At 57.3% G+C, this 69,794-nt stretch overlaps 2 protein-coding genes across 6 annotated transcripts; one reads left to right on the top strand and one right to left on the bottom strand.

The window, feature by feature from the left end:
* Positions 1 to 24,089: 24,089 nt before the first annotated feature.
* On the top strand, positions 24,090 to 27,641 carry NKX1-1 (NK1 homeobox 1; the record flags this gene model as incomplete). Its single annotated transcript, XM_082837710.1, has 2 exons — positions 24,090 to 24,528; positions 26,794 to 27,641. 2 exons carry the CDS (start codon positions 24,090 to 24,092, stop codon positions 27,639 to 27,641), a joined length of 1,287 nt encoding a protein of 428 aa, XP_082693836.1.
* A 6,360-nt stretch (positions 27,642 to 34,001) lies between these two features.
* UVSSA (UV stimulated scaffold protein A) lies at positions 34,002 to 64,354 on the bottom strand. Of its 5 annotated transcripts, none has more exons than XM_082838027.1 (14): positions 64,335 to 64,354; positions 63,305 to 63,412; positions 61,846 to 62,176; positions 60,605 to 60,725; positions 59,488 to 59,790; positions 58,644 to 58,756; positions 58,423 to 58,551; positions 50,728 to 50,833; positions 45,394 to 45,538; positions 44,860 to 44,985; positions 44,012 to 44,195; positions 43,460 to 43,583; positions 40,711 to 40,876; positions 34,002 to 39,673 (listed from the first exon to the last, which is right to left on the bottom strand). In XM_082838027.1, the coding sequence occupies exons 2-14, from the start codon at positions 63,400 to 63,402 to the stop codon at positions 39,580 to 39,582; spliced, it is 2,040 nt and encodes a 679-aa protein (XP_082694153.1). In that variant the 5' UTR covers positions 63,403 to 63,412; positions 64,335 to 64,354; the 3' UTR covers positions 34,002 to 39,579. The 5 variants fall into 5 exon arrangements, with proteins under 5 accessions (XP_082694153.1, XP_082694155.1, XP_082694154.1 ...); XM_082838029.1 differs by lacking the exon at positions 64,335 to 64,354 and having other exon boundaries at positions 50,728 to 50,829; positions 58,419 to 58,551; positions 61,846 to 62,022; positions 62,107 to 62,176; positions 63,305 to 63,470; XM_082838028.1 differs by lacking the exon at positions 64,335 to 64,354 and having other exon boundaries at positions 50,728 to 50,829; positions 58,419 to 58,551; positions 63,305 to 63,470.
* Positions 64,355 to 69,794: the final 5,440 nt, after the last annotated feature.

Here is a 69,794-nt window from a genome sequence, read left to right as displayed (position 1 = left end):
CAGCCGGGCCTGAGGAGGACAGAGCGGGGCGCAGGCTCTGACCCGCCAAGCGTGCACACTCAGGCCTGGCCTGGTGCCGGAGGGCAGTTTAGGGTGCATTGACCTCGGCCTTGACACGGAGGCAGTGCTTTGCTGCACAGGGAGGACACTAGCGCCTCCCTGACCACCGGCTGCGGCAGCGAATGGATGCCTCAGAATCAGTCAAACCCGGCGGCTTCTCGGTCAAGTAGAGCCTTGGTCCCGAGTCTCCTGCCGCATTACCGTCCTTCCTGTAACTGCAGAATCAGACCCTGCTGTTCAGCACCGAGGTGGACACGGGACCCTTTGTAAGCGCCCCCTTCTCTCCTGCGCATCCTTCAAAGGCCCCCAAGACACGCTCGCGCGCGCGGGAAGCACTGAGATCCAATCTGGAGCCAGCGACGGGCTCTAGGAGACCCTCGGGGGCGCTGGGCTGGGTCGTCCGGGCGCCTGCAGTGGGGGCTTCTCCGCCCAGGATGGAGGGGCCCAGAGGACACCACAGTCACTGTGGTGTCCTGATCTGAGGGTCCCCGCGCTGCCCAGGACGGACCTCCACCCCCCGTGGGTTTTGCCCTGAAATGTGCCCAGGACCACGCGTGAGTCAGGCTCTCCGGAGGGGCAGACCCGCAGGACGGGTCTGTGTACTGACAGGTCAACTTCAGGGAACTGGTCTGCGCACTGTGGGGCCCAGCCAGGCAGGGTAAGCAGGGCTGGTGCTGGGGTCTCGCCCCCTCCAGGAGCCGCTGACTAGGGGAGGCCGCAGGGCCCTGGGTCGATCTCCCTTACTCCCGTGGACTGAGGCTGGACGTGACCCACACCTGCTGACGATACACAGCATCTCCTGGGGGGGCTGCACCACCAGAGCTGCGCCTGCCAGGTGCCCCACCTGCACGCTGGAGCTCAGGGCTGGGCTGGCCGCAGGGCCTCAGCCGCCACCCGTACACCACCAGAGCTGTGCCTGCCAGGTGCCCCACCTGCACGCGGGAGCTCAGGGCTGGGCTGGCCGCAGGGCCTCAGCCGCCACCCGCACACTCCTGAGGACCGCGGGGCTGCTTCTACTCCGTGCTGGGTGGCGGGAGGGGTCACGCACAGAGAACAGGCCCCTCTGGGAACCCAGACACAGCCACCAAGACCCACCCAGCCGGCGCCAGGCGTCTGCGGCTTCCCCCCCTCCTGCCCCACCCCCAGCGCTTTCCACGGTCACCAGTGACTCCCCTCCCCAGACCAGGGGTCGGCCTGCCGGCGCCGCTTGTATCCCCTCTCAGCAGGCCCTGGCCCAGCGGGGCACCCACTCCGGCCCAGACACCGTCTGCCCTGGAGAGAGTCCACCGAGCTCAGTGGCCCTGAATCTGGGCCTGGAGCCTGAAGGCAGGGGCGCTTGGTGGGCACTTTCTGGGCGGTCGTCAGGCCCACTGGTTGCCAGGCCCAGGAGCGTGGCCAGCGTGGGGTGGGCCGGGTCCGCCCAGCAGATGGAAGGGCAGGCGGGGCCTCTAGTGCCCAGGACCCAGGCTCAGACCGTGTCATGCTCACTGTCACCTGCCACTCCAGGGCTCACTGCTCCATTGGCCATAGCCCCGTGACCCCATGTCTCTCTCAACCCAGATGGTCCCCTGACTCTGGACCCCAAAATCCAGCTGTCTCCTCAATGTGTCCACTTAGCTGTGCAAATAAACCTGATGAGGGAATTCTCTGGTGGTCGAGTGGTTAAGACGCTGCCTTCCAATACGGGGGGGCGTCGGTTCTGCGCAGCCAGATAAATAAATAAATAAAAATAGGGCTTCCCTGGTGGCGCAGTGGTTGAGAGTCCACCTGCCGATGCAGGGGACACGGGTTCATGCCCCGGTCCAGGAAGATCCCACATGCCGCGGAGCGGCTGCGCCCGTGAGCCATGGCCGCTGAGCCTGCGCGTCCGGAGCCTGTGCTCCGCAATGGGAGAGGCCACAGCAGTGAGAGGCCCGTGTACCGCAAAAAAAAATACTTAAGAATAAATTTAACCAAGAAGGTGCAAGATGGGTACAGTGAAACTACAAAACATTGCTGAGAGAAATGAAGACCTGAAAAGACAGAACTATATCCTGTGTTCATGTTTTAATATTGTTTTAAGATGACAATACTCCCCAAATTGATCTTCAAATTCACTGAAATCCCTTTCAGAATCCCAACTGACTTCTTTGTGCAAATTGACAAGCTGATTCTAAAATTTCTGTGGAATTGCAGGGGACTCAGGATAGCCAAAACAATCCTGAAAAAGAAGGATAAAGTAGAAGGACTCACTCTCCACAATTTCAAAGCCTATTAAGCAATGGTAATTCAGATGGCACGGTCCTGGCACAAGGACAGACACAGAGACCAGTGGACTAGAATAGAGTCCAGAAACAGAGCATGTGTCTATGGTCAACGGATTTTTGACAAGGCTGCTAAGACCATTCAATGGGTAAGGAATAGTCTTTTTAACAAACAGTGCTGAGAAGACCAGATATCTACACACAAAAGAATGAAGCTTGACTCTTACCTCACACCAAATACAAGGATTAGCCCAAATGGATTGAAAACCATGTAAGAACCAAAACTATATAACTCAGAAAAAAATGATAGGGGTAAATCTTCATAGTCTCAGATCTGCAATGGCTTCTTAGATATGACACCCAAAGCACCAGCAACAAAAGGAAAAATAGATGAACTACATGTAATCAAAGTTAACAATATCTGTGCTTCAAAGGACACTATCAAGAAAGTGAAATGACATCCCAGAGAATGGGAGACAATATTTTCAAATCATATATCTGAAAAGGACCTTGTATATTCACTATATAAAGAACTCTTAAAATTCAATAACAAAAAGACCAAATAATTGTTTAAAAATAGGCAAACAATCTGAATAGACATTTCTTCAAGGAACATATACAAATGGCCAATAAACACATAAAAAAGATGCTCAATGTCATTGGTCATCAGAGAAATGCAAATCAAAACCACAACAAGATATCATCTCGCACCCCTAGGATGGTTAGAATCAAAAAGTCAGGTAGGGCTTCCCTGGTGGCGCAGTTGTTGAGAGTCCACCTGCCGATGCAGGGGACATGGGTTCGTGCCCTGGTCCGGGAAGATCCCACATGCCACGAAGCAGCTGGGCCTGTGAGCCATGGCCGCTGAGCCTGCGCATCTGGAGCCTGGGCTCGGCAATGGGAGAGGCCACAACAGTGAGAGGCCCGTGTACCGCAAAAAAAAAAAAAAAAAAAAGTCTGGTAATAATGAGTGCTGACAAGGATGTGGAGAAATTGAAACCCTCCTACAGTGCTAGAGGGTATGTAAAATGGTGCAGCCACTTTCAAAACAGTTTGGCAGTTCCTCCAATGATTAAACGTAGAGTTACCTATGACCCAGCAATTCCACTCCTAGGTATAGACCCAAGAGAAATGAAAACGTATGTCCACACAAAAACTTGTACATGAATGTTCATAGTAGCCTTATTCACAAGAGCCAAAAAATGGAAACTATCTAAATGTCCATCAACAGATGAGTGGATAAAACAAAATGTGGTATATCTGTACAATGGAATACTATTAGGCAATAAAAAGGAATGAAGACCTGATATATGTCACAACATGGAGTCCCAGAAGGAGAAGAGAAAGTATAGAAAAATATTTGAAGAAATAGTGACCCAAAACTTCCAAAATCTGCTGAAAGACATACATTTACAGATTCAAGAAGCTCAGTGAACTCCAAAGAAGATAAATAAATCCATGCCCAGAAATATCATAATCAAACCACTGAAAACCAGAGACAAAGAAAAAACCTTGAAATCAGCCAGAGGAAAGTAATTACATATAGGGAAACAATAATACAAAAGACTGTGGATTTCTTGTCAGAGACCATGGAAACAAGAAGGCAGTGGAACAAGATGTTCTAAATGCTGACAGAAATGCACTGTCAACCCAGAGTTCTATATCCAGCAAAAATGTCCTTCAGATATTAAGGCAAAATAAAGACATTCTCAGACAAAGGAAAACTAAGAGAATTTGTTACCAGCAGATCTGCTCTAAAAGAAATGCTAAAGGGGGGTTCTTCAGGCAGAGTGAAAATGATACCAGAATGGAACTTGGAACTTTAGAAATGAAGCAAGAGAAAACATAAACATCTGGGTAAAATCCTATTTTTCTTCTTACTTCTTTAAAATATATATGATAGTTGAGAGTGAAAATTATAACACCGTCTGAGAGAATTTTGAATGTATGTGGTTGTAATAATGAGACAACTACAACTAAAAAGCGAGGTAAAGGTGGTTCGGTACAAAGTTTTCTACATCCCACTTGAAGTGGAAAAATATTAATTCTAAATAGCCTGCGACAGGTTCGGTATCTATATTGTAATCTCCAGAACAATCGTTAAAAATTATAATTACACAAGGAGACATGGTAAAAAAAATAGATAAAGTGGGATACTAAAAAAAAAAAAAGAAATCATCATAGAGAAGACAGGGAAGGGAAAACAGAGGAAGAAAAATGAGATGAACAGGCAGGAATAATAAAGTGTTAGCCCTGAATCCTAACACATAAGTAATTGCATTAAATATCAATGGTCTAACCACCAATTAACAGACAGAGATTTTTACACTGGATTAAGAAAAATCCAACCACATGCTATCTACACAAAATCCACTTTCAATATAGCTATAGAATTAAATTAAAAGTTAAAGACTGTGAGAGGAGTGGCCAAGATGGTGGAGTAGGAAGAACCTGAGCCCACCTCCCCCCAAGGGTGCACCAAAATTACAGCTATTTACAGAGTAACTATTGATGAGAAAGACCTGAAGACTAGCAGAAAAGATCTTCTACATTTAAAGACATAAAGAAGGAACTACAACAAGACATGTAGGAGGGACAGTCACAAATGCGAGGATAATTTCAATTGCAGAGGTTCTCCCCAAGGAGCAATGGGTCTGACCCCACATTGGGCTCCCCAGCCTAGGGGTCCTTCCATGAAGAAGAGCCCCAGAACATTTGGCTGTGAAGGCCAGAGGGCCTGACTTTCAGGAGAGCCAGAGGGCTGTGGGAAATAGAGACTCCACTCTTAAAGGGTGCACACAACATCTTACATGCTCTGGGACCCAGGACAGAAGCAGTGATCTGAAAGGACTCTGGGTCAGAGCCACCTGCTGATGTAGGAGAGCCTCCCAGAGAGGCAGGGGGCACCTGGAGCTCACCCTGGGGTTACAGACACTGGTGGCGGTCACTTGGGAGGAGCTCATTCTACCACGAGGGCGCCGGGGCTGGCAAGGGCCCGTTTGGAATCCTCCATCTAGCTTACTAGCACTGGGGCCCAGCCCCACCCACCAACAGACCCCTGAGCCCACAGACACCCCTGAGCACAGCCCTGTCCACCAGAGGGCCCAGGACCTGGTGTTACATACCAGTGCACTGCCCTGGGACCAGCCTTACCCACCAGTGGGCAGGCACCAGTCCCAGGATTCCCTGGATCCTAGCACTGCCCACCAGCAGGACAACACCAGCTCTAGGACACGTTGGGCCTTCAGCCAGACACCCCAGGATCCAGCACCACTCATCAGAGGGCCGGCATCAGCTTTGGGACACCTGGGCTCCACAGCCAGCCACATCAGGAACAAGCCCTGACCACCAGCAGGCTGACACTGTATCTGTGACACAGCTCCACCCACCAGTGGCCAGCAGACTTCACACAGGCTGGGCCTAGCCACCAACTGGACCGGGGCCAGCCAAGCCTACCAGGCTACCCACAGTAGTCAGCCTGCCACTATGGAAAGACCCACACAGCCCACATAGGGGGCGCCCCTAGAGCATATATCTCTAGTGATCAGAGGTGAGGGTCCTGTTGAACCCCAGAGGAATCTCCTACAAAAGGCCACTCTTCCAAGGTTGGGAAATGGAACCAACCTACCAAATATATAGAAATAAAAAAAGCAAATTAGGCAAAATGAGGCAACAGAGGAACATGTTCCAAATGAAAGAACAGATAAAACCCCAGAAGAAAAACTAAGTGAAGTGGAGATAAGCAGTCTACATGAGAAAAAATTCAAGGTAATGGTTGTAAAGATGCTCAAAGAACTTGGGAGAAGATTGGATGAACAGAGAGAGGAGATAGAAGTTTTTAACAGAGAGTTAGAAAATAGAAGAACCAAACAGAGATGAAGAATAAAATAACTAAAATAAAAAATACACTAGAAGGAACCAACAGTAGATTAGACGATACAGAGGAATGGATCAGTGAGCTGGAAGACAGAGTAGTGGAAGTCACTGAAGCAAACAGAAAAAAGAAAAAAAAATAATAAATGAGGACAGTTTAAAATACCTCTGGGACAACATGAAGTGTACTAATATTTGCATTATAGGAGGAGAGAGAAAGGGACAGAGAACATACTTGAAGGCATAATATCAGAAAACTTCCCTAACCTGGGAAAGAAAACAGACATCCAAGTCCAGGAAGCACAGAGAGTCCCAAACAAGATGAACACAAACACATTCACACCAAGACACGTTGTAGTTAAAATGGCAAAACTTAACAATAAAGAGAGAATATTAAAGGCAGCAAGGGAAAAGCAACAATTTACATACACGGGAACGCCCATTAGGCTATAAGCTGACTTTTCAGCTGAAACTCTGCAGAACAGAAAGGAGTGACATAATATATTTAAAGTGATGAAAGGGAAAACATACAAGCAAGAATATTCTACCTGGCAGGCTTTCACTCAGACTTGATGGAGAGATGAAAAGTTTTACAGTTTCAGATAAGCAAAAGTTAAAGACTTCAGTACCATAAAACCAGCTTTACAAGAAATGTTAATGGGACTTCTCTAAGCAGAAAAGAAAAGGCCACAATTAGAAATATGAAAGTCATGAAAGGAAAAATCTCATTGGTAAAGGCAAATATACAGTAAAAGCAATAGATCAACCAGTTACAAAGCTAGTAAGAAGGTTAAAAGACAAAAGCAGTAAAAATCGTCTATATCCAGAACAAGTAGTTAAGGGACACATGAAACAAAATAATGTAAAAGATGATGTAAAAAATATTAAATGCGTGGGGGGAGTAAAACTTATATATATAATTATTTTTTGTTCCTTTTTTCTTTTTCTCTCTGCCTTTGTGATTTGATGAGTATCATTAGTGTTATGTTTGGACTCCTTTTTTCTTTTTTGTGTGTGTATCTATTATAGATTTTTGGTTTGATGGACAGATCATCCACACAGAAAATCTATAAGGAAACACTGGCCTTAAATGTCACATTAGATCAAATGAACTCAATAGAGATATACAAAACATTCCATCCACAGCAGCAGGATCCTTTTTTTTTTTTTTTTTTTGCGGTACGCAGTCCTCTCACTGTTGTGGCCTCTCCCGTTGCGGAGCACAGGCTCCGGATGCGCAGGCCCAGCGGCCATGGCTCACGGGCCCAGCCGCTCCGCGGCATGAGGGATCCTCCCGGACTGGGGCATGAAGCCATGTCCCCTGCATTGTCAGGTGGACCCTCAACCACTGCGCCACCAGGGACGCCTGAATACATATTCTTTTTAAGCACACATGGAACATTCTCCAGGACACATCACATGGTAGGCCGCAAAACAAATCTCAACAAATTTAAGAAGACTGAAATCATAGCAATCATATCAAATCATATATTTCCAGACCACAATGCTATGAGACTAGAAATCGACTCTAAGGGGGAAAAAAACAACAAAAACACAAGCACGTGGAGGTTAAACAATATGCTAGTAAACAACCAGTGGATCACTGAAGAAATCAGAGAACAAATAGAAAATACCTGGAGACAAATGAAAACCAAAACACAACGATCCCAAATCTGGACTTCCCTGTGGGTCCAGTAGTTAGGGCTCCGTGCTTCCACTGCAGGGGGCACAGGTTCGATCCCCGGTTGGGGAAATAAGATCCCACATGCTGTGTGGCATGGCCAAAAAAACCCCCCAAAAAACAAAAAGCAAAAATAAAATCTAAGGGCATGGCAAAAGCAGTTCAATGAGGGAAGTTTACAGTAATAAAATCTCACCTCAGGAAATAATAAGAAAAATCTCAAATAAACAACCTAATCTTACACCTAAAGGAACTAGAAAGAGAATAAACAAAACCCAAAGTTAGTAGAAGGAAAGAAATCACAAAGATCAGGGCAGAAATAAATGAAATAAAGACTAAAACATACAGAAAAGGTCAGTGAAATGAAGAGCTGTTTCTTGAAAAGATAAACAAAATTGATAAACCTTTAGCCAGACTCATTAACAGAATAATAGGGCTCAAATCAATAAAATCAGAAATGAAAAGGGAGGTACTTCCCTGGCGGTCCAGTGGTTAAGACGTCACACTTCCAATGCAGGTGGTGTGGGTTCGATCGATCCCTGGTCAGGGAAGTAGGATCTCACAAGCCGTGCAGCACGGCCGAGAAAAAGAAGTTACAATTAACACCGCAGAAATACGGAGGATCATAAATGACTACTATGAACAATTATATGTCAATGAAATGGACAGCCTAGAAGAAATGGACAAATTTCTAGAAATGTACAATCTCCCAACACTAAATAGGAAGAAACAGAAAACATGAAAAGACTAGTTAGCAGTAATGAAACTGAATCAGTAGTTTTTTAAAAATTCCAACAAACAAAAGTTTAGGACCAAATGGCTTCACAGGTGAATTATACAATCATTTAGAGAAGAGTTAGCACCTGTCCTTCTCAAACTGTTCCAAAACACTGCACAGGATGGAATGCTTCCACATTCATTCTATGACTAGCATCATCCTGCTACCAAAATCAGACAAAGATATCAAAAAAAGAAAATTACAGGCCAATACCACTGATGAACATAGATGCCAAAATCCTCAACAAAATATTAGCAATCCAAATTCAACAATGTATTAAAAGGATCATACTCCATGATCAAGTGGGATATATCCCAGAGATGTAAGGATGGTTCAATATCAATCAGTGTGATACACCACATTAACAAATAGGGGAATAAGAATCGCATGATAATCTCAATAGATGCAGAAAAAGCTTTTGAAAAAAATTCAACGTTCATTTATGATTTAAAAAGACCTCTCAAAAAAATGGTTATAGCAGGAACATACCTCAACATAATAAAGATCACATGCAGGGCTTCCCTGGTGGTGCAGTGGGTGAAGGTCTGCCTGCCAATGCGGGGGACACGGGTTTGAGCCCTGGTCTGGGAGGATCCCACATGCCACGGAGCGGCTAGGCCCGTGTGCCACAACTACTGAGCCTGCGCATCTGGAGCCTGTGCTCCCCAACAAGAGAGGCTGCGACAGTGAGAGGCCCGCACACTGCGATGAAGAGTGGCCCCCGCTCGCTGCAACTAGAGAAAGCCCTCGCACAGAAACGAAGACCCAACACAGCCAAAAATAAAGAAAGAAAGAAATATATAAAATTTAAAAAAAAATCACATGGAAACAGTAATGAAGAAAGCTGAAGTGGCTATAATAATTTTAGATGAAGGAAAACTATTAGGGGTAAATAGAAATATTACATAATGATAAAAGGACCAATTAATCAAGAAGACATAAAAGCCTAAATGTGTATTCACTTAACAACATAACCAACATGACCGTCAAAACACATGAAGCAAAAACTCACAGAACTGGAAGGAGAAATTGCAAACCCACAACTATGCAGGGACCTCAAGGGTCCTCTCTCAGTATCAGTGGAACAAGCAGACAGATCATCAGCAAGGAAATAGAAGAACTGAACAACACCATCAACCGATGTTCCTAAATGACATTACAGAACAACACTCCGTCCAGCGACATCAGAATACATATTCTTTTTAAGTGCACATTGGACAGTCTCCAGAGAGACCACATCCTGGGCTATGAAACCAACCTAAGAGATTTGAAAGAATTCAACTTACATAAAAATATGTTCTTGACCACAATGGAATTAAACTAGATAGCAATAACAGTAAGATGTCTTTAAAACCCCAGATGCTTAGTGGTTAACAAACTTCTAAATAATTCATGGATCAGAGAAGAAGTCTCAGGGGAAATTAGAAAACTTTTTTTTTTTTGCGGTCCGCGGGCCTCTCACCGCTGGGGCCTCTCCCATTGCGGAGCACAGGCTCCGGACACGCAGGCTCAGCGGCCATGGCTCACGGGCCCAGCCGCTCTGCGGCATGTGGGATCTTCCCGGACCGGGGCACGAATCCGCGTCCCCTGCATCGGCAGGCGGACTCCCAACCACTGCGCCACCAGGGAAGCCCAGAAAACATTTTTGAACTAAATGAAAAATTTTAAATATCAAAATTATTTGTGGATTGCAGCTAAAGCAGTGCTTAGAGGAAAATTTATAGTATTAAGTGTTTCTATTGGAAAAGAAGGAAGACTGCATCAGTGATCTAAGTTTCCCTCTCATAAAACTAGAAAAATAAGAGCAAAAGAAACCCAAAGCAACCAGAAGAAAGGAAATAATAATAAAGATGAAGCCAAATAATAAAGATGAAGCCCAGATCATTGAAGTTAAAAACAGAAACTTTAGATAAAATCAATGAAATCAATAATTGGTTCTTTGGAAAAGTCAATTAAATTGATTAATCTTTAGCTAGACTGAAAAGGAAAAAAAGAAAGAGAGAGAGAGAAGATACAAACTACCAATAACAGGGGCAAAAGACAGCCATCACTACGGAGCCCACAGACATTAAAAGGGCGATTAGAGGTGACTCCACACACTCAGATTCAACTGTTTCAATGAATGGACTAATTTCTTGAAATCCACAAACTATCAAAACTTCCCCAAGAACGAGTAACGTGAATATCCCTCTATCTACTAAAGCAACTGAATCCGTAGCCAATGACCTTTCAAAAGAGAAAACTCCAAACCCAGATAGTTTCACTGGCAAATTCTGCACAATATCTAAAGATAAAAGTAACCCCAATTCCACCTAATCTCTTTGAGAAAATAGAAGAGATAACACTTTCCCGTTTTATGAGGCCAGCATTATCCCAACTCCAACAGCAGACAGAGACAGAACCAGATAAGAAGCTACAGAACGCTACCTCTCATGAACAACCATGCAAAAATCTTCAGCAAAATACTAGCGAATCAAGTCTAGCAGCATCTGAAAAGAACAAAAACGTTAGGACCAAGTGGGGTTTATCCCAAGAATGCAAGACCGGTTCAACACTGCAACACCAATTATCACCACTGACCACAGGAACAGACCCAAGAGACCACATGATCGCAGCAGTAGGTGCAGAAAAGCATTTGATAAAATGCAACATCTGTTCATGATAAAAACTCAGAAAACTAGGAATAGGAAGGAACTCCTAAGCCCATGGCTATCGTAAATTTTTTAAATTTCAGTTTCCAGTGGTCGATTGCTAGCAGATAGAAATGTGATTGACTTTTTGGGGTCGTGTCCTCTGAGCCTCCTAGTTTCTGAGTCCCGGGAAGTCAGTCCTTGGGATTTTCTGTGTGGGTAATGGTGTCACCTGTACATGAGGTAGTTTCGTTTTTCCTTCCCAGTCTGGATACCTTGTTTTGGCTTGTTTCTCTTGCCTGAAATATTTACAGGTGAAGGGACTTGATATCTGATACGCTTTAAAATATTCCAGAAAGAAAAGCGTGGCTGTGAATGGATGAACTCACAGTGACAAAACGTCTGTAATTGTTGAATCTGAGTGACAGCACAAGGGAGCTGACTGTACTCTTCTGTGTTTTTCTGCGTGTGTTTGAAATATTTTAGAAGAAAGAATTTCTTTAATCTATTACAACACAATAACCCCAACAGCTGAACAAATAGAAAAAGGGCAAAAGGCAGTTCATGAAAGACGGACACAGGACCAGTTCCTCGCCAGCGTCCGCAGAACAAAAATCACAGCAAGACAGCAGATCTGCCCGCCTCGAGCCGGGGAGCTCCGGCCAAGCGGGGCCTTGCTGGAGGCATCGTCCACGTCCTTCCCTTTAACCCAGCAGCTCGTGTCTATTTCCTCTTACAGAGGGGGTCACACCTAAACCAGGGCCCCACCACCGCGCACAGAGCACCCCGAGGCGACCCAGTGATGCCGAGCTCTGGCCTTGGGATGGAGCGGGCCCGGCAGTGGCTGTAGATGGTGTCATCTTGGCTCGTGATGTAATGTGGGGTAGAAGAGCGGCTGCCGCAGCTGGACACGCAGCACCAACGTGTGTGTTTCCAAAAAGCAGAAAACAGGATAAGAGAGAAACAGGCGAGATGTGAGCGGGGCCACGGCTGTGCTGTGGGATCATGGGAGACGTTCTGGCTTCTCTGCACTGTTGTCAGCACGTGTCCCCTCTACAGTCATAGGAGAGTGTGGCAAGGCCGGGCCGGGTCAGCAGGGAGCCACGGGGCTCCCTTCTTCAGCTGGGAGCCGTGGCCCCCAAACCATCGCTCCTGGCCCTTCGTCCCCGCTGGCCTCCACCTTGCAGGCCTGGGTATGCCACCTGCCCCCTTCTCTGCTTACAGTGCCCTGAGCTGTTCCCACATCTGCAGCGTCAAGGGAGGCGGGAGGGGACCCAAACGCTCACCTGGGCCATCGGTGCGGTGACAGAAGGCGTCTGGAAGAGGTGCGGGGAGGAGTCTCGGGGGGCACAACCGGGGCGTCTGCCCTGGGGCTCAAAGAGGCAGCCACCGGGCTCCACCTCTAGTACTGGGTGGGCCGTTAAGATATCACAGAAAAACCCGAATGACCTTTCTGGCTAACGCAATATTTGAGACCAGGAGCACGTGGACAGAGCTCTTTCCAGCAATCACCGGGAAACGAAGCAACCAACAGACAATAAGTGCCTGTGTTCGGGGCCCGGGCCGCCGGGGGATGGTGAGAATTTTCTTTTATTGAATTTTTGTATCATCGGTAAGAAATTAACCAATTTAATACTACCATGCAAAAAAGGAAAAGGTAATGGGTTGGTACTTTTAGATCATATTAACGTATTTAGTAAACTGTTAATCTGGGAATAATTTTAGGTCCAAAGAAGAGTTGCACAGTAGAGCAGAGAGCTCTGATTTCCTCCTACTCCCCCCACCCCCGGGGTCAGCACCTCCCCGCCGCCCACCGCACGCCTGTCCCTGGAGACATCAGGGTTGGGAACCTATTAAGGAAAACCCAGATGGGGTTTCATCAACTTTCTCCCACGAGCGTCCTTTCCCTGCTCCAGGATCTGGGGCAGGACATCATGGGGCACCGGAGGGCGCCGTGGGGATGGCGCCCGGAATGACGTAGTGAGGTCACCACGTCCTGAGTCTCCGTCTCTGTGTCTTTTTATTTGTGGCCTGCTGTTTACACGTGGTCACGGGTGGAACACAAGGATGGAGACAGGCGTGGCCTGAAGCAACGTGGGGCTCACTACTGGCCGGTCTGGGGCCTGGAGACCCTGGGGTCGTAGCTGGCTTCGTGTGAGATGACACTTACAAAGCGGAAGGAGAAAACGTGCAGTTGGAGGGTTACGGGCGTCCCTACAAACTGTGCCGTGGCCGCAGCTACTGTCTAGAACTTGGGCCGACAAAACACCTTTTCTGGGTAGGAGTATTTATCACTGACATCGTTTAGAATCACTGCGCTGGTGACAGCAGGAAGAGGACAGCCTGCTAGCTGGCTTTACTTGTGTTTTAAAATCCCTGCAGCCGGTGCCCTGCTCCCACCGTCCCACACAGCAGCAGCCCGGCCGTGAGGAAGGGGGCGGGAGAGGGCCAGCCGGGCAGAGGCCTGGGGGCTGACGGGGAAGGGGAGGCACCAGCCATGAAGGGTGACAGCCCTGCAGAGGTCCTTGCCCCCTCAGGGTGTCCACAGAGGGTCCTGTCCCCAGGCTCCGCTGAGGCCCAGGGCCGCCCCACCCTCCCGGCGGCCTATCTTCTCGGGACCCGACTCCTGAGAAGCAGCTGACACCACGGTTTTAGGGGAGGATCCCAGGGAGAGCAGGGTGGCCTCCTGCAGCGGGAGGATGGGCCAGGGAAGGAGCAGTGTCGCTGAGCACACCTGTGGGCGATGCACCTGCACGTGGCCCTCATCCAGACCACTGTGTCCTGGTTTTGTTCACAGGACAACTGTGCTCACCAAAGGCCACCCCGCTCAGAGGCAGCAGTAGCAGCCCATCGTTCCTCCATCCCACCAGCATACAAATAACCATCGTCTTGGGCAGACACGGTGCAGTAGCTGAGACAGGACCTTCAGGCAGGTGCCGCTCGACATGAGTGTCAACGAGAAGATGGGGGGCTGGGCGACGGAACAAGGGAAGGGCCAGTGCAAAGGCCCTGGAGCGGCAGCAGGAAGGCCTCCTGGCAGGGGTGTGGGAGCCCACGGAAGGGAGACGAGAGGGGGTGGGCTGGGCAGGTGGAGCAGGCCCCTCAGACCAAGGCAGCAGGCTTGGCTTTTGTTCTCTGTGCTGGGAAGAGGTTGGACGAGCCGTGCTCTGAGCACCTCGGAGGCGGGAGCCCTCCGGTCTAGGCCGTCACTTCGGAGAGAGATGGGGAAGCAGTGGGGGCGGGCGGGGACCAGGACATCCCTGCAGGGCCTGCAGACCCTCCTTCTCCCCCAGCTGCTCAGAGGCAGAGTCCCTCTTCACGGCAGCCCCACAGCCCGTGACCCTGCAGACCCCTGGTTTGAGGGAGCCGGCTGTGTTGGGCTGGGTTCGGGGCCCGGGCAGCCGGGGGAGGCCAGCGCGGCGGGCGGCAGCGTCCTCGGCCTGCACGCGGCCCTCCTGCACCTGTCCCCAGATTAGATTCCTCCTTTCTCATTACCACCGTAATAGGTCCTTCAGACCTCATTCCAGCCCGAGATATTATCTGACCCGTATAATTAATTAATTATAGCCCCAATATTATAGATTATTAAAAATAGCATAACTAATAGTGTAATATCTCAAGCTGTCGACTTTAATAGTCAACATTGTCTTGGCGGTGCTTATCAGCCCGGGACACCCGGCCAGAATATTGATTCCGGGTAATTTTCGCCGTCATCTGCCATCCTGACGGCGAATTGTCAGGTCCTCACCCAAGCCGGGGCTCATTTGAAATCGTTAAACCGCTGTGTGGCTCACAGTGGATCTTAATGTTTCCTTTTTCTCCCCCTTCAATATGTTTCAGCAACAGAGGAAAATAAATAGAGAAGTGGAGAGAGAGGGAGAGAGAGGATGGGGGAGGGAGGGGGAGGGCGCTCTCAGGGCAGGGGAGGGAGGACCGATTTGTCTCTCCCCCTGGGGACCCCTGGCTCCCCCCACCCTTCCCCAGCACATCTTCTCAGGGATTCTCCTGGCTGAGCTGTGCAGGGGGAGGGGCTGAAGGACAGGGCTGAGGGGTTGGAATCAAACACGGGGACAAGACGTGCTGCAGCTTGGCCTGGGGCCCCTCAGGGTGGTCTCCGCCTGGTCTGCGCCCCAAAGGGCTCCCCAAACCCACACAGGTTACAGAGATGGAGAGTCAGAACCACACCACACACGCGTATACACCCAGACACACACACGCACACAGATCCACTCTGGGCACATACACACAGTCACACAACATGGATGGACACACGCAAACACGTGGACACCCAAACACACACACGCAGAGTCACACGTGTGAACGGACACACTGGCACCGGTGCGTGGACCACAGGGACACATCCTCAACCGTGTCGACTCACTGCGGGCCTCCTGGGTGCGGACACAGCAGCGGGGGAGGGATGAATCTCACCCGTGAGGGGACCGTGGAGGGGAGAGGGGAGGGGGGCCTCGGGAGAGGAGGGAATGGAGAAGCGTGAGCTCCTCCCGGCCCGTCACCCTGAAGCCTCCCCCTCGCCAGCTTCGGGCCAGGAGGGCAGCTGCGGGTGGGGAAGCCGCTGGGCGGGGCCGCGGGGGCCCCTTCTCCCCAGCCCCCCCCCCCCCACCGCCCGGCCACCCGCGTCTCCGGTCCCATCCTGCGGCTCAGCGGCCCAGGGGCGCGCACGTCATCTCGTGGTGATGCGCAGCCGTCCTCGGACACGCGCCCACCCCACCCCCGCAGACAAGGCTCCCCACCCCGCGGACACTTCCTCTTGGGCACGCAGTCTCCCGGGCACACGCCCCTCCCCACCGCGGACCCCGCCCCGGGACCCCAGGAGGGCCCTGCACGCCAGAGTCGCTGCTCCGAGGCTTCCCGGAGCCTTACTCAAACTTCTAATTATGATTCATGCGTGTGATAATAATAATTTAATAATCAGGGAGCCTCGCAGGAGGCATTAACCTCAATTAAGCTCGTTACGCCGCCTGACTGCCCCCCCACATGCCCTCCTGACCCGTGGCCGCAGGCCCCGTGAGTGTGGTAGGGCCGCTGGGCGCCTACGACTTCTGTGCCTTCGTTTACTGAGCGCCTCCTATGTACCCGGCCTTCGCGCCCTCCCCGCACCCTCAGACCCCGCTGGACGCTCCCTACTCACCCCACCCCTTCCTCCCAGCACCCACCCAGCTCCCTGCTCACTCTCCTCTGGGCCAGAAGGGGCACCTTCTCACCTCCCTGACCTTCACCCCCAACCCGCCCTCCCTCAGGTGGTGTCTGGTGGGCGGTCTCCGCCTGCCCTCCCTGGTGGCTTGGTGACTGCCCAGGCTCCTCGAGGGCAGAACTGCCCATCTTGCTCTCTGCTGCCTCCAGACCCAGCTAGGACTCACCCTGTCAGGCCTGTGGTGGGGAGTGCAGAAGCATGGGCGTGCGGGAGGGACACACTGTGACTGTGGTGGCTGAGCCAGCTGGTGGACAGGTGGAGGTCTGGTCACAGAAGGAGAAATGGGTGGGAGAGCCACGTGAGCCGGGAACCAAACAGACAAGTGGGGGGGGGGTGCTGACAAGGCCACGTTTTCTCAGCCCTGCTGCATGGACTGTATCAGTCAGGGCTCTGCTGCAATCCCGCTGTGTAACAAACGGCCCCAAGGATCTCAGTGGTCCACAGCAGTGGTCATTCCTTTCCTGGTGGCAGACCAGGATCAGTTGCCAGTTGGCACCCCCTCCCCTGCCGGATTCATCAGGTGGGGTTCAGGCAGCCTCCACACCTTCATTCCCATTCCCAGCTGGCGGACCATCAGCGCCCTGGAGCAGGTTCTGATGGAAGAGATTGGAAGCTGCAAGGGGCAGAAACTCAGAGGCCCCTGAAGGCCTGAGTGTAGGAGGCCTGGTCACTCCTGCCCGTGCAGTTCATGTGGCCCAGCCCAGCTTCAGCAGGTGGGAAGCATCCTTTCCCCGTTGGAAGGCCTTGGTGGGGAGGGACAATGAAGGGAAGGGAAAGCTGGGGCTAAATTATCCAATCGATGACATTTCTGATTTAACTGGAGCTTTTCCAGTGGCATGGGGCTGGGGGTAGGGGAGACGCATTACTGTAAATGTCCACACACACACTCGGCACAGCAGGGGTGTAATTCCTCCCTGTACAAAGACTCTCCAGGTCTGTCTCCTGACCACTGACCCCTGGGGAGGCCCGAGCAGAGCCAGCGGCAGCGATTCAGGCGCCGGGGATTCACTGAGGCAGGAGAAATCCAGGAGGGAGTGCAGGAAAGGCAGGGACAGAACAGAGCAAGGATGCCCTCCTTTAGCCCTGCCCCTGGAGGAAGGGTGGTCCCCGGGGACAGGCACCGCCTGCTAGCCAGGGCCAGTTCTCCCAAGCAGATCGTGGTGTGAGCTTGACCCACCACACTCAGCAGCTAGAACTGGGGGTCTGGGCAGGCCACCACCTGCATCCACTGCACCAGGCAGAAGATTGATCAGTGCCGGGTCACACTGTCAGCGGAGGACAGAGCCGAGACGGCTAGGGCAGGACAGACAGACTAGGGAGTCAGAGCGCCACAGGCATGGCCGTGCGATGCTCGGCCGCAGGCTCCGCCCCCCACGTCGCTCCTCCGATCTTCCTCATCAGCGTGAACATGGTTTTGCATCCTGCATCCTGCATCTGCTTTGATGGGGGACACGGAGTTAGACTCACACAGAATGTCCAAGAGCCCCCAGCCTGGGGCCAGGGCCAAAAGTGAACACATAAAGGTCTCACGACACGTTAAGACGTGACGGAGCGAAGCTCGGGGTTTGGATGGGCACCCAACGCTAAGGTGCGCAGGAAGGATCTGTGTAGACAACAGCCAAGGGCCCCGCCAACGGAGGCACTCGGCAGCCAGACCGTCCAGGCTCATCAGGAGCTCCGGGCACAGGATGCAGAGACTGCGGAGCTCCAGGCACAGGGTGCAGAGACTGCGGAGCTCCGGGCACAGGGTGCAGACTGCGGAGCCAGGCAGCACATCCCACAGGACACAGTCAGGAAGGCCTTGGTGCCAGGCTGCAGAGCCCGGAGTCGGCCCTGGACCATGGCGGCCTTAAGGAGTCTCTGGAAGAGGAGGAGTGTGACTGGACTTGTGTCTTAGAATGATGGGGATAGATGGCAGGGCTGGGCTCCGGCAGGCGCAGGAGAGGCGCTCACCAGCAGCAGATCCTGATACCCAGGGCCAAAGGCACCCCAGACCCTCCACTCGGGAGGGTCTTCTCACCATCCACCTCCAGACAGAGAGGTCTTGGGCATTACCCTGGGGAAAAAAAATCCATAGAAACCCCAAATAACTCTAGTGACCACTGACAGTGAAAATGCCTAAGCTTGGAGCTCTGGACCCTGAGGGACAGGAGGGAAGGTGGCCATGCTGGGCAGGGTCAAACCTGGACACCCCTGCTGCCCCTCAGAGATGAACAGTGACAGGCAAAGAGGCTGGAGAGGACAGAGGCCACAAGGGGGACAAGGAGAGACCAGGCCTGCAGAGGCAGGGACCCCCCCCCCCCGTCACCGGGCACCTCACCTGACCTGGAGACCAGGCCTGCAGAGGCAGGGACACCACCCCCATCACCAGGCACCCCACCTGACCTGGAGACCAGGCCTGCAGAGGCAGGGACCCCCTCCCCCCGTCACCGGGCACCCCACCTGACCTGGACACCAGGCCTGCAGAGGCAGGGACCCCCCCCCCCGTCACCCCACCTGAACTGTCTTCCCTGTGGCATCTGTTCGTGCACGTTAAAGACGCTGGCACTGGAAGGACCCAGCGTTCACATCAAAGCTCCACCACGTGCCGGCACGTCACCCATCCTCTCCAGCCTCGGTTTGCTCGTCTGCAGGCTGGTGACTCCCACCCCTGGCCTGCCCTCTGGTCAGAAAGCTGGAGCCAGGGTGCCCTCTGAGGCCGGGAGAGGGAGCTGGCGCTGTGTCTACAGCCCGGGTGCCGAAGCCAGGTGCCCCTGCCTCCACACCAGCACCCTTGGTCCCCCACAGTCTGAAATCACTCCCATTGTTGATTTTTGTTTGTTTTGGGTTTTGTTTAAAGGGTTTGTGGATCTTTTTTTTAATTTATTGTATTTTTGGCTGCATTGGGTCTTCATTGCTGCACGCAGGCTTGGGCGAGCGGGGGCTACTCTTCGTTGTGGTGCGCGGGCTTCTCATCGTGGCGGCTTCTCTTGTTGCGGAGCACGGGCTCTCGGCACGCGGGCCTCAGCAGCTGTGGCACTCGGGTTCAGTAGTTGTGGCTCGCGGGCTCTAGAGAGCAGGCTCAGCAGTTGTGGCGCACGGGCCTAGTTGCTCCGCGGCATCTTCCCGGACCAGGGCTCGAAGCCGTGTCCCCTGCAGTGGCAGGCGGATTCTTAAGCGCTGCGCCACCAGGGAAGCCCTGTTTAAACCTCACCTTTGTATCTGATTCCTTGCCTCCAACCAGGCCCAGCGCTACATGCTCTTTATCTCTGAACTCATGCAGCTTACAAGCAGGCGGATTCAAACCCAGGCAGTGAAAACTCCTGCCCTTTGGTAGGTCGTGGTTTGGCCTAGGTGAATGGGCTGCTGACAGCGTGTTGACGGTGCCGGGAGGCGAAGGCGCCTGGGGCCTGGGGCGCTGTCCGCGGTGTTGAACATGGGCTCCTCGCGCGCTGCCCATGGTTCTGAAGACGCCCCGACGCCCGGGCTGCGCGGGGCTGGGGCCCTCTTGTCCCCAGATCTGCAGTGCAGTAGCCCGTATTCTCTCCCTTCTCTGGTGTTCTGAGTGTAGGGTACCCTTTCTCGAATAGTCAGGAGACCCCAGGAGAGGTATACCTTAGAGAAGATGAGGAAACAAATAAGCAGAAAGTTCCCCTTTCACTTGCCAAACTCCAGGTGAGAAAGCGGTTGTGTGGGTCGTTTGGGGGTGGACAGGCAAGAGGAGGGGGCACGGGGGCTTCTGTCTCCAGGCTCTGCCTCCACCTCTGCCCCCTCCCACACGAGCACAGGACAGTAGCCCGTTCAGAGAGAGCACAGCGTCAGACGCGGGACCCAGGCGGACTGGAGGAGCCGAGGCATTAATTTGCAGAGGGGGTGGTAACCCCTGCCCTGCATATTCCACAGCGATGTTGAGAGGACCCTGGGCGGTCTGGAGTAGGGTGAGTTTGCATGAATCTAACATCATTCAAATTGGGGGTTACTTATCCAGGCGCCCCGGGAACACCTAAGCACTGCTGCCCTTCCAGGTGCAAGATGAGAAGGGAGGCCCCTCACCCCACCACCATGTACAATGAAGGCTGTAAACTTGTCGCCCTTCGACCTTCGAGCGGAGGATATGGGGACCTTAGAGGTCATATGGAATCCAACCCCCATAATTCACAGATGAAGAATGGAGGAGGGGGTTCACAGACACACAGTGAGTTAACGGCAGAGGTGGTGGGATCTCCCACCTGCTCCAGAACCTCCCAAAACTCCGTTGCTGAGGAGAGGATACTGGCGATGGGCTGAGAAGATTGAGCGCCCCGCTCTCCCCCTTTCCTCCCCTTCCAACACCTCCCTTCCCTCCCCTCTTCTGCATAATCTCAGCCTCCACTCACTCATGTTCCCGGGGCCACTTCGAAGGCCTTTTATCACCAGTCTCTCCCCAGATTTCTACCCTTGTCCATGTCGGTTCCTGCCTTGACACCCTCCCCCCCGCCAGCCCGCCAATGACCCCAGCTGGCCCTGACTGATGTGCAGTGTGTGTGGGGTCCACGGGGTGGGTGGAGGCATCCCCAACTTAAGCACTGATTTCACCTGTCATTGCCCACCTGGGGCCCCACAAGAGAAGCTGGTGGCTTGGAGATAACCTGATATGGCAGATGGGCAGAGATTGCACAAATGACGGTCTAATTGACAATCAATTGTGATTAGGAGCAAAAGGACGTCTTTATAGACCCAGATGCTCTAGGTTGAAGTCGGGGAGATGGGAGGTTGTTTCCAGGTATCTGGGGGAGGAGGAGGGGTGTGCGCATCTCCACGACAGGTTGCTCCTTAGCGAGGGGAGAGGGGTGGGGCAGTAGAGGATGCCGCGATCTTCCTGACCCTTGTCCATGCACAGCACCCCCCTCCCCATGGGAAAGCGCCCCGAGGTCTCCTGTGTAGCTCTGGAGGTCCCCCTCACACCCCACTGCCCTGCCCCTGCTCCAGACTGAAGACTGCAGACTTTGCAATTCACTCCCTGCCTGCCAAGCTCCCAGTAGAATGTTTAGGGGCAGGGAGGAAAGGGGAGGGAAGGACCTGCAAACTCCAGGACAGGGACAGTGCTTTCGTCCAAGTAGCACTCAGCCCTGATCAGCCCACCCCTCTCGGCAGGGAGAGCACTTTGCTGTGCTGAGTGTGGGCATGCGCTTTGGAGGGGAGCACAGTGTGGTTGTATGTTACTGTATAGTATTCCTTTATGCGTATTACATATCGTACTTAACATGCTGTATTCTACTTACTGTGCTTTAGTGGTAATCACCATACATTATACTACATCCACATCATATAAGACGTCATTTTATGTGTGTTTGTGTTCATGTTGAATGAAAGTCGTACCAAGAGAGCTCACGTACCTCTTCCTCACGTGTGCGTATAACGGGGGTGAAGGCAGACCCCTGCCGCCCCCTGCGCACCCAGTGAGGTGTGGCGGCTTGGACTGCTGCGTTTGTGCCTCGTCTGGTGACCTGCGGAGGGACAGGCATGGAGCGTGGGCGTGCCTGTGAGAGGCTCGTGCCACCCAGAGCCAGGTCAGGGCCCAGCCGTTGGGACTTGGCCCCTAGGGTGCCTAGTAGCTGTGCCTCACGCGGGATCAGGCAGTAGCTCAGGGGACGGGGGACCTTGTGTGCCCCTCCCCCAAGACCAGCCCGGAGCTGGTGGGCGCATCTGTGAGCCGCAAGCCCCACGCGGCGTGCCCGGGGGCTCGTGAATGGATTTGCGCTCGCGTGTGGCGCGTGCTGGAGAATGCGTGTTTGTGTGTGTGAGTGCGTGTGAGTGTGTGTGCACATCTATATTCAAACTTTGCTGGGGGAGGGGTGGAGAGAGCCTAAGAGTCCCTCCAGGAAGGTGGGGGTGGGAAGGAGATAATTACCTCTCTGTGATGAGAGATTATCCACCCTCCTTCCCCCAGAGGTGATTTATAATTTAAAGATAAAGAATAATCAAGTCCTGGCAAGAAAGGACACAGTGTTGTGGGTCTGATTAGAATCTCGGGACCGACCAGCACGCGGGGGAGGGGACCGGCTGGGGGAGGGGAGGTCTTGCCTGCCCCCCGCCCCCTCCCCCACCCCGCCTCCCCTTCCCCTCCCCCGCCTCCTCGAGGCTAAGCATGTCCGAGCTTGGCCCAAATTACAGTCAATCGGTCCCCCATTATTTCTCCCAACTTTTAATTTCTGCTTCCAAAGGATCATTGCCCGCGGTAATTGCAAAGGACCCGTCCTTGTGCGCAGAGCAGGCTCCGGGGACCGCAGTGTGAGGCGGTGCACACCGCTCACGCACACGCCCGCGCGCACACAGCCGCGCACCCGGAAGACACTCGCACGCGCGCTCCCACCGCCGGCTCCCGCCTGGGTCCCGCGGTCGGCAGGTGTGCGCGTTGGCGGGCGCAGGGAAGAGGGAGCAGCGGCGGTCCCGCCCACGCCAGCCGGTCCCTCCACCCCGAGGGCCAGGGCCCTGGGGTGCAAACCTCGCCGCTGTAGACAAATGTGCACACGTAAAGACCCGGACCGAAGGACTTATTTCTCCGGGCGTGGGAAGGGGGAGTTTGCTGCGACGTTTCTCCTTCCTGAGGCTATCGATTTCTGTGTAGGCCTCCTGCCGTCTGTACGATTTCTTCGGTCCCCGTTTTGGGGGGCGGGGGCGGGGGCGGGAGGACCCTCCAGCCGTCCCCATTTTCGATTCCACGTCTAATGAGCGACCCTGGGGGCCGCCGGCCCCGCCCCCGGCGGGGACTCGAGGCCGGGCCCTAATTTGACGACGCAAAAGGGGCAGGGGCGGGAGGGGACAGAGGGCCGGAGACCCTGAGCGAGGGAGACCCCGAGACACGAGAGGAGACCTCGAGCGGAGCGACGGAGAGAGGCGGGACCGAGGTCCACGGAACGCCTGGGAGGGGGCTGACGACGCGGCGAGACCCCGGGAGTCGGCCCGCGAAGACCCCACTCCTCGCCCCAGCCGCCGAGGGGCACCGAAGCCTCGGGAGCCGCCAGGGCGCCAGGGCCCCGAGCGCCGGGAGCGGGGGGTGAGGCCGGCCGGCCGCCGGGATGCCCCAGCCAACTCTTAAGGCGCGCCCGGGGGCCTCCGCGGCCCCTCCGCAGACGGATCCCGCAATTATTTAAAAGCCGGGGCTGTCCCCTCCCCCTCCGCCCAGGAGGCCGGCGCGCCGTTTCCGGACCAGCGGAGGCGCAGCGGCACGCCGCGAACCGCGACAGCCGCTCGCGGAGCGCACTCCGGCTCCGGGCTGTGGGTCTGTCGGTCGGGCCCGGAGCGCAGTCCGTGTGTCCCGCGCGGGACCCGCCTCCTCCGCCCGGGACCGTTCGCAGCCAATTAGGCGCGCGCGCTAACGAGGGCGGCGGAGCCCGCGGCCGCCTGCGGGCGCACGTGTGTGCGGCGAGTGGGCGCGTGGGCGCCGCCGGCGGGGCCGCCATAAATGAGCGGGCCGGGCGCGGCGGGGGCCTGAGGCGGCGGCGGCGGCGCCAGGCAGCACCGGCCGAGCGCGGGGCGGCACGGGGAGCGAGCCGAGCCGCGGCCGCCGGCGCGAGACCGTGCGGCGTCGCCCGGGCCGCCGGGGATGGGAGCCCAGTAGCCGGAGGGGCCGGAGCGGCGGGAGGCCGGCATGAGCGCGAGCGGCCCGGCGGCTACCGGGGACGGCCCCGCGCTGCCGCCGCCGCCGCCCGGTCCGGGGCCCGCACCGCCCGCGCCCGCCGCCGCCGCCCGGGACGCCATGGACGGGCGCGCTGAGCTGCCCGCCTTCCCGCGGGCCGGAGCCCCGCCGCTCGCCGCCAGCGACACGGTGCCCGCGGCGCCCGAGGGGGCTGGGGCGGCCCGGCCCGGCCCGCCGCCGCGCCCCACCTCCTTCTCGGTGCTGGACATCCTGGACCCCAACAAGTTCAACAGCAGAAGACGCCGCTGTGTGCTGCTGGGCCCCGTGGCGCCCGCGGCGTGCGCCCCGGCCCCCGCCGCCCCGGGACGCCCGCCGCGCTCAGAGGAGCTGGAGCGCCGTGCCCTCGCCGCCGCCGGAGGAGCTGGAGCCGGTACCGGAGCTGAGCTGCCGCGTGAGTAGGGCACGGCCGGTGCCGGGTCGCGGGGGTAGAGGGACGGGCCGCGTCTACGCGTTTGCGCTCCCGGGACCCCTCGGCGAACCTGACCGGCCCGGCGCCAAGGCTCGGTGGAAAGTTCGCAGCGTGCGGGGCCCGCACCAGCCCTCCCGCCGCCTGCGTCCGACCCGGACTCCAGGGCCCGCACCGCCCGGTGCCTCCCGGGATGCCTCCCCCAGGCCGGGCCCAGGGCTACGAACTGCATGGCCGGCACAGGTTTGGCCACCGCGCACCCCCGGCATTGGAGGGCAATAGGTGGCAGAGGAGGGGGAGTCGTGCGCGGCGGCTAGCCCGTGACCTCCCCACTCCCACCGCAGCCTCCGGAGACCTCCCTCCCTCCATTCTTTTATTTCCTTTTTTTTTTTTTCTGTTTTCTCTCTGTCTCTCTTTTTTTTTTTTTTTTTGGACAAATCAGACTAATTGTGACAAAACGCTGGTTATCTCTGGAAAAACAATTAAATCCCTTCGATTACAGTTAAGGGGAAATGTGCTTAGCGGCGGAAAGCGGCCGGTAATGGGGCGGCCCGCAACCCCGGCCTGGTCGATATCCCATTACGGCTGCATGCATATCTCTTTCAAGCACCTTGCAAACTCCCCCCGAACATCTAAATTATAGGGTCAAAATTCGGATAATTACTCGATTAAAACCTATTACACTTATTAGGGGCCGCTATTGATCGAGAATTGCATTCGACCGGCGCCTGATTGCTTTTGGTGCCCCCTCCGCCGGCCCTTCCTCCCTCCAACTTCCCGGGCCCTCTGCCCCGCGGGGAGAGGCGCGCAGGGCCGGCAGGGCTCGGGTGGGCCTTTTCAGGCGAGGGGCCTCCCAGCACCTGCACTGGGCTTCCTCCCAGTTGGGCGGAGATGAAAGAGGAACAATCTCGGGAAGGCTGGAGGGGAGCCCCTCAGGCTTTCGGCCTGGCCAGGGTTCTGGGAGTTTCCACCTGGAGCCTCTGATGGGGAAGACATCCCAGTCGGAAGGCCCAGTTTCTTGGTAGTTTAGGGAGGGAGCTGGGTCAGGGCCCCTCCTTAGCCCACCCCTGGACAGAGCAGGAGCTGTCAGGGTTACCTGGGGGACTGTCTCTTCTCCTGCTAAGGGGTATAGGTGGGTGCCAGGATATCTGCCCTGCCGGCCTCCACGCAGCCCGTGGTCACCCTGGAGGAATCGGACTGAATTTGTCCTTTACTCTCCAGTTCTCCGTGCCAACCTGACCGGGGCCTGGTGCCCGACGGGGCGGCATGGTGTTGGGCGCTTGCCCTGGCTTCTCTCCTGGTTGTATGACCACCTGTGGGAGCAGGGGCTGCATAGAAACGCCCTCCCCTCCCCTCCCCACCCCTCCCCGCCACCCTTCCCCTCCCCTCCCCTCCCCGCCACCCCTCCCTCCCCGCCACCCCTGCCGGGCCCTGACCGGGACAGATGCTTTTCTTCCAAATTTCTGAGATTCACATTGCAGCCACCGCGCGGGCCTCTGCTTGGAGGATCCGGAGCTGCTGCTCAGACTTGACCTAGTGGGGACTCCCATCCCGGCTGGTCTCAGCGCTGCTCTAGACCCCCACTGCCCACTGGTCCCTGGTTGGGACCAGCCTGGACCTGCTGGGGTCTCAGCCGAGGGGCCAAGGGTGGCCAAGTTCCAGGGCCCCAAGTCTTGAGGTAGGGATGGATCCAGGGCAACTTTTTTGGTCCCTGGAAATCGCCTCCTCACAGCGGGCTCCAACCTTACCCCAGGACTCTGGCCCGGCCCACTCTTAAATGCCCAGTAATTGGCTGGCTCTGTTGGAGCCTTGTGGTAATTGGAGGGTAATGTACGCTGAAATAAATTAAATGGCCGTTAACTAGTTTCTACATTACGCAAAATGAGTTTAATTAAGTTTGTATCTGCCCCATGGATCGATGGGATCTTTCCGTCTGCCGTAAGCTCTGCGGCCCCGTCCTGCCCGGCTGGGGCAAAGGCGCAGGGCTCGGGAGATGGCGGGAAGGGGGGCTCTGGAGAGAAGGAATGCACAGGGGACGGAGAGAGAAAGCGCGGGAGGGTGAGAAGAAAAGGAGGGGAGAGCGCAGGGAAACGAATGCGCTAAGGGGAAAGGGAGGCAAGAAGAGCAGCAACGGAAACAGGAAAAGGGATTCGTTAAGGGGAGCAGGGCGCCGGAGGGGCGAGCGAGCGGAAGGGAGGCGCCGGGTCCTAACTGTGCTGTCCTCCCTCCCCGCCCCGTCCCCGCCCGCAGACGCCGGCGACTCCTGCAAGGCGGACGAGGCCGAGGCCAACGGCTACAGCAGCGGCGGTGGCCGCAGCCCGAGCGCGGACAGCGGGGACGAGGCGCCCGACGACGAGGACGAGGCGCCCGAGGCGGGGGCGGCGCGCGGCGCTGAGGCGCGGGGAGGCGGCAGCGGCCTCGGGGCCCGCGGGTCGGGCTGCCAGGGCGAGGCCGAGGCGCCCCCAGGCGCTGTCGATGAGGCCGCTGTCCCCGGCCCCCGTGGGAACTCGCCCGGAGCCCCGGGCCCGCCGGGAGCCTCGGCGGCGCTCGGGGACGCGGGGACGACCCCGCAGGGCGCGGCGACGGCGACGAAGCCCAAGCGGAAGCGCACAGGCTCCGACTCCAAGTCCGGGAAGCCGCGGCGCGCGCGCACCGCCTTCACCTACGAGCAGCTCGTGGCGCTGGAGAACAAGTTCAAGGCGACGCGCTACCTGTCGGTGTGCGAGCGCCTCAACCTGGCGCTGTCGCTGAGCCTCACCGAGACGCAGGTGAAGATCTGGTTCCAGAACCGCCGCACCAAGTGGAAGAAGCAGAACCCGGGCGCCGATACCAGCGCGCCGACAGGCGGCGGAGGGGGACCGGGGCCGGGTTCCGGGCCGGGTGCGGGGCTGCCCGGTGGCCTCAGCCCGCTCAGCCCGTCGCCGCCCATGGGCGCGCCGATCGCCATGCACGGCCCGGCCGGGTACCCGGCGCACGGCCCCGGCGGCCTGGTGTGCGCCGCGCAGCTGCCCTTCCTGTCGAGCCCGGCGGTGCTGTCGCCCTTTGTGCTGGGCTCGCAGACCTACGGCGCGCCCGCCTTCTACGCGCCGCACCTCTGAGCACGGCCTCGGATCAGGACGGGACGCCGGGCCGGGCAGCCCCACGAGGCCCTCGCGCCCCTGAGGCCGCGCCCAGGACCCGAGGGCGCCCGCCGTCGGCCCTTTTGTAAGGCTGCGGTCGCTGACTCTGTATATAGCCGATTGCTACAGAAGAGTTTTAAATTTATAAACGACTGTCCGCGCGCGTTGGGGCCGAGCTCGGCCCTCTGGGAAGCACTTTGCCGAACTCTACTTAATCAATAAACCGCAGGAGGCCGCGCCCAAGTCCCTCAGGCTCCCGCGTCGCCCGCGCCCCGTCCTCCTCGCCGCCCTTCGGTGGGGACTTCGGCGCGACCGAGGCGCTCCGGGGTGCTCGACCCGGCGCGGGCCTTGGGCCCCAGTTTCCCCGCCTCCCGGCGTCCCGTGGCCAAGCTTGCCCCATCCTGCGTCGCCCGGGTTCCCCCACGCGCTTGGGAACAGGCGCGCGGCCTCGGTGCTGTGTGCGCTGAGGCTCCGGTCCAGGAGTCCCGTGTCCCCGCTCCTTTCCTTCCCCTCCCCCCTCCTCCGCTCGGGGCGCTTGGGGGTGAGGGAAGCCCAGCGGGACAGTGCCCGCGCGGTGGGGCCTGGGGGCACCGCTCGCGCCGGGCGCCGACCCCGCCCCCGCCCCAATGCGCATCCGCGCGGCCTTCCCTGAGCACCAGGCCGGCCCGAGGAGGAGGGGCTTCCCGCCGCTTCCCAGTGGAGGAAAGCTGGGGCTGGCCGGGATGGAGCAACCTGCCCAACGGCGCCTGAGCCGGACCCCGAGCCCGGCCCGCGGGAGTCCGGCGCGGCCACCTCTCCTCCAACAGACTGCAGCCCGGCTCTGGGGGCGGTCCCCACGCGGGCTCCTGGAGCCCTGGGGAGAGAGGGGAGGCGAGAGGCGGCGGCGCCTGGGCCGGGTGGCCGACTCGAGGCGAGAGCCGAGGCTCGGGGACGCGGGCGCTGCCGCGCGGTGAGGGGGTCCCCGCCGCAGCCCCGCCGGCACTCAAGGTGGGTGTCCACGGTCGCTGGACGCCAGCGCGGTGAAGCCGTGCGCCTGCCCCGCCCCCTGGCTGCTCCGCGGCCGAGCCTTGCGCCCGCAGAGGGGACATCCCTCTCCATGTGCGACTAGCGAGCTCTCAGACACTTCCCTGCGCTCTTCAGCCCATCACCCACCACCGTGGGCAGGGCTGGGGCTGAGGCTAGGGCTGGGGAGAAGGACGACCCTGCGGCGGGTGAGTGACAGCCACCGCCGTCCAGGCCCAAGTCCGGGAAGCCGCGGCGCGCACGCACCGCCTTCACCTACGAGAGGGCGCCCCACGTTGTCCTCTCCATCACCTGTGGGCAAAGGGTGGGGGAGGAGCAGCCCCCGACCACCGCGCAGCGGGGAGGGGCGGAGGCAGCTGGGACCGCCCTGCCCACTGCTGCAGCCCCCGCCGCCTGGGCCTCTGGCCTCCCGCAGGCGGCTCCTCACCTGCCTCAGACCCGAGCCCCCCCACCACCATGCACCACTCCGCCTCTGCCCTCCCCGTCAGCCCGGGGCGGGCGTTGCTGAAATTCTCGGAGTATTCTCGCAGCTGGTGGTTATAGCCGCCTTCCGAATCCTCCACCCAACCTGCGGGCAGCCGGACTGTCCCCGAATCTAACCGGCCGGGGTGCAGAAGGGTGAGGACACCCCTGAGGCCTGGGCCTCCAGGGTGTAGACAGCTGACAGAGGAGCCCCAGAAGGCTCCAGAAGGTTCCAGAGGGCTCTCGGCCTCAAATCATCAGCATTCCTGTGCACTTAGCCCAAACAGGATGCCAGGGGCTGCCAAGCAAGAAGCCACAGCCCCCACTTCCAGGAGCTGCGGGGAGAGGCCAGAGGAGGGCAAAACCATCGGACCTTGCAGGAGCTGGACACCTGTCCCTCAGGGGTCCCCTGCCTCCCCTAAGGCCACCTTGCTGGGCCGGAACCTGCTGGAGCAGAGGGAGAGGTCAGGGAAGGGCAGTGCCCCCGACCCTCCACGAGGAGGCCTGGTCCTGCAGCATTGTCCACGGTGGGGCAGGAGGGGAGGAGGAGGGAGGGAGTTTCGGACTCCAGACTCGACAGCTCCAGCCTCCTTCCTCTCCCCATCCCGCATCCTGCCCTCACTCACCAAGGTCGCCCAGAAACAAAGCGGCCACACCGCTGGACCCTTCAACATCAGTCCCCCGCGGCTCAGGACTCGGGTGCAGGGGGCCGTTGGAAGCCATGAGGCAGGGAATCAACGCCCCCCGCCTGCCCGGCTCCACCTCCGGGCTCGCAGACTCAGCCCTGAGCGGATACCACAGCCGTGATTGGCCCACGCGCTAGGCATACACTGGGCTGCTCTGAGCACCTGTGCAGGCCCTGCTGCGGGCGCAGGGACGGCACCCCGTCACTTCCCTGGGCCCCTCCAGTCTCTCTTTGGTGCGTGCCTACCATGTGCTGGGCCCTGTGTCAGCCCATCTGAGCCTCCCCACACTCGAGTGGCATCCCAGCTGCGGTATCTGCACATGGTCACATGGGAAGAAACAGGCCCTGGCCCCGGCCTGGGTGCCCTTGCCCCTCCTGGAGGTGCCGACAGGCCCAGCTCCCACCCCAGCACCCCCGCTCCCTCTCCTATCGGGTGCTCGGAACCTGCCGCGGACGTGGGGAACTTGGGGGTGCAGGCTCCTCTGGCTGCTTCCCCAGGGACCCTCCAGCTGGCCCTACCACCCTTGCTCCCAATAGGCTATGGGGGGCCCCTGCCTGCCCAGTTCTCAGCTTGGGGTTCCTGAGCTGGAAGCAGAGGGCAGTGGTGGCCCTGCTGCCACCTCATCCCTGGCCCCCCCACGGTCCCACTTTGGTGTCAGTGCCATGACGACTGGCACAGCCCCAGGACCTCCACCCCTCCTTGCCGGGCTGTACTGGAGTCCAAACGCACTCTAGCGTCTCCACCCGACCCGGGACTGCTTCTTCCGGCTGCCTGCAGTGTGGCCTCCTTTCAGAGCCCAAGTTACCAAAAGAGCTGTCTACGCTGCCTTCCCTTCCCCCGCCCAGCACACCACCCTCTTGCCCGCCCACAGCCCATCCTGCGCCCTTGCCAGGTCTGCTGCCGCTCCTTCCTGCCGCGGACGCTGCCGATTCCTTCTCAAAGCTCGGGGTGGGGGGGGACCCATTGCGCCCACCCCTGTCCTGCAGAGGCAAGGATGAGCCCCAAGGGCCAAACCCAGCTCTGCCCCATCTCAGACGTGCCCCCAGCCGCACCTCACTCGCCTCCCAGGACCCAATGAACTCCCGCTCCGTCCCCCCTCCACACAGCAGCTCTCCTGTGGCCCCCTCTCCAGGGCCCCCAGCCCTCCCCAGGCCAGTGGTGCTGGCCCATCACTCAGCCTCCTGTGCCCCTCCCCCCTTCCCACCCCTTGCTCCAGGTCAGCCAGCGTGACCTACCATGTCCCCCATCCCAGGGTGGCACCCAGGTCTCCATCCTGGGCCACTGAAGTGTCACTCAGCTGAGGGACCTTGCCCAGCCATGTGCGGTTTCCTGGAGGGTGTGATGTTTCCACGGGGAAGGGCAAGGCTGGACAGACAACTCGGGGCACCTGGGGGCAGGCAGAGGAGTAGTAGCAGGGAGGGGGTGGGGAGGAATCAAACAGGTCATTCTCAGGGACGCAGGGACTGTCACTCAAGGGGAGGGTGCAGAGCTGAGGCACGCAGGTCCACGGGGTGGCGGGGGGAAGTCCCGTCCATTCCACGGCCACATCCCCTGTAGGCAGGCCACAATTCCGGGTGCCATGTCCCACCCCATACCAGACAGCCGTGTGGTGGCCCCCTGTGGAGAAGCCCCTGCTGGGCACTGACAGGTTCTCCCTCTTGCGAGGACACAGCTGATGGCAGCTGGGCGCCCATCCCCAGAATAAAGCCAACTTTTCCTGCTTTCTGGGCAGCTGGACGATGCCGTGTGACTAGGTTTGGCCAAGTTGGCATGAGCAGGGTGTATGTTGCTGGAGGGGTTCCCAGGGAGGCTCCTCACAGGAAATGGCTGAGCCCAAGGCACACACCCCTGCCCCCCTTCTGCAGACCCAGTGATGGCTGGAGCTCCAGCAGCCACCTTGGGCCAAGAGGTAGCCTTGGGGATGCAGGCCCTGTACTCTGACACTGGGAAGGGATGGGGGCCAGTGGCTCCATGCGGCCTCCTCCCCAGCCTGGGCACCACCTTAGGACAGAAGCACGTTTAAAGCCTGCGTTCACAAGCCACTGTCACTCCAGAGTTTTCCATTCTGTGCAGCCAGCTCTGACTGCCGCTGTAACAGCCCTGCCAGTCCTCCCTCCTGCGTCCCTCTGCCGCTCCCTGGGCCAGCCCAGCCAGTCTGCCTTGGACCAGAGCACAGCACCATCCCACCCCGCACCCCACGGCAGCCCCCGTGGTCCCAGGCTGGAGCCAGAGCCCTCAGCGCCACATGAGGACCCGCTCCCACCAGCCCTGCCCGCACTGCCCCACACCACCCGCGCTGACAGGGACTCCCCACTCACTGCTCCCGCCCTCCTGATGAGAACCTGCCTAGCCCAAACGCCAGCGCTGACACCCCCTTGCTACACGGCCTTGAGAGGCCCTGGGACCCCACCCCCCCAGGCAGTCCCACTCTTGCTTGCCAGGTCCTCACTGGAGTGCCGCTCTCCCACATGCAGGTGGGCTCCTCGAGGCACTCGGGGTGTAGCCTTCCCCTGCTGGCTCCAAACCCACCTACTGCCCAGGCTGTCCCAGGCCCCCCTGCCCCGCCCTGACTCACGGGGTCCCAAGAAGCACGTGAAAAGACAGGTGGGGGGGGGGCACTGGGGGCACCAAGGGAGGGGGTGCAGCTTCCTCTGCTTCCGCTGGGGCCTCTGAGGAAAGTGGGACCCACCCAGGACACCCTCAGCACCAAGTCACTGCTTGGGGGCCCTGGGCTCAGAGTGGTGGAGCCTGCTCCCCGAGGTACCGTCCACTGGGCCCCACCGGCCAGAAGGGCCAGCCCAGCTCCCATTGCTGCTCCCGCCAGCCAGAAACACATGGACCTGTGGGTCTGTCTTAATAAACACTCATGGCGATTCACTAAAAGATACGATGCAAAGAGCCCCAGTCACCAGTCAGTCATGAATTAAATTTTATAGAAAGACTAGTTATGTAACTTCACCTGAAGTTATACAACAGAGAACGGAAACATAAAAGGTCTTTGACATGGGCATGTACTACCAAGGCACAGTAAGTAAAACAGTATGATGATATATAAACAGGCAGACGAGTTGACGAGCTAGAACAAAGTTCAGAAATAGAACCACTGTACGCAAGGACTTCAATAAATGATAAAGGCAGTATTTTAAATTTGCAAAAACAAATGAATTCATTACTAGTGTTGGGATACCTGGATGGGTATTTAAAATAAAAAACTGAATTTCCAGAGCTGTATTTTATATCAAAATAAATGTTAAGTAGATCAGTGACTTAAACATGAAAATGCAACCTATAAAAGTACTAGGAGAAAAGATGGAAGAATTTTTTAGTACAATCTTTGAGTGGGGAAGGAATACAAAAGCAGAAGCCGTGAAAGGTTGGTTAAATTCATCTGCATAAAAATCTACATGGCGAAAACAACATAAGCAAAGTCAGAGGTAAAATGAGGAAACATTTGTGACTCCCCATGCACAGCTCGTTACTGAATAAAGAGCTCCCACAGCTTAATAAGAAACCAATAAGCTAACAGAAAAATGGGCAGAGGGTATGGAATACAATTCACAGAAAAGGATACACAATGAATGCTTTAACATTATGGAAAACGCTCGCTCTCACTCCGAAGAGAAACGCCAATTAAAACTATAACACGCTGCTTTCTCATGGAGCACAGACCAAAACATTCATCAAGCGAGAGCCAAGGCAGAGTCAGCAACCGGCTGGCAGAGCGCTGAAGGTGTGCCCAACACAGACACACGCACACACAGCGAGTCGGGAAACCACCAGACTCACTGGGTCAAAGCATTTAAGGAAATCTCTGTCCAATCATTAGCTAATCACTAAGCTGCCTTGAAGATAAGTCCACAGGCCCAGTCTGAGACACAGTAAAAAGAACGAAGAAAAATGAACAGGCCTCAGAGGCCAATGGATACCATCAACCAAGTGTGCATACATAATGGAGAGGAGAGGGGAGGAACAGGACAGAAAGAATCTCGGGAGAAACAGTGGCCAAGTTTGATGGGAAACAATGTCAACAACCAAGAAGTTCAACACATTCCAAGCAGGACACACACAGAGAGACCTTCACTAGACACTTCGTGGCTAAACGGTCAGAGCATAAGGACAAGCAGAGCATCTTGAAAGGAGCACTTAAAACCCAGCTCGTGTTCAAGGCTTCTTTCCAGACTAACAGCTAGCTTCTCTCCAGAAACCCTGCAGCCCACGAGGTTGTGGGATGACACACGCTAAGTGTTGCAAGAGGGCTTCCCTGGTGGCGCAGTGGTTGAGAGTCCGCCTGCCGATGCAGGGGACGCGGGTTCGTGCCCCGCTCCGGGAGGATCCCACATGCCGCGGAGCGGCTGCGCCCGTGAGCCATGGCCGCTGAGCCTGCGCGTCCGGGGCCTGTGCTCCGCTGCGGGAGAGGCCACAGCGGTGAGAGGCCCGCGTACCGCCAAAAAAAAAAAAAAAGTGTTGCAAGAAAAAGACTGTTAAACCAAGAATTCTACATCCAGCAAAACTATTCCTCAAAACGAAGGAGAAATGAAGACATTCCCAGAGAGACAAAAATGAAGAGACTTCACTGCTAGCAGACCTGCCCTACAAGAGACACTGAAGGGAGTGCTTCAGGTTGAAGTGAAAGATACCAGATTCAAATCCTCAAAGAGAAATTAGGGCACTGGGAAAGGGAACTACAGAGCCAGACAAAAGACAGTATAAATGTGCTTATGTTTGTAAACCTTTTCTTTTCCTATCTGATTTAAAAGACAACTACATAAAGCAATAATTACAAAACTATGTTGATGGGCTTACAATCTATTAAGATGCAATTTGTATGACAAAAACAGCAGAAAAGAGCTGGAAGGAAACAGCTCTAATGGAGCAGTTTTTGTACATTACTGAAATTAAGTTGTTATTAATCCAAACTAGATTGTATTAAGTTGTTCATTGTAATCCTCAAAGCAACCACTGAAAAAAATTACTTAAAAAACAGTGGTAGAGACACAAGGGAATTAAAGTATTACAAGGGAATTAAACAGCCATTTAACACACAAGAAAAAAAGGTAACAGACGAAGAAAGATTTAAAAAGATATGTAGAAAAACAGAAAAACGGCAGACATAAATCTTACCTTATCAGCAATTACATTAAAGGTAAGTAGATTAAACACTCCACTCAAGCAGCAGAGACTTGGTAGAACAGATATAAAAACATGATCAAATATATGCTGTCCATAGGACTTGAGATTCAGAGATATAATGCAAGTGAAAGGCTGGAAAAGGATATACCATGCAAACAACCAGAAGCTACGCTAACTCATACAAAAGAGACCTTAAGGCAAAAACTGTTTGGTACTAGAGATAGAGAAGGCTGTGCTGTAAAGGGTCAACCCATGGGGAAGAAATAAGAAGTATAAACATATATGCACTTAACAGAGCCCTAAAATACACAAAGCAAAAACTGACAGAGAGGGAGAAACAGATAATTAAACAACAACAGCTGGAGATTTCAATACCCCACTTTCAATAAGGATTTAACTGCTGGGGTAAAGATCAATAAGGAAAAGGAGACTCAAACAATACTATAAACCAGCTATAGACCTGACAGAACACCCATCAGCAGCAGAATACTCATCTTCTCAGCTGCACATAAAACACTCTCCAGGACAGAAGTCTCAAATGTTAAAGAACTGAAAGCACACAAAACATGTTCTTTGGCTACACAGAATGACATGAGAAATCAGATAACAGAAGGAAGTTTGGGAAATTCACAAGGATGTGGAAATTAAAGGACCAACTCCTAAATAAACAGTGGGTAAAGTAAGAAATCACAAGGGAAGTTAGTAAATACTTTTGAGATAAAGATGGACACACAACATACCAAAACGTACGGGATGAAGCTAAAGCAGTGCTTAGATGGAAATCCATACCTGTAAACACCTACGTTACAAAGAAGACAGGGCTCAAGTCAATAAGCTAAACTTCCACTTAAGAAACTAGAAAAAGAGTGGAAACTACTAAACACAAAGCAACTCAATGGAAATAATAAACATTAGAGTGGAAATTAAGTAAAAAATGAAAAATAATAGAGAAAAACAACTTTGAATAGATCAGTAAAACTGATAACCCTCTAGCTAGACTAACCAAAAAATTAATGAGAGAAGACTCAGATTTCTAAAATCAGGAATGATAGAAGAGACATTACTATCAACCTTACAGAAATAAAAATGACTATAAAGTAATGCTATGAACAACTGTTATGTCAACAAACGATAACAAATAACCTAGATGAAATGGACAAATTCCTAGAAATATACAGACTACTGAAACTGACCACATGGGATTTATCCCATGAATGCAAGTGCGGTTCAACATATGAAAAACAATGTAACACACCATACGAAAAGAATAAAGGACCAAAACCACACGATCATTTCAATAGATGTAGAAAGTGCATTTGACAAAAACTCAACTCCCTTCAAGACAAAAACACTCAACAAACTAAGAACATAAGGAAACTTCCTCAACCTGATACAAGGCCATCTACAAAAAAACCAGCTACCATTACATTCGATGGTAAAAGACTGAAAGCTTTTCCTCTCAGATCAGGGGCAAGACGAGGTTGTCTGCTCTCTCCAGTTCTATCTGGCACTGTACTGAGGCTCTAGCCAGAGCACCCAGGCAAGACAAAGAAATAAAGGAAATCCAAATTGCAAAGAAAGAAATACAACTTTCTCTTGCAGATGACATGAGAGTGTGTATAGAAAATCCTAAGAAACCTACACACACATACAACTATTAGAACTAGTAAGTGAGTTCAGCAAGGTTTCAGGATATAAGACCAACATAAGAAAAGTAGTTGTATTTCTATGCATTAGCAATGAACAATCCAAAAATGACATTCAGAGAACAGCTGCATTTACAACGACATCAAACAGGATAAAACATTTAAGAATGAATTTAACAAAATAAATGCAAAACTTGTACACTGAAAACTACAAAACACGGAGAAAATATAAAGAAAACCTAAACAAATGAAAAGATATTCTAAGTTCACTAATTAGAAAATTTAGGATTAAAATGACATTACACGTGGCCCTTGAACGTCTCAGGGTTTAGGCGAGCCTACCGAGCCTACCCTCCATGCAGTCAGAAATCCACGTGTAATGGCACCCTCAGCCCCTGCGCCTGTGGTTCTCCTCCAAGGAGTCAACCAGCCATGGCTCATGTGGCCCTGCAGTGTTTACTGCTGAAAAAGTCCTTGTGTAAGTGGACCTGCGTAGTTCAAACCCGTGGTTTTCAAAGGTCAGCTATACTTTCCAAAGTGATCTCTAGGGTCGACACAATCCCTAAAATCTCAGATGCCCTTTTTTTTTTTTTGGTGGCACAAATTCATTCATTCATTCGATCATTCATTTATTTGTGAGATTCCATTACTCTTTATTTTTAGCAAGAGCGACAGACACATGAGATGGCTCAAAAATTTGTTTGGAAACGCAAAAGACCCAGAATGGCCAAAACAATGTTTAAAAAGAACAAAGTTGGAGGATTTCGAAACTTACCACAAAGCTACATTAATCAAGACATTGTAGCAGTAGCATAGGATTTATAGGTCAAGGGAATAGAAGTGAGAGTCCAGAAGTAAATTCACACACTTATTGTCAATTGATGATCAAGAAAAGTGCACACAATTCAATGGAAGAAAGAATAACCTTTTCGACAAATGATGCTGAGACAACTGAAGAGCCACATGAATGAAGCACAGACAAAAATTAAGTCAAAATGGGGCTCCCTGGTGGCGCACTGGTTAAGAATCCGCCTGCCAGTGCAGGGGACACAGGTTCGAGCCCTGGTCCGGGAAGATCCCACGTGCCACGGAGCAACTAAGCCCGTGTGCCACAGCTACTGAGCCTGCGCTCTAGAGCCCATGAGCCACAACTACCGAGCCTATGCTCTAGAGCCTGAGAGCCACAACTACTGAAGCCCGAGTGCCTAGAGCCTGTGCTCCGCAACAAGAGAAGCCACCACAATGAGAAGCCCGCGCACTGCAATGAAGAATAGCCCCCACTCGCCCCAACTAGAGAAAGCCCATGTGCAGCAACAAAGAACGAACGCAGCCAAAAATAAATAAATAAAAGGTAAATAAATAAAATTAAAAAAAAAATTAACTCAAAATGGACCAAAGACCTAAAATGAACAGCTACACCTTAAAACTCTTAGAAGAAAACATAAGAGTATATATTCATGACCTTAGAGTAAGCAATAGCTGCTTGGATATGACACCAAAATCACAAGTTACAAAAGGAAAAATAGATATATTGGGTATCATCAAAATTCATAATTTTTGTGTTTCAAGGAATACCATCAAGAAAGTGAAAACACAGAATGGGAGAAAATATTTGCAAATCATATAAGGATCTAGTAACCAGAATATATAAATTACTTTTACAACTGAAATCAACAATTCAATTTAAAATGGGCAAAGGATCTAGATGTTTCACCAAAGAAAATACACAAATGGCCAATAAGTACATGAAAAGATGTTCAATATCCTTAGTCAAATCACACCACAATGATACGCCACTCCACACCAAGATGGCTAAAATTAAGAAAACTGATAAAAGCAAATGTTGGCAAGAACATGGAGAAACGAGAACCCTAATACACTGCTGGTGGGGACAGAAAACGGTGCAGCGGCTTTGGAAAATGTTTTGGCAATTCAATCAATAAGTTAAACACAGAGTTACCACGTGACCCAGCCATTCCACTTCTAGGTATAAACCCAAAAGGAATGAAAATATACGCCCACACAAAAACTTGTACACAAATGGTCATAGCAACACCATGCATAATAACCCCGAAGTGCAGACAACCCGAGTGTCCACAATGAACGGATCAACAAAGTGCAGTATGTTCATACAGTGGTGAGTTATCCGGTCATAAAAAGCAATGAAGCACGGACAGAGGTCCCAGCAGGGAAGAACCTAGAAAACTCTGTGCTAAGTGAAGGCAGCCAGACACAAAGGGCCACAGGCTGCTATGACTCCATTCACAGGAAACGTCCAGCAAAGGCAAATCCAGAAACAGGAGACCAGAGGGGGCCGGGGCTGGGGGAGCAGGGTTTCTTTTAGGGTGATGAAAAGTTCTGGAAGTAGACAGTGGTGGAGACTGTACAACACTGTGAGTGTATTTAACGTCACCGAACTGTACGCTTTAAAGGCGTGAATGTTACAGTACGTGAGTTACGTCTCAATAAAGTTGATTTTAGAAGAACCAAGAGTGAGGTAGTTCCCTGCATTCTGACGTGGAACCACCGCCAGCAGGCCCATGAGCTGGAAACGCCGAGAGCAAACAGCTGGCTCCCCTTCGTGTCAACGTGAAATGTGGGTTTTCCTCCGAGGCGGAGAAGGCTGGGGGGCAGGGCTGGAGGCTGCGCACTCGTCTTGGACGTTGAGCGACCCTGAATCACACCACAAAGGGCACAGGCTGTACAAGACACCCACCTGTGGACACGGTTACCCGAGTTCACCCCGGGCTACTAGGCAGTCAGACCCATAAGCGATGGCCGTGGTCCCCCGCAGCAGGGGAGAGTCCACACCTCTGGGGCGCTTGAAGCAGAAAGTGCACCATTTCTTCACGTTAAATATACACTATAATTGTGGCTGTTGTTATAGCCCAGACCTGGGTCTGCCTTCCCATCCTAGCTCATCAGCAGAAGAAGAGGAGCTGACGATCAGAGTGGACCCGGCCTGGCGCTCTAATTCAGCGCGTAGTTAAACTGGTTTGCAAACTTCTCATGCTTCTTCCGGTCCATCTGGTTCATGGCTGTGACCACCCTCTGCACAGCGGCCCTGCAGGGAAAGCACAGCGAGACGTGATCAGGGAGGCACCGGTCAGGGCTCCGGGCTGCTCACTGCAGCCTGGCTGGGTTCAGGCATGGGTCCTGGGCCGACTGCCCGTCTGCTCCCTACGGACGGGCGACACAGCTCGGAAATAGCTAGAGCTTCCCCGTCCAGAGCCGGACACCACAGTGAGTGGCTCTGCCCCCGAACATGGCCTTGGCCGCGTCCTGGCACCTCTCCCGTCGCTCCCTGAGCCCTGAAGCCTGCTCCCAGGATCCCCAATTCTGCCAGCACCAGGGTGCACCCCAGAACGAGGGTGCAGCCTGCCCAGCAACCGGGCAGGAAGCAGCGTGTGGGCAGAGACGGTCAAGACACGCTGGATCCACTCAGCCCAGCTTGCTTTCGCCCCACTGTGCACAGAGCTCGACATCCGGCGAGGAACACACGTCTCACGGCCAGCCTGGCTGCCGTGACGAGGTAGCGCCTCTGCCTGGGAGGAAGCCGCTGGGGCCTGGCAGCGAGGAGGCCCAGACACGGGCACCACTCCAGGGATCAGGCACGACCTCCCTCACAGATCACAGAGGCTCCGGCCACAGCTCCCAGCCCCTCGGAGGACACCCCCGGGCCCCGCTCCTCCGGGCGCCAGCACCCACGGCACCATCACCCCTGGCTGAGCCACGGGGAGCCAGCCTCGTGCCCGGAGCCCGGGGGCCGAGCCCTCCCCTGGATGCAGACGCAAAGGCAGGCCGGCGGTGAGGAGTCGTGGGCATTCCGCGGGGTGCTCAGGAAGCTGCCCCCCTGCTCACCCGACTTGGGCAGGGCCCTGGCGCCGCCTCCTCTGCCCAGGGTGGACGGCGCCCATGGGGCCTGGGCGCAGACACCCTCATGCCTTCTAGGGCACCTAGCAGCGCCGCAAGGAGCGCCTCTGGCCGCCAGAGCGGCGGGGTGGGGGGCGGGCGGTGGGGGCGTGGGCTGGCGGCCTTCTCCACTCTCGCCACCGACACCGGGCCTGGGGCGGAGGGCGGGACCCCGCGAGGAGCTCTTACTTGGCGAAGACCTTCTTGGCGATGCGTGCACGCGCTGTGTCCGCCTGCCGCTTTAGGTCGGTGAGGCCGGACCGCCGCCGCCTGCCCTTCCCACCGGGCCTGGATGAGCCAAGATGCACCCCAGTGGCTGCCTCCACGTCCCTCATGAGCTCAGGGTCCTGCCAGGCTGCAAACACACCCGACACTGCAGAAAACTCCCGGCACCGACCTCACCTGAGCCCCAGGCCCTCCCTGACACGGGGGCGGGAGGGCCAGCGGCTGCCCAAGGAGTGGGCCAAGTCCCCGTGGGCCAAGGTGGGCGCCTCCACTGGCCCTGAGGCAGGAAGGCGACCGAGGCCGGCGGCCAGGGGCAGCGCCACGCGCAGGCTGCTTCCGCCTCCAGGCTGACGGCGCCCCGCCAGAACCCAGGCGTGGCCTCCGGACCCATGTGCTGGCCAGAGGGTGTGCACAGCAGGGTGGCCACGGCCTCTTTACTGGTCCAAAGAGAACTTGGCCCCAGGCCCCAGCGATGAGGGTGCCGGTTCAGGCAGGCGGCCCTGCTCCTCCCGCCACGGCCCAGGCCCTTCGGGTCAGAAGATGGTGCTCCGCGGGGAAACAACCGTCACCCAGCCCCAAGGCCTGGTCTCACCAGACCCGGCTGCAACAGACACAGGTGAGTGTGCCTGTTCGCCAAGACGGAAAACGTTAACTGTCTAAATGGGGGGTTCCCAACGCAGCAGGCCCAGGCATCGGAGTCAGAGGCCAGCGTCCCAACTCCACCCACCACTGCCCTGGCAGCGACTTCCGCCTCAGTCTCCGTCCGCTGGGTCGGGGGCAGGGCTGGGTCGCGTGGAGGTCCCCGAGATTCAGGCTCCATCTAGCCTGCTGGCTCGGGAAGGCCGCCCTGGTCAGGAGTGTGACAGCACAGCTCCCCAACGTGCCCAGACCTACGGACCCAGGCCCTGGCTGGCAGAAGGGGGCTGGACACCCCAAACCCCGATGGCGCCCACCACGCAAACAAGAGCCCCATGGGGGGCTGCGGCAGAGGGGCCGGGTGGCAGGCAGGGCACGTCCAGTGGGGGGAGAAGCCACGCGCCCAGACAGATAGCGAGGCCTCCCCGAGTTGATTTTTGAAGCGAAGGAATACGGGGTGGCCCAATCCAGATACAGGAACGATTAATCCAAGATTAAGGAAAACTGTCCAAACAGTCTATCTCCCAGAACGAGAAGGCGCCACAGTTTAGGAACCCGGTGAATGGAGCAATTGTTTAAACACAACGGAAAAACGCCGGCCCCCGGGAGAGACGGAATGAGCATCTCAGTAAAATGAAGGAGCAATTTAAAAGCCTTTGAAAAATCAATAAGAGCCAGGCCGCGGCCGCCCTGCGCGCTGATGCGCCCTGGAGCTCCGCGCGCATTGTCACCAAGGTTAGCGCCGCGAAAAGAAAACTGCCCGGCGTGTGAGGGAGGCGGGGATCGATACTGTAGTTAGTAAAGAGATGCTATTTCACATCTGACTGGCCAGCGCTGGCCCGCGGCCCCGGCCTGATACCTGTTGTTAACAAGTCACCGAGGGCTGCAGAACCCGATACTCTTCAGGGCTGACACAAAAATAGGCACTTAATTTGCTCCCGAGTGGGCCACCAGGGAAGGCCTCGCCTGCGGATTAATGGGTCAGGGCCCCTCCGCGCCGCCCTCCAGGGCTCCAGGCGCCAACCCTGGGTGTGAGGCCGAAATCTAACATTTGTCTCTCGTGACAAAGGGAAAAACCCTGCGAAAGAGGACACACGGCCCAGCTGAGACCCACACTAGCACCACCCCTACAGACACAGCCGCCTTCTGCCTCGGGGCTCTGCGCCGTGGGCCTGGCCTTTCTTTTAAGGAAAGGGGCCCAAGGCGGGACGGCCTCCAGACCCCAGCCCAGACCTGACAAACCACGGTATGTCGACACGGGTCAGGGCCGCACCGTTGGGCCCACCACCCCCACCCCAAGTGTGCTCGGGTGCTGCCCTGCCCAGGACGCCGCTTCTGCGGGTCACCATCCTGCCCGGCTGTTCAGGGGCCTCTGAGGGCCAGGCAGCCGCCACCCCGCGGCTCGTGCCAGAACACAGCACCGGCTCACGTGCCAGGATGAGATGAGCTCCCTGAACGGCGGAGAACAGTGTCTCGGTGGCTTTGGCACGAAACAGGCCTACAGGCCAGAAAATGGGGGCCCTGAGTAGGACCCCAAGAGAGCGCTCCAGGCTCAGAGGCTCAGCAAGGATGCCTGGGACCACCGGGCAGGACCCTCACCTTCTGCCCACACACACGCACACACAGTCCACGTGCACGCAAATCACACACCGCACACACCGCAGCCCTCCTGCCCGGCCCCTCGTGCATGGCTCTGCAAGACAGCAGGTGACGGAGGGGGGCAGCTGGCATCCTGGAGGCAGCTCGGGGCTCAGCCAATTAACTTTTCATGCCTTGGTTTTTCCATTTGCTTAAAAACAGGCTTAAGAACCCAGAACCCAAACCAACGATGACAAGGTGGTTTCCGGCCGTGGGCGTGTCCACGGCGCCCATCAGGAGCCGCGTGAAACGCGGCCAGGCTGGTGCTCAGTGCTCTGTTGGCCCCGAGGACAGCGTGTCCCGGCCACGCTTGCGAGTTATGACTGAGTGGGAGGCGGCAGGCGACCACACGTGGCAACCACGGGCCACCCTGTCGGCTGCCGGGGTCCAGGGCGCCCCCCCACGCCGTGGCTGCCGCTACCCCGTCCCCCGGACCTACCTGGGCGCCCCCCCTGCCTCTGCAGCTGCTGCTTCTGCTTCTGCTTCTGCTCGCGGGCCCTGTCCTCCGGATGGAGGGGCCGTCCCGTGTCATCTCTCGGGATGATCTTCCCGTGGAAAGGGCACTGAGGCAGAGAACGGAGCAATTCTGAGGCGGGAGCGGGCCACTGGCCATCCCTACCTTCACGGCTCCCGGGGCCAGCCGGTCCACACCACCCTCTGCTCACACACTCCTCAAAGGAGGGGCCCTCGGGCGCAGCCGCGACACAGCCAGGCAGCGGATGGAGATCTGGTGTCAGTCTGGCCAAAGCCCCGCCTGGCGCACAGTGCCGCCTCCGTGGACCCCCGGCCCAGCACAGAGCGCGCTCAGGAGACACACGTGGGCAGGGACGCAGGAGCCAGGGCAGAGCAACCCAGCCCTGTGCCCGCGTGTCAGACCACCCACCCAGGGGAAGGTCCTGGCACCAGCAGCCTGGAGCCCAGCGCCCCCTCCGGCCCCATCCTGGCCTGGCCGAGGTGGCCACCCCACTGCCCAGCCGTCCACCCTCCTCACCTTCAGGCGGTCTTGGCGCTCGCAGAGCCGGCCGTCGGGCCGGGGGGCACGGCACCGGTGCTGCACGGGCTCGAATCGCCCCGCAAAGGTGATTTGGCGGCTCCGGAGAGACTCAGAGACAGCGGCACTCTCTACTTCCGCGTCCACCTCGCGGGGCTTCCAGAAGCGGTGCTCCGAGTCAGACCTGCACACGGACCAGACGCTCAGCGCCGTCACGGGGTGGCCACCACAGCACCCGCAGCAAGGCCGGCCTGGGCGGCTGAGCAGGGGGCATCCCTGGGCTTGTGAGCCCATTCGGGACGAGTAGAGACGCTGAGTATGGTGGGGGCACCGCCAGGCACCCCACCCCGGTGGCCCGCCTCCCTAGCCTGGCCTGGACCCGGGGCAGGGGCTCCCTGACGGAGGTTAACAGAGGACAGATCCGCCCACCCCCACCCCCACCCCCACTCCCACTCCGGAGAGAAAGCATCCAGCGCAGCAACGGGGGCGGCTTCCCAGAAACTCTCTGCGGAGCCCCAGGCCGGGCCCGCGGAGATCCGAGTCAGAGGACCAGAGGGCGGTCATGACGAGGGCCTGGGCAGAGAGCCTGGAGCAGTCCTAGGCAGACAAGCCTCATGCCGTCTGCCATGATGCCCAACCATCAGGGCAGACAACAGGGAACGTCCCCCCAGGGAGGAACAAGGAGGTTCAAAGGAGGTCCACAGGCCTCTGGGCAGGGCTGTACAACCCCGGGTAGGCACCATGCCTACGAGAGCCCGAGAGCTGCGCTCGGTGGGACGCGTGAGGGCCTGCGCCCAGGCCGGGGGCAGAATGGGTGCCCACAGGACCCACGGGACGCCCGCACTCACTTGAGGATCTTCCCAGCCATCGGCTCCTCTCGGCCCCAGTAGCACAAGTCCACCCCGAAGGGCACGACAGGTGCCCGGGCCCGCTCTGCTGCCAGCTTCTTGGCCTCCTCTGGACCCAGCGGCACCCTGGAGACAGCAGAGGAGTCGTCAGTGCTGTGCTGCCGGGAGCCGGCCTCGGCCACCTGCCTCTCCGCATCCCCCGGAGCTCCCGGTCACACACCTGGGCTGCGACCTTTGCCACCTTGGGCCTGGAACCCAGGGCAGCCACTGAAGCCCTACGAAAAGGCTGGCCACCCCAAGACCACACTGGGAGCTGGCCTCAGATCTGCGGTCCTCACGGTGGGCCCAGGGGTGTCCTGACGCCTGACCCCTTGAACCCCAGAGCCCTGGCCCACCCCCACGGCCTGGCCTACACACCAGCGCTGAGGACCCCCGGCCCCTGCAGCCCCCGCCCCAGTACGGATATTGGCAGGTGCTTGCCCGGCCGGGGGTGCACACGTGGGGCTGCCTGGGCAGGGGTGGGTGTCGCATCACCTGGGGCTCGGGGGTGAGGCCGGGGGCAAGTGGCGCTGGAGCCAGTGCAGCTGGGCAGCTGCAGAGGTGGGGTCGCAGGCCTCCTCACTGCTCCGCGTCCTCTTCCTCACCTGCGAGGCCGGCGTGGCCGGGTCTTTCTCCAGCCCTGCGACAGAGACGTATCTGCTCTTGGCCACCATCCCCATGACCCCGGACAGACCCCTGGAGAGCGCCGCGTCCCCATCCCACGGTGACAGCACAGCACGTGTGAGGGCGCCGAACCCTCCATCAGCACAGCACCTGCCCCACCAGCCAGATGAGGCCCCAATGCCAGCATCTCAGCAGCAAGGCCACCGGGCCACCTCTGCAGGCCAGGGTCCGTGCCCAGGTCCCCAGGGCAGGGGGAGGGCAGCTTCTCTGACACTACTGGGCCCCACTGGCCCAACTGTGCCGATTCCCGGGCTGTCCCTGACCCCTGCCAGCCCCTCCCAGTTGGGCACCTGGGCCAGGGGCTGCCCAGGAGGCACGGGGCAGGGTGTGGGTTAGGACCTCAGAGGCACTCCATCCCGAGAGCGAGGGCAGCGCCTCCCTCCCCAAACTCTCCTCCAGACAGGGAACCACTGCCAAGAAAGAGGTGAACAAGAAACAAAGTATCTGGAAGGTGAGAAAGAAAGAGGAGCTGGAGACCCACCAGGGCCCCACAAAGAGGGAGCCAGGAAGACGAAGACAGCGGGCAAGCAGAGGAGAGGACGACTCCAGGCCGGGCTGAAGGACAGGAGGGCGGCTGCACAGCCATGGGCAGCTCTCTCTGGTCAGAGACGTGAAGGGCATTCACACAGGCATCAACTTCCTCATGACTGGACCCCAGAAAGAGGAAAGAGAACTGGAGTGGATGAAATAAAAAGCCCAATCTTCCTGGAATCAGAGCAAGAGCAAGACGGAGGGGCTCACTGAGTGTCAGGAAGGAGACGAAAGGAAGAACGTGCAAGTCACTTACAAGGATGTTTAGGAATGCGAGAGATAAACACAATGGTCTGAGAAGCTTTCCTTCGGAAACCATAAGCATCCCACAGGCACCAGTGTCTTTCAAACAACAGTGAGTGTAAGGTCTGGGGAAAAAATCAAACTCGGAATTTTATACCCAGCTACGCTAGGTTTCAACATGCAGGTGAAGGACACAGCCTCACCTGGAGGTTCAGGAGGGTCTGCGGGACATGGGGAGAAAAGGCCAAGAAATGACTTCGTAAGATTCACTCCCGCCTCCCCCGAAACCTGAGTACCCACAACCATCAGAAGTAAGTTGGTACCTGGACGACCCAATGTGCCGGGCTGGGGGGCCTGAGCGAGCGGGAGCCAGCATGTCCCCCATCCTGTGCAGGATGTGGGGACAGGGACGTGCTGGGAGGTGCATGGCGAGGGGAAGTGTGAGTGCAACTCTCCCGAGCGGGTGTCACCATCAGAAGCGAAAATACTCGTATCGTTTTATTTATACTGGATGAACGCTTTCAAAACCCGCAGAAAAAAGGTTTACCCAGCAAATAAAAAGTAGGGAAAAGAAAAAACCAAAACAGTAGCAGCAACAGCAAACTGAAGAGGAAGGCTGGCAAACAGATGCGCAGCACACTGGCAGCCCCAGCTGAGAACACGGCAGTAACTCAACGGACTCAAGTCAACGAAAAGACACACTGACGACATGAAAAACAAGCACCAATTTCCCACTTTGGCGAGAACCCCTTAAAACAAAAGGTTAACAGAGACTAAGAATAAAAGAAAACAAAAGGAGGAAAAGATGCTCGCTGTGCCAATGGGAACTAGAGGGAAGCTGAGCCAACGTCACCACAAAGAAACTGGGTTCTACGTCAAAAAGCTGCATAAGAGGAGTGTGTGAAGGCGTAACAGATGCGAACGGCTCTGCCTCAGGAGCGCCCTGGCAGTTCCGGCCCGACCCTGGCCAGTGGGGGTGGACGAAGGGTCAGTGAGGCCGTACCTTCTACGACAGACACCCTGGGACCTCACGTCTGAGAAGTCCTTCCCAGGACACATGGAAAACTGACAAGACAGCCAGGCAGGCAGCTCCAGGGGCCAAAGGGCCGCCACGGGAGCAGAGCAACACCAACACCGACATGAAGCGCTGCCCGCGACGCCACGAGCCTGGCCTTCCTGATGGCGCGTCTCCATCCCTCCATCCACGTGCACGGGCTCGAAAACATCCCCCGCTTAGAGTGAGAAACCAGAAGGGAAACGACACAGCACTGAGCGCTGGGCGCCAGGGGAAGTACTTCCTGGGGGAGGAAGGGGAAGTGGGAGGGGGTGGGAGGGGAGAAAGGCGAAAAGGACGGGCTGGGAAGGCTGGCTCAGGCCACCATCAGCTCCGGGCTCTCTGCAGCAGGGCGGGCGGACCTCACGGCCAGGTCCTCCCGGTGTCTGCACGTGGCCTCCCCGCGTGCACGGCTGGAATGCTGTCCAGTCCTTTTGTAGATGATAGCAGGTGACTAGCTGCGACAGAGGCCTCATACTGCCCACAAATCCGAAACCGTTTACCCCAGGCCCTTCACGAAAAACTGCCTTCCCTGGCTGCTGCAGACGCCCTCCGAGTTTGCACACGGCCCTGAGAGTACGGGGTCCACCCCTGCTTCTCAGCTGCCTGTGGCTGACAGTGGAGGACGTGGGGCAGAGCCACTTGGCGTGGCAGGGTCCACCTTGGTCACCCGGCAGCACCCTGAGCCCTGAGGCCTGGGTGCTCTCGGAAGGCCGGCGGGGACCCGGCCCCGTCACCAACACAGCCCGGGTCCAGTCACAAAGCCTTCCAGATGCCCCCACTCGGGCACCGACAATGCAGTGTTACCAGCTGGTGCAGACCCCGACACGGGCACGCGCACACATGGGGAGGCGGGACTGACAAGTGGCCGCTGTGGCACTCATGTAGGTGGCTACAATCGCAACCCAAAGATCGATACGAGAACTCCTAAGAGTTACAGGAATGAAATATATTTTTCATTGATGTGTTGTTTTAAACCATTAACAAGATGGGTGAGCGTGCTGAAGCAGGGTAAACACTCACAGCACTAAAACAACACTACCGTTCCCACACTGCTGGAAAAAATCAATCTCCCTGACACACTTTCAAGGTAAAAGTCCTAAAAGCAGACGTGTCCCCCGGCCCCGGGTGCTGTGCTTTCGGGGAGAACACTGAGTCCGGGGAGACCAGAGGCCACAGGTCACGGCGAACCCCGCCAGCCCCACCCACCTGCACAGGGGCGTCTGCCTCAAACACAGACTCAGCTCAAATCTGCTCCCTCGGCGGCTCTGAGGAAGAGGCATGAGAATGCCCAAACCCCTGGGCTGGTTTAAACTGACCCAGGGGCACCTCCGTGCCTGCAGCGCTAGAGCAGATGGGGCGGGCGGGATCGATGGCAGGAAATGGAGGGGCGGGGCTCCGCGTGGAGTGCGGCTGCGAGCCTGACACTATTGATTTTACCTAGTTCAGCTGGCCTTGTAATTAAAATGTAAATTTGAGAAAGAGATTACGTCCTGACAGAAATGGGAGGATTAACGGCAAGATAAAAGCCCCTCAGTGAAAATTCAGAGAAAGAAATGAGAAAGAAAACGGGCACCCGTCTCCTCAGCTGTGGATTTAGACGGAATCTACTGCAGTCACCTGAGTTTAATTGAAAAACCAGTGACGGACTATCAACTACAGTTATGAACTGGCACACCCAGCACTTCCTGCAGTGGCCTCGTGGCCCCGAGCTCTGTGCTCCAGACCCCTCCAGGGAACGGGGGGACAGCACCCAGCCCCCCCCCCCCCCCCCCGCCGCAGGACAGACCCGGAGCTCAGCAGGTCCTGTCGTGCGAGGGCTCCCAGGCTGCCCGGCCCACGAACAATCAGGGGATGGCTCAGCTCCGCTCTGTCACACCGGGGCCCCGCTGGGAAGACAAGCGGTGGGTCGGCGACACCTGGAGGTGGTCACCCACAGTGGTGCCTGGCGACCTGGGAGCCTCCTGGCGGGGCTGGAGCTCCCTTGAGGCGGGGCAGCCAGGGGAGACCTAGGAGGGCAGTCATGGCACCCCAGGGCCTCCAGCACCCCTGGCAGCCTCACGGGTGTGGGACGAGGCCTCGTGGGGGGCGGGCCAGGCACCTGGAGGACGAGGCAGAACAGAGGGCACGGGGAGTGGCCCAGTGGTCAGAGGAACCCCACTGCTGGGATGGCGCGGTTGGGGCAGCCGGGACGGAGGGCGGGGCAGTGGCCGGGAGGGCAGGAGGCAGGTGGAGGCTGCACCCTAGGGCACCCAGGGAGGGTCACGTGGCGCAGACGGCAGGACCCAAACAGTGGAGGGCTGTGAAGCTGGTGTGGTAACTTGGTGTGACACGCCTAACGGGTCATGCCCTCACACTCCAACTGCCTGAGCATCTAAACTAACAAATTCACATCTCATCTCACACGCTCTGATTCAAATCAACTTGTCCACGTCGCCACAAACCCACATGTGATCTTGGTTTTATTAGCTTCCTCTGGACAAAAGATGTCTCCTGTGCAGAAGAGGCTTTTGGAGATTTTTTGGAAAAGAAAAGAATGCTACACGGGAAAGACAGGTCGCGCGGGTAGCACGCCTTCTCAAGGTGTGTCATTTGCTCCTGGGCCAGACGTCAGGCTGCGACTCCATCAACGGGAAGGAGGGCACCACCTAACCTGTGACGCCCCTGAGAAACGGAGACTGGGCAGCAGGGGAGCCCAGAGAATGTGGGGTGGTTGCCCCCCACCCACCGAGGCAGTGGCGTCCCCCCCGACTCCCTCCCAGCCCAAAGGGCCCTACCGCCACGGTAACCACACCGCGTGCCCCCAACACCCTCCCCCAAGCCCAGGAGGAGCTCTCTGCTCTGAGGGTGCCCTTCCAACCCTGGACTCGCTCCCGACGGCTGAGACTTCTATGACCCCAAGCAGGGCTGCCCCTCACCGTGGTGAGGCCTGAAGCTGCAGGGCGGGGGGGTGGTCAGCATGGGCCTGTGGGGTGGGTCAGGGGCCTCCGTGTGTGGACAGCCTGGCCGCACCCACAGGAACTGGCAGCAGGGCCTGCCCACCAAGTGGACTGCGGGAACCCGGGGCGGACCTCGGGGAGGGGCCCAGGCCAGTGAGCACCCCAATCAGGAAACGAGAATCACATGGTTTTCAATGAAGACAGCTCCGCAGGGTCGACGGGCAGGGACGCAGTGAACCTCAGGACCAGGTGGCACAGACTCGGAGTGCCTACCATGGCCAGCTCCCTGCTTGGCGGGCCCCAGGCCGGACGTGAGGTCTGCCCTGAAGGGCAGCGTCTGGGGCGGGACCTCCTCCCATTCCCAACCTGGCCACTCACCACACTCAGGCTGCAGGTGCTCAGGGACGCAGGCCTCATAGCCCTCCTTCTCCGGGACCTCCACGAAGTCCTCGTCGTCCTCATCCTCGTCCCGCGGGGCTGCTGCCTGTGGACACACCCCCAGACCTGTGAGTGGACAGCACAGGCAGAGACCCAGACAGCCCCAGTCCTGCTTCTGTGGACTTTCTCCAGATTGGGGTTTACTGTCGACCGTGACGGCCGCATTGGAGGTCCGCTCCCATCCCTAAACCACATGAGCTGCACGCGCTCCTCCACCGGCCAGCCCTGAGATGCGCGGATGGGCACTGCTTCAGCCCACAGAGCCCCCACGAGTGGCAGGTCTCAGCCGCACAGGCAGGGCCTGGATGACGGCCCTCCATCCAGCTCTAGCCAGGCCAAAGCACCTCGTCCTGCCCCGGGCTGGCTCCCCACCTGGGTGTCCAGTGGTGCCGGTGTGACCTACAGCACTTCTGCAATACTCTACCCTCAAGACGGCTTGTTAAGAAACCACCGAAGAGGAAGCTTCCTCTGGACAAGGCCAACCTCCCCACCTGCTCTGTGAGGCAGGGTCACTGTGCTATGCCTGGAGCCCCCCCACCCCTCAAACCCAGGGACCCAAGAACCACCCAGGGCATTCTTTTCAAGACCCATTCACTCCGCCTCTGCCCCCACCCGCTCCTGGGCAGTGCCCAGCTGGGTAGGAGTGGCAGGGACACGGAGCACGGAGGGCTCACGTTGTGGGGACCAGAAGGCCCTCCAAAAAGCAGGATGACCGACGGCCTCGACACGTGCCAATGTGCTGGGGCCACGTGCAGCATGGACGAGGTGCTGGCAGCCCATGCCGCGCAGACTCGGAGGCATAGCCCCTCCAAGGCCAGAGCAGCTTCCTGCTCCCCTTCTCCCTCACCCATCCTCAATGGCCCCCCGCACTCCAGGACAGGGCGTGGGGGCCTGTCCTTCTTGAGAGGGTCACGGCAGGAAGGCGCCCAGAAGCCCGGCCCTGCTGCCAGCGCCATCCTGAAACACTCGGGGGGCGCTGCCTGCCTCCAGCCTCTCAGGCCCACCCGAAGGAAACGTCCAGAGAAGTAGCCTGCTATCAGGGTGATAGCAACCAATGGTTGTATCCATCAGACTTGCCCTCCCCTCCAGAGCCCATCTTGACAGCAACGCCTCAGGGGCACACAGGCACGCCGGAAGAAGGACGGAGGGCCCGGCCCGCCGACCCCCAGGGCAGGAGGCCAGCCAGGCCGCTGCCCTTGGCACTGCCAGGCCCGGGATGCCCCACGCCCTGTGGACCCGGAATCCACGGAGGAGCTGCCCGCGAGGCCTAATCAGATGCAAATGCACTGAGCTTGGACACAACCCGCGGCGTGCGTCTGGGAAGCACGGAGACATTAATCATTGGAAACTAATTTTTGTTATCGGTCTAACACTGATCAAAAGGGAAGCCTGTCTCCGCCGCTGACCTGTGAAACGTCCCAATTATACTCTTTGGAAATGACAGGGGCACTTAACTCCAGAGCTGAGCAAATGACGACGATCAATCACGTTTGAATAACAATGAGCCGCGGACCTGAAAATTATTTTTGTATAGAATCTGCCCAGGAATTTATGAAAGGTGGAAAGCAGCCCAAGGTTTTAGGGCATTACGGTCCCGGCTAGTGCAGCGCGTATCAAACACTAAACAGAATTTATGTGTTTTAATCTTCTAAAAGGTAGATGTGGACCGAGTGCCACAATGCATAGCACATGGTGCCAGACCTTAAATACGGGGCTCATTTTCATACAATATTATGCTTACTGCTCACACCCTTGAATTTCACCGGGAACTTTTATTAAATTTTCATTTCCTAAAAAATAATTAGCTGCTTAGCTAATTATTAGGAATTATACCTTCTTTCTCCCCAACTAAAGTTGTTTATCCCCACGATTAAACACTAAAGCCTGGCTCCCTCTGTTCTTAAAGTCTCAATGGCGAGGCCATGAGGCCGTACCGCACCCAGGAAGACCGTCAGGCCCTCGAGAGCTGCCTCCTTAGGGCCCCCGGCCAGATCCTCGGGCACAGCTCTGCTGTGAGCGGCCCCGGGGCCCTCGTACGAGACCTACCTTGGCCATCGCTGCCACGCTCGCGTCCTAAACCCCTTAGCAGCTGGGGTGACCCTCAAACCACGGCCCTGCGGAAGGAAGCAGGGGCTTCGCTGCTGATACTGAACTCAAGCTTGAATGAACCCATTCTCGAGTTCTAGTTCATATGGGCTGGGCTGGGCTCTGCTGTCCTGAGCACACAGCGGGACCTTCTGCATCCGGCTCTGGGCACGCTACCCTCACGGGAGAACAGCAGTGCAGATGTCCCAAGGCACAATCCCTGCGGCTGGAACACCTGGGGCCAAGGGCCTGTTCAGAGGAAGGGACCCCTGCCCGCAGGCTGGACAGTCCTTTCCAGGCCTCCGGAAAGCACATGGCTGGAGACACTGAGGCCCACGAGAAAGCATCCACCTGTGCTCGAGGGGCCAGCCCACGGGTCCCAGGCAGTCGCGCTGGCAACCTCCCCTCAAGGCTAAAGGTCACATATCAGGTCAGACGCCACACTGGGTGCGGGTAGGGGCACTACGGGCAGAGCACGGGTGAGGGGAGGCCCGAGGATCCTAGGAGGAGGTCACGCCCTAGGGAGGAATCGGTTGAGGGTGGGTGGCCTTCAAAACGGGGCCAGACTCGCCAGTGGTTCTCAAGAGCAGTTTGCTGGGAGCTGAGCTTCCCAATCGGGAAGAAAGACCACCAGACATGCTTGAGAAAGCAGCCCGCCCTCGTCCGGGGGCCAGGAGGCCATGCCAGGCCGCCCCCGGGGGAGCGCCCACCCTCCCTAACAGGTCAAGCCCCAGGGCCTCGGAGGCCCGGGCAGGCGGTCCGAGCCCTGTGGTCAACCGTCTGGGTGAGGGCCAGGCCCCAAGCTGAACCCTCCCAAGGCCGCAGGGAGGTGTGGAGGACGCCCTGGTCTTTCCTCTGGTTTCACACAAATTGATTCTCGCCCACAGTTAAAAGGATTTAGAAAAATGAGGCTCCCCGATCATAATTAAACAAGCAATAAAAACAGCTAAGATATACAACGTAATCTGTTTACAGAACTAGGGCAGCGGGTTGCTAATTACTTGAGAAGGATGGGAAGAGCTACCTCCCAGGTCTGCCCGCCCAAGGCACACCCGAGATACAGCTGAACCATTAAATAAATTTTGTGCGATCTAATTAACTCGGGGCGCCATGTCCATTACTTTTCACCCAAGAAATCACTTTTGTTCAGTTTCATGTGTGTCTGTTTCCCTTTTTTAAAAAAAATGATGTAAGGCCTCGTCAGACAAGTGAGCTCCAAGCGGCATTTGTCTCCGCGGCTTGATGGCAACGCATTTAAAACCCCATTCTATCTTATAAACTAAAAATTAAACGTGCTCAGCTGTGATGGCCGTCATCACATCTGCTATTTATATGCTAATGCCCTCCCTGGACGCAGTGCAAATTGCCCAGCCAGGCCAGTATCTCACGCGCATCTCCACTGCCCGGACGCACCTCAGAGGGCAGAGCACGCGCAGTGACCACCACGGGCCCGCGGAACAGGAGGCGGACGGGGCGTGGAGCACGTGCTCACCTCCCGCACGGGGGCCTGAGAGCCACCAGACCGACTGTCCCTTTCTCACCCGCCCCCACGCGGCCGAGCCCTGGGAGCTGCTCCAGCACCTCAGCCAGCCTCCGGGGGTGCACAGGGAGGCCACCAAATGCCTGGCGTCCATTTCCAACCGAGGCCGGGTGGCCTGGGCCTGTTCTGCATGCAGATGAGCGGCGCTCTCCTCCCTCGGCGCGACCTCCTAGCAAGAGCGAGGTGCTCGCTGTGCCGCCTCGCCTTGGCCAGAAGACCCATGCGGCTCCACCTAGACTCAGTCTTCCCATCCGTGAGAGGACGGTGAAAATGGAATCGACCTCACAGGGCTGACTTTGGAATTAACGGGACCACACGTGAAAAGTGTTTGGAAGAGAGCGGCCACCCTGGAGGGTGCCGGGGAGGATGGGCTGCAGGGCAGGGAGGGACCAGGGGCTGTGGGGGAGACGGCTGGCCCCCACCCCCCCAGCAGCTAACACGCTCCTGGTCCCCGTCCTCGCGAGCACGTGAGCAGCCCCCTCCCCCGGCTCCAGCCCTCACACAGCAGCGCAGCCTTTGGCACGGTGGTGGTGGTGATGGAGAAGCCGCGTCACCAGGAAGGTTGTTTACTGGCCCTGACGAACACAAGGTCCTGACTGCCAGCTGATTTAGTTCCCTTGCTTCCCTGGGGCGCCCGACACGGTCAACATTTCACTCCCCTTGTTCCCTGCTCCTTCCTTTTCACCTACAGGAAGCCAGCACTCAGCTCCGGCAGCAGAGAAACGCCTCGCCTCCAGCGCACAGAACAGCCGTGACAGCAGCCTGGCCTCGGCCCGCGCACCCGCCTGGGCGACCAACAGGAAGAAAACCTCACCCAGAGTTAAGAGGAGCGATCTCCACTTTTGCAATGAGAGGGAGTGTGTCTGAGTTAAAAGCCTGTGGCTGCCACCTCAGACCACCAATGGGTGAGAACGAGAGCATCCGTGCGGGCATTCCAGCCGTGGAAGCGAGGAACCCGACAACTGAGCAGATGCCCACACTGTCCACAGCTTAAACAGGCTGATACTTGGAATTATTTATTTCTGACTTACTGGTTGGGGGAAGATTAATATTTTGTTAATTACACAATACAAAGTTAAGTGGCGATCGTAACTACACAGTTAAACAGCAGGCAATTTGAAAGTTTCCAAAGGATTTTTATCAGTTTAACAGATGTAGCAGCCACGGATTATTAGACCTCTCCTCTAGCAGCAGAACCGGAAACTAAATCTACCAAACGATGCTCCGTATCTATCTAGTTAAGATTTTTCCCCGGCCCGCTTCCACAAGGAACTGGGACAGATACTCTATAAAACAAACGGTTAAACGTATTTAAGCTAGCTTAAATATTCTTTAAAGACAGAACGTCTACGTCAAAAGGAAAACAATACAGCAACACACAGACTGAAACAAGAAACCTGAAAAAAAGGCCCTTGGCCTGGCTGCAGTTAGGCTGCCCAGGAGAAGCCCCTGCACGACCCACTTTCCACGGTCGAAGCCATCGCCTAAGCTTCAGCACGACCGTCACAACAGCTTCGGTCTCTTCCACGTTTGTTAAAATTCTCAAATATTTAACTACACGCTCCCAGCTCAGCGCATGCTAAGTGGGTAAACACCAGGCAAAGGATTTAAGCCCCGGACATTTTACGTGAAAACGAGCGAGCGAGAAAGACTGGGCCGTGATTCTAACCGCCACTGGGCCGCGCGGCGCGGGCACAGGTGCGCAGATACCACAGCCTGCCTATTCTGGGAAGCAGGCTACCCGAGCGAGTGGGCGCTGCCACTCAGCGGCCCAGCCCCAATCACCCCATCAACAGGCCCGCGCCACTGCTAGTGAACCAGCCAGCACGCTCTCCAAGGATTCAGGGCCTCTGGAATCAACTCCTGGAGGAGCCTGACAAGGCAGCGCTACTCCCACACCCGACCACACGCCACCCCGACAGACCCCGGCCACCCCAGCTCGTGCCCTCAGCCGCCTCCCTGCACAGAGTGCACTCTGACCTGACCGTGCCGCCACGTGCCTCCCGGGCTTTGGGGCTGCCCGGCCACCGTCAAGGATGCGTTGATGTTCCAGCTGGAACCAGACGCAGTGGGCCGTTCAGGGCTCGCTCCCAGCAGCTGGCCTCACCTAGTGGCTCTCAAGGGAGCCACGTCAAGACATCCAGAGGGTTCTGCTACCAGTTCTGGGCTCCGAGTCTTGCCGGCCTGGGAAGTGCAGGCTGGCCCCAGACCCGGAGGGACCAGACTATGCTGCCTGGTCTCTCCTTGAGGCTCTCCCCCAAAGCCCTGGCTGCTCCAGGATGCCTGCTGCTCAGAAAAGGGGGGAGCTGCCCCAGCCCCACCAGACACGGTGAGGGAAAGGCGGCCTCAGGTGCCTGTGAAGGGGGCACACGGTGTCAACCCCTGATCCCCACACCCCTCACTGCTCTCAGCCCGGCCTTCCACCCTGACACCGCGCCAGGAGTCCGCTGAGGCTCAGAAACACGCCCCCCCAGACCTGAGAGGATGCACAGACCAGACCAATTCCTCCCCCGGGCCCAGAAAACACCCTTTCTCATCGTGAAACAAGTATCTCGGTCAAAATTCACAGAACTAACTTATTTCCTATTCAGTTATGCACCGAGCAGAGCCCTAGCGTCCACGGAAGCAGGGCCAGGCCCCCAGCTGACGACCAGGCCTCGTGCCCGCGTGTCTTGGGAGAAGGTCAAGATCGCCCTCTGCTGGTCCCCGGGGGCTGCACACCCGCAAAGAGGAGGGCAGACGACGGCCCTCGGCGGCTCCGGAAACTCTCGCAGGGCCCATCCCCGCGGGCCCCTGGGGGCAAGGATGAGGCACCCAGGCCCAGGGTGCTGGCCACTCTCCCCTCCAAGTCTGAGGGGCTTCAAACTTGACCTTTTCCTCAGCAAGGAACAGCGCTCTCCCCACCCCAGGGCTTCCTCAGGAAACGGGAGAGGGACCTGCCCCTGCCCCCGCCCTCCTTCCCCTTCAGGTGCCACAGCTCAACCCTGTGGGGTTCGGGCTCTGGGTGCCCCTGGGGCGCAGTGCACTCTGCTGCCTGTTTCCTTGCTGGTTCTCACCAGAGGCTTCTTGGCTCTGATGGCTGACGACGTCCAGCTGTGGCTGTCACCTCTCCCCACACACACCCTCCAGCTGTAGCGGCTCCCCGCCCCCCACGGCCCCCTGGAACACCCTCAGAGGACCCAGCTCTCTCTGTCCCTTTCAGGCACTAAGGTCCAGCTCCTGGTGCAAGCCCATGGGAGGGGCCCTGGACGCCACCACCTCTGAGGCTCGGGGTCACCGCACAGGGGCCTGGTGTCCGGGAGCAAGTGGTTTTACCCCTGCCCAGTCCCCAGGGCCCCTGGACCAGGGCCACACGCCTGCCCCCGCCCCACAAGCCTTGCTGGGGACACAGCCATCGAAGATCAGCTCCCCGCTCCCAAACCATGTGGCACCTGGGAGGCGGCGCTGTATGCCCAGCAGATGGCGGGCCTTAAGCACCCTCCCAAAACCGGGCACCAGTCCCCACGTCCACCCCACTTGGCCGCCCTAGGCTGGGACACCGCTCTGCGCATAAGAGACATCCTGGTCTTCCGTGTCCTGCAACCACCCTCGGCTCCAGTGCACAGACGGGAGAAACGCCCAAGGCTGGACGTTGCTACCGAGTTCACAGGAAGGGGCCTACTAGGTGCTTGGGCCGGGCGGCAGCCTAGTCTCAGCGAGGCCGCCTCCCACACATCCCTGCCTGGGCCCTGGGAGCCCCCTCCCCAACTAGAGCCTTCCGCCCGCTGCCCAGCCCACCTCCCTCGCCCTTCTGCCAAGACCCGGTCCCAGTCCCTCCACGTGTGGCGAGGGCCTGGCTGTGGCCTCTGGTGCTCAGTCCAGGGCTCCCGCTCGGGGAAGTCGGTTCCCAGGGAGGAAGAGAAGGAACAACGCTGGGGCCCCAGGGACGCCTGCTTGCTTAGGAGGCCGAGCTGGTATCAGAGGAAGGTCCCCTGGCTGTCCTCACGGGCGGACGGGCCGGCGGCACTCACCTCCCTCCTGCAGCCCTCCTCGGGCATGACATCCAGCTCCCGAGATCGCCTCAGGGCGGTTTCCAGCTCGGCCTTCAGGTCGATAGCACCCTCCAAGTGCCTGCCGCGTGTCCCTGCGCGGGTGAACAGCTGCGAAGACGGGGAAGCGCTCAGCAGGCTGGGCACCCTCCCTCCCTCCCCCGGGCTCGCCCTGGCACCCTCTGCCCACACGCCTGGCCCACCTGGACCCAGGAGCACACGGCTGGCAAGAACTTGTTCTGGATGAGCCTGAGCGTGTCCCGGACCACGTGGATGATGACCAGGTTGTCCTCATCCTCGTGCACCTTCAGGCTGTCTGCAGCAAGCACACAGGTCATCAGAGTGACCACCGTCCGGGCAGATCACTGGGCACCCCAGACGGGCCACCCGCACTGCCACCCACCCTGCCCCAGCCACACATCACCCGGGACCCCAAACCTGACTCCCTAAGGAGACTCTCACTGCCTTGTGATCTCGGCCACGATGGATTTAGCCTGACCCCAACGCCTCCCTCCACGCCAGGCGGTCGGGAGACCCTCCCCGCACTACTTGCGGGATGGAGGCCGCACCTGCCCCTGGGCCCCAGGGTCCTCCCTCTGAGCTCTGCCACGCCCGCAAGCCTCAGCCAGGCACCCCAACCTCCAGCACGCCCCTGCCTCCATGGCCCCGGCCAGAGGGTGTCGGTTCCTTGGGGCTTGCAGGGCTCCTCCTGCAGCCCAGCTGTCCTCCAGCCCCGCCCAAGGGGCCTGGGCCACATGGGGTTGGACGGGGTGTCAGTGCCCCTGCCCCACCGGTGGCTGGAAAGCAGGAGCCACGTGAGGCCAGCCTGTCACCACCTGTGTCGTCACAAACACGGTGATGAGCTGTTTCTCAATGACTTCTTTCTCCCAGCCACCCTCCGACCCCTCCGCAGGGGCGCCCCATCACTGGCGCGTCAGGCCCACCCTCACCGCCGGGCCTGCGTGTCGCGATGAGGACCCACAAGCCTAAGTCACCCCTGCCCCCACAGCTCGGGAAGCAAGCCCAAGCTCTGGGACGGGCCCGCACCTGAGGAGAGCTCCACCTCGAGCGTGTACTCGCGGGAGCCCAGCCCGTGGTGCCGCACAAAGCCTTCGGGGTCGCTGTCCTCGTCCCTGTCCTCCGCGGGCGGGCCCTCCGCACCCGCGGCTCCCGGGCGGCGGGTGCAGGCGGCCAGGGTCTTGCTGCAGCAGGGCTGCTCCTCGTCCCTGCCACCCTCCTCGGCCATGGCGGGCCAGGCAGCCCCCGGGGTCGGGTCGAGGTCAAAGGGCACCAGCAGTCGGAAGCAGCTCTCCAGCTCCATGAGGCAGCTCCGGATCTCCCCGGACATTTCTGGGAGGACGAGACGGGGCTCGCTGGGTCCCATCAGGACTTGGCCGTCGAGGGTGGGGATGCAACCAGCCGCCCGCCCCGTCCCCCACTTCCTCCACAGAGGCAGGCAGGCGCCCTGCTCCAGAGAGCACCCAGCCGGCCGAGGCAAGGCCGTCCTTCAGGACGTCCTGGGTACCACCCTCAGTCCCGACTCATGCTGCGACGGCACCCGGCGGCGTCTATGGACGCCCAGCGAGAGCCTCTGTGGGCAGTACTTCTGGAAGAGAGCAGCCAGCCGAGCGGGCACACCGCCACCGTCCCGCTCTGGCCGCCCCCCACCCTCCCGGCATCTCCCCGGGGCCGACCACCTCTCCCTGCTCTGCGGCTCTCCTAAGGCCAGGCCTCCTCCCCAGGTGCTCCCACCCTGGCTGCCCTTCACGGGAAGGGCTGGCCAATGGTGGGGATCTGGGGAGGAGGCCGGCAAGACCACGGCTGGGGGGTGGGGGAGCATCAAACGCATGGGGTGTGCAGACCACCGCGGGGTGCACGTCTCAAGCAGTGCCGCCGGGGCCGCAGGGGAGGCATGGATGGCCTGCAGGGTGCCTCCTGCTGCCCGGCCTCCAGAGGGGAGGGCTGGGGTCTGTGGCTGAGTGCCTCCCCCAGCCCTCAACCTGAACCAGCTCCGCCCAGCCAGCCTGCCCACTTGCCTCCCCCCCGCCCCTCCGTTGGGGACCAGGCCCTGGGATGGGAGAACAGAGGGCTGGGCGGAGACCCGAGCTCTGCCTGGGAAGGGGCAGCCGGTGGGCGCTGGGGCACCCCGTTCCCCACAGCTCACCTTCCATCTCCCGTGCGGCCTGCTCAGACCTCTCCTTGTAGATTCTGTCCAACCGCTTCTGTTTCTCCTCTGCTCGCTTTCTCTCCGCCAGAGTCCTAGCGCCCACATCTTGGAAATCTACCTGAGAAGTCGAGGTAAAGATCAGATCTGACCATCGTGAACCCAAGTAAAACAAGAATCAAAAACGGGCCTAAGGAGGCTTCCCTGGTGGCGCATACGTTAAGAATCTGCCTGCCAATGCAGAGCACACGGGTTCGAGCCCTGGTCTGGGAGGATCCCACATGCCGCAGAGTAACTAACTAAGCCTGTGCGTCACAACTACTGAGCCTGTGCTCTAGAGCTCGCGAGGCCACAACTGCTGAGCCCGCATGCTACAACTGCTGAAGCCTGCGTGCCTAGAGACTGTGGTCTGCAGCAAGAGAAGCCACCGCAGTGAGAAGCCCACGCACCGCAACAAAGAGTAGCCCCCGCTCGCCCCAACTAGAGAAAAGCCCGCGCGCGACAATGAAGACCCAACACAGCTAAAGATTAATAAATAAAATAACTAAAATCAAAAAAATAAAAACTGGTGTAAGGAAAGACGCAGCCTCGCCAGCTACAGCCATGAGCTCGACGGGTCTGAGGTTCACACGCGCTGTTTTAACACACACAGCAACACGCTCAGCTGCGATGTTTAACCCCCGGTAAGAACACAACCACCGGCGTCTCCTAGTAAAATAAAACGTAAAAAACTTCCATCCCCACGTGTGCTGCAGGCAGGCAGGCAGCAAGCTCGCTCCAATTAGTGGGAAGGAAGGCTGCTGGCTGGACCGAGGGGCCTGAGAACAACGCTCGAGCGGACCCCTAGGGAGCGGCAGGAAAGGCAGCAGCCACAGGCCAGGAGCACGGGCACGTGGGGGAGGCTGGCGCTACTGGTACTGGTAGGTACCATCCACCGGGCTGGCCAGAGCCTGTGGCAGCCCAGGCAGCAACTCACACTGAAAGCAGGGGACAGCCCAAGCGCAGAGCCCAGCACAGAAAAGGGCTGCGTCTGAGCAGCTGAATCTCCCTCCTCTTTTCATCTTTCCTAGAAACCAGGTCCAAAGGCTCAGCACCACCTACACGTGGGGACAAGCTGCGGCTCTTCCCCCAAAGCTGCTCCTCCTGTCTTGGGAGCCCCTGAGGCCCACCCCCTTCGGTACCCCCAGGGACCAGGCAGGTCTCCCCGCGGGGAGGGGCAGTGCAGCTTGGAGCCTGCCTACCTGTTTGTTGTGAGTTAAGAAGTGGAAGCCCAGGGCCAGCTTCTTATAGGCTGTACCATACTTCTCGTTCCAGCCGCGGATGGCCCGGGTGGCAGCCTGCCTCAGCTTCTGTGCCACCTCTCTGGGCGGTGGCAGGGGCCGCTCGTGGTCGGTGCCCAGTGTGAGCTCCAGGAACTCCTGGAAGTTGGAAACGACTAGCATCCTGAAATGGTGAGACCTGGCAAAGAGCTGGTCCAGGACCTGGAAAGCGGAGAGGCGGACCTCGGCGTGCTCCTGGCTCAGCTGGGCCATCAGCAGGTGGTAGGTGCGGCCAAGCTGCTCCTCTGAAGACCTGAGGACACAGCCGTCCTCACCAGGCGCCTGACGCACCCACAGGTGGCAGGGACGCGGGCCCTCCCACAGCCCTCTGCCCTTCCTCCAGAGCAAAGTGGACGAACTACTGCCCGCGGGCCAAACCCAGCCCCTGCCTATTTCTGCACAGCCCACAAGTCAAGAACAGTTTTTCCTTTTTTTGCTTAAGACAAGTCAAAAGAGTAACACTTCCTGACGTGTGAGATTCAGCGTGGGTGCCCAGTTTTATTGGGACCCAGCCAGGCCCATTCATTCATTCAGCGGCTGACCGCCTGTCCACAGCCCAGTGCCCACAGCAGACCTGACCGCCTGCGGAGCCTGAAAGACTCCCCGCCCGGCCGGCCCGCGGGTAGAGGCCTGCCGGCCCTGCACTCGCGTAGCAGAGACCCCACCCCGAGGGGAGACCACACGTCCCAGCACCCCCAGAAAGCTCTGTGGGCCTCTGGGAGCCGCCCTGGCAGGCCGGCGCACACCCCGACCCCTCGTTGCTCCTCCTACCGGCTATCCCCGCCCCTGCACACACCCTGCTCTTTGGGGGGATTCTGGGGCGTGCGGCAAAACCTGATCTGAGCCACTATTTTCTATCAAAACGTAAATCGCTAACAGGATCACTTAAGTTTCCCTGCTATGTAAGCAAAGGATAAAAACGATCAGTAAATCCCCTCGGCTTACGTTCCCAGCATCTGAGAGGCCCCCGGCAGTGGGAGAAAAGAAGGGGTGGTGTTGAGAAACAGGTCCTGCAGAGCCCACCTGCTATGACCTCTAACCTTCCTCCCATCCTTTGTTCCAACAGTAACTAATCCATAAGTCACACACACACCCCCACACCCACACACACGGGAGTGAACAGACACCAACCACAGCCCTGCTGTGTTCTCCCGCATGCCACACAGCCCCACCTGGGACCGCTACCCAGAACACGACCAGGCGCTGCAGGGCCCTGGGGAGACGTCCCAGGCGTGTCCCTTTACTAGTTCTCTCCTGGCAAAGGGTCGATCGTGGGGACAGGCAGGGGAGGGCGGACCCCGGGGGAGCCCCACAGTCTCCCAGGGCTGTCACGGGCTTGCTGAGACAGCCGTCACCTAAAACGTGAACGCTTATGACGTACTTGCAAATTTTCTTCAGCTCCTTCATTTTCTCGGGATTCACTTGGGGCTCTCCTGAAGTTGTGAGCTCTTCCACCAACTCTGAAAGTTTCTGATCCATACGTAGAAACCTGGAACGCAGACACGCCAAATGACCGCCTAGTACCTCAGGGCCCTGGGTTTCACCGGCAAGTGTTTGCTGGGCTGCACTCTGTGCTGGGCATCGGGGTGTGGCCTCTGAGAGGTGACCCCCGATGCTGAACTACAACAATTCAAGGAGACGCTCCAAATCAGACCAACAAGACGTTTCTGGTGGAAGTCAGGAAAAGAGTAACAACAGCTCGTGAGCTCTGGAGGCCTACGGTCCGACCCCACCAGCGCGGCAGAGGCTGCAGCCCCGGCTGTTCTCCGCCTCTGGCCGCGCGCGGTAAGGCACGGATCAGAACGGTCTAAGCTGCACTCAGTTAAATTAGCTTTCCCACAGGACCGCCGCCGCCCCTCTTTCCTCGCCAACACGACTATCCATCCAAAGGCCACAAGGCGGCCTCTACACCCGGAGCGAGCTGCTGCGACTCGACCTGCGCGCGGAGAACCGCCCGGAGGCCGGGGGCGGCGGAGGCCGGGGCGCCCGCGCAGCACTTGCGCAGGAAGGAAGGGGCCGGGGTCGCCCTGAGCCTGGGGCGCCGGGGACGCCTGGCTGGCTGCGGGGCTCGGCTTCACCAGTGGAAAGAAGGGCCGGGAAGGTGGGCGCAGCCTCTCCCGTCGCGCCCGCCGACAGTAACGTTTATCGTCGCCGACCCTCGGCGGCCGGGGCGGGAGCCGCTCTCCCGAGCACACGCCAGCACCCGGCTGCCCACGGCCCTGTCAGGGCCGACTCCGCCCCCGTCCTGAAGTCCGGAGATCGGCCGGACTGAGGAGGGGGCGTCCGGGGAGGGGTGCGGTAGGGGCATCACGGGGGGGACGCAGGGGTCGTCCCCGAGAGAGGGCTCGCCCTCCGGGCCCCCGCCCCCGCCCCGTCGCCCCTGCCCGGCGGCGCAGGACCGCGATACCTACCGCGCGACCCGGCCGCTCGCCTCACCTCACCCTTCCGGCGAAGGGCCCGCCCCCTGTCACATGCCCCAGATCGCGACAGTCATTGGCTCGCCCTGGCCCGGGCGGCGCGGGGCCGAAGGTCGGCCCGGCCACGATAGCGTCTACGCCGCGACGCGGCTGCTCTCAAGTTAGCCCGCCCCTTCCGGATGGGGCCCCGCCCACCTCCTGTCACGCGCCGCCGAGCTCGGCAAGCAATGGCTCGCCCTGACCTCCGAGGCGCGGACGTGGGGTCAGGGCCGAGGTCTGCGCGGTGACGCAGGCGCGCTCCCGGCAGGGGCGGGGCGGCCTGGGAGGGCGACGCGCGAGAAAAAGGAGGCGGGCGGGCGCAGCAAGTTCTTAAAGGAGCCGCGTGCGCGGGGGACGGGGCGGGGCCGGACTGAGGGGTGCGAGCTTGGCGTTCACGGCGTCGCCGCCGGGAGGACTGCTGTCCCCCGGCCCGGCCCCGCCCCTGCGACGGGACGCCCGGGTGGGCGCCGCTGCGCGTTTCTTCGGGAGCGCCGGAGACCCTTCCCCAGACGCCACTCGGAGGACCCGGGAGGGGGCGCGGGCTCCCCGGGGCTGGGGGCCTCGGCAGATGACCCGCAACCCTCCCCGAGGAGTGGCGCCCCCGCTGTCGGCACTAGCCTCGCCTGGGCGGCTACACTTCCCGGGTCCGATGGCAGTGCTGGGAGCCGTGTCCGGGGCACCCTCCCCCGGAGACGTTGCCGAACGTCCCGGAGGCGGGGACACCCCGGGCTGGGCGTTGTGTCCTCACGCGGCCGGGGACCCCAGGTGCCAGGTGACACCCCCAGCCAGGTGGCCCCGCACCCCAGCCGCCCTACCCGGCGGCCCCTGCGTCCTCGGAGCCCCGCCGCAGCCAGGCCCTCGGGAGGCGCTCGCCCGCTTACCGGCCCCGGGCGCCCGGCCCTCCCTCCGCAGCGCCGCCGCCTCCCCAGCCCTTGCCCGCCTCACTCGGGCTCTGGGTGCCGCGGCGCCGGCACGGAGAGGCGTCAGGGGGCAGCTGGGATGTGCCGCGGCCCGGGGTGGGGGCCGAAGGGGGTGACGGCGCTAGAGGCCGCCCGCCCCTGAGCGCGGGCGCCGCGGCCTTAGCGCGCAGCCCAGGCAGGGCCCCTCCCTGCCGACGGTGACCAGACGCCTGTCTCCAGCCTCAGAAGGGCTTGAAGCGCTGAAACGCCACAACACGAGGGACCTTAAACACAGGACACTGAGTGAAAGGAGGCCGTCAAAAAGAGCAAATGTGTGATGCCACTTGGACAAAATGTCCAGAAGGGGCAAACCCACAGCAGAGGGAAGGGAAGGGAAGCGCCTGCAGATGGGCACAGGGGTTCTTTCTTGGGGTGACAGACGTGACCTAGAATTAGAGGTGGTGGTTGCCCAACCTCCTTACTGTATTAAAACGTTGAGTTGTACATTTTGAAAGGGTGGCTCTTGTGGTATGTGAATTACATCTGAATAAGTAGCTATTGAGAGAAAGGAGAAGAAAGAAGGAAAAAAAAAGATGAATTAAAGAAACGACACAAAAAAGAGAGAGGAAGTGGCCACCCGCCCTCTCTGTCCCAGACCTCAGGCCCCTGGTTTGCTCCAAGCAACCAAGAGCTGTTTCCCTTCTGCAGCTCCAGGGTAACTGTTTCCTGACAAAACGAGGCCCGACTCTTTCCAGCTCCTCCCCAGCCCTGTGCGGCCCAACTCCCTAAGAGCTGTCCCTGCCCCGACCCAGGTTGCCCAAGATGCTTGTGTGGCCCAGTCCAGCCTTGTGCCCGCACCACCTGAGCCACCTGCCCACCGCCCTCTGGTGTCAGCTGATGGATGGTGGTCTGTCCTTCCACTCACTTGGGCCAATGACCTTGGAGTCCCCCTGGACCCCTCTTCCTCTCACCCGACTTGGAAGTCCAGACAGGCCCACTTTCAGAACGTATTCAGAATCCGAGCACTTTCCGTCACCCACAGCCACCAGCAGGTCCCTGCCACCATCCCCCTCAGTGGGTCACTGCAGTCACCCCTGCCCACTCCGCCCTCAGACCCCTAGGGTCCATTCACCTTGCAGCAGCCAGAGGGACCCTCTAGAGGCTAAGGTCAGATCATGTCACCCCTTCGCCCCTGCAGTGGCTCCCATCCCAGAGCAAAGCAAAAGCCTTTATCAGCCCACGGGGCCTTCCTGGTCTGTGCCGGCCGTCCCACCTCCTCCCTCCTGCTCTCCCCTCATCCCTGCAGCCACGTCAGGCTTCCTGGAGCCACCCCGTGCCTGGAAGTCTGTTCATCCCACCCCAGCACTTTCTCCTGCAGCCTGTCGCCTCCCTTGCTGTGACAAGCCTCCCCTCGCCCCGCCGCCTGCCCAGCCTGCCTGCCCTTTAACCTCCTGTGCTTTGTCTCACAGCGCTTACAGCTCTATCTCACACTCGCAAGATTATAGGCTTGTAATCTTATTACTAGGTTATTGGGTTCTTTCGTCTTCTGCTCTCAGGACATATGCTCCGTGAAAACAGAGATCTTTGTCTTGTACCATGATGCCAGGCACACAGTAGGTGTTCCACACTCGTTGAATGTTGAATCAGTAAATAAAATTAGCCAAGCTGAATTGTGGTGAGAACTAAAAAGATACTGTAAAACAACCAAAGCGGATTTTTCAGGAAGCTAAACGCCAAGCAGCGTGAACGTGAAGAAAACCACTCAAGGCACGTCATAATCAAATAGGGGAAAACCAGTGACAAAGACGCACCTTAAAAGCAGTCTGAGAGAAAAGGCGTGTTGCAAAGATAAGAGAGCCGCAGATTTCTCGCCTGAAACAACACAAGCTCCAAGACAATGGAACAGAACCCTTGCAGCAGTAAAAAAAAAAAAAGACACTGTTAACCTTGAATTGTATGTACAGTGAAATGTCCCCCCAAAACTAAACTAAGGTGAAATAAAATCATTTTCAGACAAATAGAAGCTGAGGGAATTCATCACCAGCAGATCTGTGGTGGAAGAAATGTTACAGGAAGGTCTTCGGAATTAAATCAGAATTTAATGACAAAAATATCTGGAAAATCTCCACGTATTTGGAAATTAGCCAACAGACACCGAAATAGTCCGTGGGTCACAGAAAAAATCACAAGGGAAACTAAAATGTTTTGAACTGCATGAAAATGAAAACAACAGTAAAACGTATGGGATGTTTATGTTAGAAATGAAAGGCCCCAAATCAGTCATCTAATCTTCCCCTCAAGAAGCTGGAAAAAGAACACTTAAACCCAGAATCAGTGGAAGGAAGAAAACGAAAAGAGCAGAAATCAGTTACACAGAAAACAGTCAAACAACTGGGAAAATAATCCAAAAGGTGCTTCTTTGTAATAATCTATAAAATTGATAGAAATTCTGAGTGATAGAAAACTGACTCCAGCGAGACTGATCAAGGAAAAAATAAGGAGAAGCCAATGACCAACAACGGGCATGAGAGGGTACATCACTACATGTCCTACAGACATTACAAAATAATAGAGTACGTCATAGATCATGTGCTTAGCAAAGGCCTAGCAGAACAGATCCAGGATACATTAAGAATATAACATACCAAGTGGGATTTATCTCAGGAATGCAAGGTGTGTTTAACCACTCAAAATCGAAAAATGTAATTCTCCATGACAACAGAATAAAGAAGAAGTATCATATGGTAATTTCCTTAGACAAACTAAAGAACATTTGACAAAATTCAACATCAGTTTATGGTAATAATTTTCAGGAGACCCCCCTCAACCTGATAAAGAACACCCAGGAAAACCTACAGCAAGCAGCACCCTTAACAGTGAAAGAGAATGCTTTCCACCCAAGATTGGAAACAAGGCAACGATGTCCACCCTCCTGTTTAGCCCTGAGCTGGCGGCTCTGGCTGGTACAAGAAGGGAAGAAAAAGAGAAGCAAGGCATGCGATTAGGAAGAAAGAAGTAAACTGTCTTTATTTACATATGATACAGTTGTGTACATAGAAAATTCCTTAAAATTTACCAAAAAGCTACTAAGATTAATGAGGGAGTTTAGCAAGGTCACAGGATACAAGGTCAATATACAAAATCACTCTATGTCTGTCTGTTACCATATTGGAAATGCTGGAAAAGTAAATTTAAAGATTAAGTTTACAATAGCGTTAAAGATCATGAGATAGGGCTTCCCTGGTGGCGCAGTGGTTGAGAGTCCACCTGCCGATGCAGGGGACGCGGGTTCGTGCCCCGGTCCGGGAAGATCCCACATGCCACGGAGCGGCTGCGCCCGTGAGCCATGGCCACTGAGCCTGCGCATCCGGAGCCTCTGCTCCACAACAGGAGAGGCCACAACAGTGAGAGGCCCGCGTACCACAAAAAAAATAAAATAAAAAGATCATGAGATAATTAGGGTTAAAGTAACAAAATATGTGCAAGGTATGTACACTGAAAACTATAAAATGTAAATGAGAGAAATGAAGGTAGATCTGAATAAACATGCGGAGAGACAGCCTGTGTTCACGGGTTAGAAGACTCAGGACTGCTGATTTTCAAGTCCCTGTTACAGACTGAATCGGCACCACCTCCCCCAAACCCATATCTCCGTGTGACCGTTTGGAGGCAATTAAGGTTAAGTGAGATCACAAGGGCGGGGCCCCGATGCAGCAGGACTGGTGCCCTCCTGGGAGGACACAGGGAGAAGGCGCCGGATGGGGTCTCGCTAGGACCCAACTACCAGCACCGTAGTCCTGGACTTCTGGCCTCCTCTGGCCCAGCTTGAGCAGACTAAGACTGTCCTCAAATTGATCTTGAGATTCTACGCAATTCCAGTTTAAATCCCAGCGGACTGTTTTTTTTTCCCGGTAGAATTTTAAGAGCTGATTTTAAAATTTACATGTGGGTGCAAGGGAGGTAGAGCAGCTGACACAATCTTGAAAACCTAGAAAATAAGTAGAACAAAAGGGACTCGCACTCCCTGGTTTCAAGAATTCCATTGAAGTTCCTGTGACTGAGGTGGAGTGTGGCCTGAGGACATCCAGAAGTGGACCCAGACAGAGAGCCAGGGGATGGTTTTCCCAACAAAGGAGCCGCCATCATTCAATGGGGAGAAAGTCTTCTGATGTCGGGACAACAGGGTAAACACACTGGGGAGAAACGATCCTCAACCTCTCCCTCGGACCACACACACAGGTTAATTTGTGATGTATCACAGACCTAAACATAAAAGCTAACACTAAATCTTCTAGAAGATATAAGAGAATATCATTCTGATGTTGAGATAGGCAAATATTTCGCAGAATACAAAAAGGCATTCACCATAAAAGAAGAAATTGATAAATTGAACTTCACTAAAATTAAAACCTCGGCTGATCAAACGACAGTGTCAATAAAGTGTATATACATATTTCTGACAAAGGGTCGGTAGCCAGACTATGTAATGAATCCCTACTAATGAAGATAACCGGTA

This window comes from Leucopleurus acutus (genome assembly GCF_964270905.1).
Source record: "Leucopleurus acutus genome assembly, chromosome: 4".
NCBI classification, from domain to species: domain Eukaryota; kingdom Metazoa; phylum Chordata; class Mammalia; order Artiodactyla; family Delphinidae; genus Leucopleurus; species Leucopleurus acutus.
Note: the sequence above shows the minus strand (reverse complement) of the source record. Positions and strands in the feature narration are given on the sequence as shown.

Bases quoted from the DNA above. Each gene is read 5' to 3' on its own strand.
- UVSSA (XM_082838027.1), bottom strand. From the start codon at position 63,402: ATGGATCAGAAACTTTCAGAGTTGGTGGAAGAGCTCACAACTTCAGGA. The intron at 40,877-43,459 runs GTAGGTCCGGGG...GTGTGTTTGCAG, and splicing joins GAGGCAGGGGGGGCGCCCAG to CCTGGCAGGACCCTGAGCTC. The intron at 39,674-40,710 runs GTAAGAGCTCCT...CTTTCCCTGCAG, and splicing joins GCCAAGAAGGTCTTCGCCAA to GGCCGCTGTGCAGAGGGTGG.